General features: G+C 37.3%; 2 protein-coding genes, 1 non-coding gene and 1 pseudogene across 9 annotated transcripts; 3 read left to right on the plus strand and 1 right to left on the minus strand.

Annotated features, from left to right (window-relative positions):
• The first annotated feature begins 28,974 nt into the window (after positions 1–28,974).
• LOC137714025 (small nucleolar RNA R71) lies at positions 28,975–29,085 on the plus strand. The gene has a single exon (XR_011065367.2). It is a non-coding gene; the product is annotated as a small nucleolar RNA R71 (small nucleolar RNA).
• Positions 29,086–36,696: 7,611 nt separating this feature from the next.
• LOC137747930 (uncharacterized) lies at positions 36,697–37,965 on the plus strand (annotated as a pseudogene).
• Positions 37,966–38,598: 633 nt separating this feature from the next.
• Positions 38,599–58,123, plus strand: LOC137746504 (uncharacterized). 7 transcript variants are annotated; one of them, XR_015955676.1, is made up of 53 exons: positions 38,625–38,891; positions 39,991–40,288; positions 40,417–40,645; positions 40,746–41,085; positions 41,215–41,328; positions 41,425–41,553; positions 41,648–41,839; positions 41,933–42,127; positions 42,270–42,407; positions 42,488–42,610; positions 42,699–42,946; positions 43,387–43,490; positions 44,129–44,223; positions 44,297–44,536; positions 44,613–44,801; positions 44,913–44,997; positions 45,090–45,157; positions 46,030–46,175; positions 46,303–46,411; positions 46,548–46,694; positions 46,811–46,858; positions 46,931–47,059; positions 47,158–47,394; positions 47,492–47,608; positions 47,743–47,828; positions 47,910–48,015; positions 48,860–48,955; positions 49,248–49,400; positions 49,775–49,948; positions 50,035–50,255; positions 50,354–50,489; positions 50,568–50,693; positions 50,916–50,960; positions 51,166–51,243; positions 51,418–51,534; positions 51,889–52,015; positions 52,093–52,193; positions 52,270–52,407; positions 52,480–52,563; positions 53,010–53,156; positions 53,239–53,370; positions 53,453–53,482; positions 53,568–53,714; positions 53,799–53,860; positions 54,052–54,286; positions 54,449–54,645; positions 55,271–55,424; positions 55,509–55,700; positions 55,793–55,897; positions 56,657–56,791; positions 57,127–57,360; positions 57,509–57,613; positions 57,707–58,123. XR_015955676.1 is itself a non-coding variant. In XM_068486525.2 (51 exons), the coding sequence occupies exons 1-51, from the start codon at positions 38,793–38,795 to the stop codon at positions 57,854–57,856; spliced, it is 7,200 nt and encodes a 2,399-aa protein (XP_068342626.2). In that variant the 5' UTR covers positions 38,599–38,792; the 3' UTR covers positions 57,857–58,123. The 7 variants fall into 7 exon arrangements, 5 of the variants coding, with proteins under 5 accessions (XP_068342626.2, XP_088540196.1, XP_068342627.2 ...); XM_068486525.2 differs by lacking the exons at positions 54,052–54,286; positions 54,449–54,645 and having other exon boundaries at positions 38,599–38,891; XM_088684070.1 differs by lacking the exons at positions 54,052–54,286; positions 54,449–54,645 and having other exon boundaries at positions 47,558–47,608.
• Positions 58,124–67,446: 9,323 nt separating this feature from the next.
• Positions 67,447–70,286, minus strand: LOC148698582 (uncharacterized). Its single transcript, XM_088677265.1, has 3 exons — positions 69,907–70,286; positions 69,699–69,780; positions 67,447–67,707 (listed from the first exon to the last, which is right to left on the minus strand). Exons 1-3 carry the CDS (start codon positions 70,284–70,286, stop codon positions 67,447–67,449), a joined length of 723 nt encoding a protein of 240 aa, XP_088533391.1.
• Positions 70,287–72,089: the final 1,803 nt, after the last annotated feature.

Consider the following 72,089-nt stretch of genomic DNA (forward strand, 5'->3'; position numbering starts at 1 on the left):
TTAGGCTCTGATACCAAATTGTCACATCCCCGCCCGGGGGGGACCACTTCCCGAGCCCGTTCCACCACCGTAACACGATATTGTCTGCTTTGGGCTTACCATTCCCTCACGGTTTTGTTTTTGGGAACTCACGAGCAACTTCCCAGTGGGTCACACATCATGGGATTGCTCTAGCCCTCTTCTCGCTTAACTTCGGAGTTCCTACGGAACCCGAAGCCAGTGAGCTCCCAAAAGGCCTCATGCTAGGTAGAGATGGGAATATACATTTAAGAATCACTCCCCTGGGTGATGTGGGATGTCACAATAGGATCATTCCCCTGGGCGATGTGGGATGTCACAATCCACCCCCTTAGGGGCCCGACGTCCTGAAGCCAGTGAGCTCCCAAAAGGCCTCGTGCTAAGTAGAGATGGGAATATACATTTAAGAATCACTCCCCTGGGTGATGTGGGATGTCACAATCCACCCCCCTTAAGGGCCCAACGTCCTCATCTGCACACCACAGCCAGGGTTAGGCTCTGATACCAAATTGTCACATCCCGGCCCGGGGGGAAACACTTCCCGGGCCCGCTCCACCACCGTAGCACGATATTGTCCGCTTTGGGCTTACCATTCCCTCACGGTTTTGTTTTTGGGAACTCATGAGCAACTTCCCAGTGGGTCACCCATCATGGGATTGCTCTAGCCCCCTTCTCGCTTAACTTCGGAGTTCCTACGGAACCCGAAGCCAGTGAGCTCCCAAAAGGCCTCGTGCTAGGTAGAGATGGGAATATACATTTAAGAATCACTCCCCTGGGTGATGTGGGATGTCACAAATTAATTCATAACAAAGAGTACCAACAAAATAATAATTAAATTGTAACAATTCTTTCAAATGCATGAAATATATGTAAATGAGATGGATGAATGTACTCACTTCCTTCTAATCCTGCTAACATATACCTAAGAATATGTTAGAATATGAGTTAACTCCTATTCATCTCTTAAACCCAATTTTCTTAACTAAATTCTCAGTTTCCACTTTATTATATAGGCACTTCTCCCAAAGCCAAATTGTACATTCAAGCCCTTCCCCCGACGACTAACATATACAAGATTTCATTATTTTATATTCAAGGGAAACTTCAGCCCTTGAACATCCTCACAACTCAAACACTTAGCACAAATGAGCCATTGACACAACACAACTCTTGTTCTTGCTTTTCATGAATGCTTATGCATATGCAAAGTAAAGTAATATAGATATCAATAATCATGTTCTATCATACAATTTGCAAAATTAATTAAAATAGTTAGTAGCCAAAGTTGATGTATCTAATCAATAATAAAGTATTGATAACACACCACATTATAATTGAGAAATATTACTTTACCATTTTACTCCATTTCTTTCTAGGTGATATTGATGCATAACCCCATTTGGATTCCATAGAGCAATTCTGTTGGAATATAGCTTGCTTGATTGCACGAGTCTTAACCCCAACATCGTCATCCTCTGCCATGGCTCCCATTGGTGAGGTTGACTGGCCAAGGGCAACTTGTCGTTGCTGCTTGGTGGTAGTGTTTAAACACTGGTGAAGAGATGAAGAGAGAGACGGTTGGTTGCGTTGATCAATTTGGTGTGAAGTTATGGTTGCTTCCTATTTAAAAATCCATTTCCTAGGAATAATCGTTACGTAACCGAATTAAATTTGGGTTTCAAGTGAGAGAGGAAATATAGGTTCACTGTGATTATTAGGATTTCATTTCTTTGGCTGTAGGTTTTCTGAGGAGATTTCCATTGTTGGTTGAAGGTGATTTTCATGGTAATGATCTCAAAATATAAGTACATAAACACGGGATTTAAGTGGTTCACCAATTCAGCTACATCCAGTTGGATTGTCTTTGTATTTGTAATTCACAGAAAATGAGATTTACAAAATACAATGAAAGTAGCTTGAAAAAGCCATTACATAATCTACACAAATTGGATGATAAGGAAGGAAGGATATGAGAAAAGGAGGATTTCGTCTTTGCTGGCTTGGTATTCTTCTTCCCCAGACCTTCTCTTTCTTTTACAAAGAATGTAATCATATCTCTTGTTGCTATTTGGCCACTTACATCCCCCTTGACATCTGGAATTCATTTGTTATCATAATATTTAGAAGCTTGATAGAGTTGTGTTAGAGAGAGAATATTTTCCAAATGATTAACATTCCTTTAGATTGATGAGTAAGCACTTCTAATGCCTCAAAGTTATGCCACCTGCATGCAAATAGACCAACATACACATGCTATAGACTCCACCTCCTTATCTTAATTATTAGCTTCTATTAATTACCAACTTCCACCCCACCATTTGGATAAAATATCAAGACAAAGCTACTAACAAAATTCCTACCTCTCATTCTATTAGTGATTAGGTATATTTGTCCAATAAACTAAAATAGAGGAAATACAATTATAGAAGGATACAAAACTTTTGTACTATAGAAATAATACGTATACATACACTTTTGATGACCATAATATCTATATTGATCTACTGCCATTGTTTGACCCTTGTCATCCTTCTACTAGAATCTACCCCTGGTTCTTGGACTTGGGTCTTCGTTTTCCTCTTTTTGCTTTTATGAAAGGCATTTTGTTGTGCTATAATATATCCATCTGCAACCTTTCTCTTGTCACCTTCAAGCTTCTCCTTTAGTTCAAGTTGCTGAATTAGCAGTTTGGGATTGAGTTAGATATACCCAAGTTTAAAATGTTGTACAACATCAGACTGCGTTTGGATGGCCATTATTATTTTTCGGTGATAGCTGGTCTCACTTGGGAGACATACATTCAAGACACCCTTTGTCTTGATAAGGATTGGTTCAAAGACATATTAGTCGCCGATGGAACCTAGGAGAGAGACATTAGCAGAATCCGTACTAGTCTCATCCTCCAACCGTTCCAGATTTCAAAGATGATTTGTCTAATATTAGTGTATATTGTCTGACTTGATTCGTTAGGCAATGCAGATTCCAGTCGTTTACCATAACTGGAAATGGTTGTTCTCTATTGAACGCTTTAATAACCATGGGAAAGATATAGACGTCTTTCACTGTTCAAGATTCCTTATAAATGAGCTGAAGTAGGTTGATGGTCGTAGTGCTCATAGAATGACTCGTTTCTTTAAACCAGCAGCGAATCCTTAACCCTAACTGCTGATTAGGACATCCATTCTGAAGGTATTGGAAAAGAGAAAGAGATCTCTCTTCAAAGAAAGAAGCGCATTGTTATTTTGGCGCCACTAACTTTTAATGTACCTGCTGTTTTATCCATAGCAGATGAGCCACCTACTTCGCCTCCCCTGTATTCATGTGCGGTGTTGCCTTGGTCGTCAGAGTTGGAACTACACTTTTCTCTTTTGGTTATTCCAACTAGGTTTCCGCCCGTACCAAATGAAGTCAATGTGCCTTCCATTACCTTGACGTCAGCTTACGCCCCTCCGCTGCAAGTTCCTTATAAATGAACTTTCCTGCCATGATGTTCTTCCGCCGATTGCCCCATCGAGGTCCGAGGAATGGCTCGTCCTCTCTTTGTGATCTGACCTTCGATTGATCGAGTTAGTCTTCCCTCTTATGCCAGTGGTTTTCAAAACACGGATTTTGCTCGAGTGCTACTTGAGGTTGCGTTTGCCTTTGCCAATTTCAAGGGAGCTTGTACTTCTCTTGAAGATGTCATGATTCGATGCTATAGAAGTCACTATAGGTATCATTTGGTATGTAGACGGGACGGGACGGAGCAGAATGGGACGGGATGGGACGGGACAGGACGGAACGGAACGAAGCGGGAGCAAAGATGCCTTCGGATGGAAACAAGGAGGAAGAAGAAGGAGACGGAGAGGTTATAATTTTGTGTTCCACGGATGTAGAACGAGTCGTTCCAGGGGGGTGAGGTGGAACAAAAATTCACCCAAAACTTGTCCCGTGGAACAGCTCGTTCCACTCGTTTTAGGCGCACCAAACGTGGGACGGAACGCCTTGTCCCACTCTGTTCCGTCCCGTCCCACGTACCAAACGGTACTATAAGGTACCTGAATTTCTTTCCCCCATTTCTCTTTGTTGATATGCATGAATTCCCCTTAATGTCCCCGTATATTAGGCTAATGTGTGGATGGAGGTTGCCATGTTCTGACAAGTAATACGAATCTAGGAGTTTAAATAGATTGCGAGCCTTGAGATAATAATGAGGATAAAGGTGGAACAACGATTACTATCCCAATCGGAAGAACTTAAGAGTGCATATACCACGCAGCAAGCTTCGTATACCGTTCATAAAGCAGAAATAATTTGGTACATTGATCTAGCTACTGTTAAAGAGGTACATGCCAATAATTACTAGGAAAGTTTTGAGAAGGTTAGAAACAAGCTGAGTCTAGAGAGGCAGGCCAAGGTGGAGGTAGACCATGCTGTCTTTAGCATGAAATGAAAGTAAGAGCATGTGTTAGCTTTGGAGTTGAATGCTTGAGCTAGAAAGCAGGAAGCTCTTGAAAATGAGGTCGAGCATCATCACCAAGAGGTCGGTCACAAAGATAACATGTGCATCGTAGACCTTCACTAACTTACAAACAGGTATTCTTCTAAGATGTCTGTACTCCAGGAAGACCATTAGAAGCTGCTTAAGGAAGAGTTTGACATTGGATTCCTCACTAGTTATGCCCGGTGAGACCACCCTAGGAGTTGGAGTGTCTTCAAAATTTTTGAAGAGATTAAACATATGGAGTTGCCCCTCCACGTCATTTGTTGGATGAGATTTCGGACTTAGAGGCAGAGCAAAAGGAACGCGATCTTGAAGGCAATTCGGCACCTGATGCCCCTGGTGAATCCTCTTTTTCGTTCAAGGGAAAAAATGTCCCATAAGAGGATTAAATTGTATTTGCTCCTAGCTAGGAAGGAAGCCTATCATTTTTGCAAAATTTTATCGTAATATTAGGCTTTTTCTTTCATTCCTTTTTTCTGCTTATAGGTGATCTTAATCTGATAAATTTCTCTAAAGTAAATAAACTTTACCTAAGAAATGAGTGTCGAAACAGGATACGAGTAAGTTTGTGGGCTCGAGGACATAACTTATCAGCGACAATGTTGATTCTGGGGAAACGTTGCCTCCCAAAGTTAGTTTTCATAAATTATTCTCATCGCGATATCCGGAATACCACCTTATTCCGATACAAGGAATTAGACATTAAACCCATGAGAAATATTTTGCTCCTGCACTTATTGAAATACATTAATTAGATATAAGAGTTCTACAGCGTACCTGATAACATTGTACAAGTGGAGGTTGATTTCTTTGCCCTTGCCATGGTTCTTGGGTTAAGGAATTCCATACTTGCAACGTGGTGCCAGAAGGAGCTTCCCTAGGTCCAGATTCGTTTATAGTGAATCTTAAGCAAAAGTTCATTGGAAACATGGTCGTCAGCATGTGGGTCAATAATACATTTTTAATGCTTTTTACAGATCTTATACATCGGACTTGAACATTTATGATCTAGCTACTCTGGCTGGCTTAGCCAAGGCATTTTCTCATATCAGAGCTCCGTTGAAATAAAATTCCTCTTAGGGTTTACCAAGTCTGAATTAAGGGTGGGCAAACGGGTATAGGAACCCCGGGTCGGGGCAGGTAATCAAGGTTCAGGGTAGGTACGGGTCGGTTCTTAATTTTAAAAAATAAAAAATGGGGCAGGTCAGGTCGGGCCTTTGTAATTTTTGGTTCGGGTCGGTTCTCGAAGTATAGGAACCATGGGCACCTGGATCGACCCGTTTGTAATTGAAAAGGATGGACGAAATTAAAGAGATCATCTCTCCATCTAATCTTAACCGTTAGTTTTAGGTCCCCCATCCTTGACCTCGACTCTGTCACTCGACTCGAGTCTTTAAACTCAAATTCGTCTCTCATAGTCTCTGTCCAAAGCCAGTGCATTGTCGTCAACCCAATCGATCGACGATTGTTGGCACTGCGAAGACTGGAGCAATAACCTAATCCCACCAGTCACCCCTCTCAAGTCTCACCGTCACCAACCATGTCGTTGTCGTCGAAAAAGATCACCCTCTAGAGCTTGGACGGTGAGTCGTTCGAGGTCGAGGAGGCGGTGGCACTGAAGTCGCAGATCATTAAGCACATGATCAAGGACAATTGCACGCACAACGGCATGTCAATGCCGCCAAGCCCGATGAGAAAATCTCCGAGGACGATCTTAAGGCCTAATATCAAAATTTGGTTTGATTCTAGGGTTTCATAATTTGGGATTTTCTTGGGTTAAGGTTTTTTTTTATTTGGGATTGGGGTCAATTGTGTTGTTTTAGCACCTAGGGTTACTGATTTAGGGGTTTGATCAATGGGTTAAGGTTTTTCCATTTTCTTCTGCAATTTTATATCTTTAGCAATTCAATTTTTTTTTTCGATTTGGGTATTCATTGGATTTGATCGATGTGATGCTAATGTAAGGTGAATGATTACTGATCTAGAGACTTAACAGTAGAGATGGGCAGGTGCAAGGCTTTTTATGTTCGATTTCGAGCAGCGCAGCCACGGGTGGTGGTAGGAGCTGCTCTTCTAGTTTAGGACACAGTTTGGACTCGGCCTCAGGGACTAGTGCTGCAACATCCGCTGCCACTGCACAAAACGGCTGCTCAAAACCACGATGAGGAAGCTCGGCAAGAAGATGACTGCGACGAGGATGTCCAGGAAGAAGCTGGTGGTCCGATTCCCAGAACGATCCTGAGAGTTGAAGAAGAAAAGAAAAAAAAAAAAAAACCATGGACCCATGGACCTGGCTCGAACCGACCCGTTTCAACCAGGTTGGTTAAGGTCCAGTTCCTAGAAAATGTAATCCCGACCCGGCCCGTGCCCACCCCTAGTCAAAATACCCCTTTTAAACCTGCTAACATAAGATGTCACACAACACACTTAATTTAGCACAGTGGTTTGGGATAGAAGTAGTCGAACTTGGGGTCGGAGTTCAGAACCACCCTCCGATAAGTTCTGGATCGCCTTTTCGAATATTCCCTTGAATGGCGTAGTGCTTGGGTTTGAATGTCATAACCCACAACCTTGTTGGTTGTATAAACTTTTCAAATGATGGATGGTATACCTTGGATTTTCGGGTCAAAGCACCATGTGCTTGTGCCCGTAGCTAGCCAATCGTTACCGCGCTTATTACAATTCAAGTCTCCTAAGCTGCTAACCATTCCAGGCGGATTAGGATAAAGAAGGACTTTCTGACAATGTAACTTTGAACTTTTTTAGACTTGCATTCGTGCGAAATTTTCAAAGTTTGGGCCATGTTTTGAACAAGTAGGGTACTCCCTCCATCACCAAAAGAATAAAGAAAAAACACGTATTTAATAAAAATATATGCTCTTTATTCATGATCCAAGTAAAATTGATTGACAATGTGTGATTGAATCCAAGATGGATTGCTTACATATCTCCAGGATGGAGAGTCAAATCACTAGTGTATTTCTAAGGAAATGATGACATGGTGTAAAAATTACAGCAGGGATCACTTTTGACAATAAGCTTATGGTGGGGCATTAGGAGATGAGTTATCCATGGACTGGTTTTTGTGCAGACAGCGGCATTGCGATCAAATCCAAAGCGAAATGCCTACATATCCTAGAGAATGAATCAAACTGTGTAGTTTGTGTGAGATTTACTTTGTTTAAGGTCACTTGAAGACGTTTGCAAGGGTTTTGATTTTCTTAAGTAGGGGTTCTATCTCTAGGTGCAATTCATTTAGTTTCTTTATCATTGAACCTTTTGCTGCTCGACGTCACTTTGGAGTAGTGAGGTGGGATTCTATCTTTAAAAATGACATTTTCCATGACATGCAACCATTCCTTACCAAAGGTAGCATTGTATGGAGATCGATTATCCATCACATGGAAAGTCATCAGATGTTCAAATGGTTTTGCTTGAACCATGAGACGTATTGTCCCCATGATGTTGAGTGGAGTTCCATTAAGGGTTTGGACAATGGACTTTCTTAAGTTGATTTCATCCAGGATGTCCATTCTTATAACTACCCCCTAAGGAGGATGTTGACTTTTGACCTGTTATCAATTAAGACTCTGTCAACCATGGCATCTTTGATTTGTAGCCTAACGATGAGAGTGCCATTGAAGGGTGGGTAACCAGCTTCTAGCCTAGTTAAGGGATCTTTCATTAGAGGTTCTCTCTAGGTCATCTTCCTTCCTTTTTTGCTTTCTTATAAAATTCATGTCCACTTATTATGCCATTAATGCCTGGGAGAGACTTCCTACCTAGGTATTAGGGAGGCAGTGGACCTAGAATTTTACATTTTTTGTCAGATACACTGCCAAGAAGGATTCCAGGATTAATTGTTCCAAATGTGGATCCGTTATTCCTAGGCATGAATAGTAGAACTTTCAAATCGAGTGAGGGTATTTTCTACAATTTTCATTATTCCATTTGACCTGGTGAACTTCACCCTTTCTCTAACTTATAGATTCCTCTTGAGGTCTTTTACGGATGTGTGTACCTTTAGAATGTCGTCCTAGACCTGGTCGATGAAAAAAGCTTCTTCTTTATTCAGGCCTATGGTTTGACCAAGCAGTGATCTTCTGGATGTGGTTTTTATAGAGCATAATGGTATGGTCAAGAGGAATATGGGTTTTCTCTCAAGGAATCCACCAATTATTGGAACCAAATCTACACACCTCCGTGAGCGGTGATTAAGCACAAATCTGAGTAAACCTAAGCAAAGGTCCTCTGACTGTCAACTTAATGAATGATATTAGACTTAAGCAGTGGGCAAGAGAATTCAAGAGTATAGATTGCGTTGCCATAGATAAATCCTAGATGGATGTATTTATACCGTGGGGAGAGAGACCTTTTTAGGATAGAATCCTCGTTCTAAGTCAGGAGAATCCTAGAAGATATCTAATAAGTAGATATTGCTTCCTCTTAGGAGTTGTGATTACTTGTGGCACACATCTATTCTTAGATTGTATGGACTTCAAAACTTTAGGACCTGTTTGTATCCATATCCCGATCAGATCGCGTGTCTTGCAAAATAAGCATGATCATCCAGCGGAGTTGTTAAGACTCTACCTAGTGCCTCGAAGTAGAGTAATGGTGACACCTTGCTCCGTTTGAGACAGCTCATCCTAGACCTAGTAAGTCCATGACTGAACTTTTAAGGTATCAGTATTCGGATCAGCCTTACTTTGGCCCTGGAAAATCATAGTCCTACAAGAAGCGTAAAGACTTGAGTCTTACGATAAAAAAAAAAGGCCAACAAAGTCTTTAACCGAAAAAGGCACTAACAACCATATACCTCAAACACTCACATGAGGATTACATTGTAGTGTTCAATGTAAATCATTCATGTTGGATACGAGTATAGATGGAAGTGGATTTTTATGGAATGACTAGGATTAAAACTTAAGCACTTGTTAAGCGTAGGCACATAGTTTAATGAACTGGTGATTCATTAAAACTATAAGATGTTTGAGAAACATTGGTAAATTAATATCACTCATATTGTCATCACAAATAAGTGAAGAGTTACGCAAGGAAGAAAATGGATAGCATGACACCATAGTTTTGCTTCAATGAGCAAAGAGGAAGCTTGTAACATGTGTTATTAAAGCTCGCATAAGTGCTTCTAGCACTAGATGTGGTAGGTTTTCTAAGGAACCAAATAATATATTCCTAACCACGATGTCTAAGTATTAAAAATACTATGACATAATGGGGAAATAGCTCAAGCAATGAAGTACAAGTCTCATCAAAGATCTAGACACACGAACAAAATATTATCATACATCCATAGAGAAATGGGATGAGCCATGTTGACTTGGGAAGTGTTAACACATAGAGGGACAAGTTAACAAGTTATACCACTTGGAATATTTGGCATCAAGTGTGATCACTTCTTAATCGCCTTTTAGTGAAGTGGGCTATTGTTGGATGTATACCCTAAAAGCATTCAAGATTAGTAAATTGCTTAAGGTGATACAATGGTTAGTGCATAAATCAATCACAAGAGCAAGATCACTATAGTAAGACTTATAATGTAATCTTAATAGTGTGTTCATTGATAACATTTACATACATATGTTAAGAGGTAATTTCGAAAGTGATTAGTTCTCGAGAATAAAAGTTAAAGATGAAGGAAATATTTTGTCTGAACTAAGAATATACAAGAACATTTGAGCATCCAAGCATACATATAACACTTCAAAATAGGCATGTACTCAAAATAATTCTATAACCCGACTTTCAAAGCCTAGTGAATGGTGAAACATTACTCTTTGCAAATTAAAGAGAAGAAGGAGATTGAGTTTTCATTACCGTTGAAGCTCATCCTTGATTACAAGATTGAAAGCCTCTAAGTCTCCACACCAAGTATAAGGCGTGAAGAAGAGATGGAATGACTTGGATGAAGAAAGATTGCTAGCTATTCCTCACCCAAGTGGCAGGCCTCATATATGGAGGAAGAGAGAAAATGTTTCTCTTCTTTGCCTCAAGAAAAACCTAATTAGATTAAGGCTATAAAGTTGCCTTTATACTTTCTCACAATTATGTGGCAAACTTGTAATAAGTCCACCAACACTGACGCCTTGCAAATGGTTGGCCTTCCCTTTTAGTTTAGAATTAATTCCCCATTTGAGTTTAGTTGTCATACAACTTAAACTCAATAAGCCTTGTGGACCATAACGCTTTTTGGCCTCAAAACCTAAGACTAACTTAAAGTCCAATACGAACATTTTGTATGATTAATTAACTAATTAATTAATCTTTGACCCTGCTCAATTAAACTTTTTAATTACTTATCCATCTCATTGATATTTGTTAACATACATCCTTACTCTGTATACGATCCATTAGGTTCCAAGTAGCGAGACAGTGGGCGATTGTAACTTCTAACAATCAGTTGTGAATTGAGACTAATTTTCAATTCTCCCATTGTTGAAGATTAGTGTTTGCAAATCTTCAGGGCTTCCACAAAGTATGAGTAACACCTAAGAGTATGTCATAGATACATACGCTAAGTAAAAGTAGGAGAACCTATCCAATTACAACTGCATTGCAATACAATCATTCTCTAATTCAGTACATTTGATCACATTATTTAAGCGTTAGTTTGTTTCATGTCTGCTATCCAATGTGATAATTTTCTACATGATTCTATTGAATGTGATTTCAAACGTACTTCCTAAATCTCATCCATATGTTTGGCTAAAGACTTCTGAATCATATCTTAGAGTATTCTCCTTCTATCCAGCAGCTGCAGCAAATGATCACTAGTATCATCAAGGTATAGTACCAAGGAAGCTCGAATGACTTCGTGTTGTACTCAAAACCTTACTCCAAGAAGATTGACGCCTTGAAGATGCTAATGTTATCAGCCACCAAAGTTCATGCAATTCGATGGAAAGGGTAATCCTAAACAACATATTGCCCATTTCATTGAAACTTGCAACAACGCTGGGACAGAGGGAGACTACCTCATTAAACAGTTCGTGAGCTAGCTAAAAGTTGATGCCTTTGATTAGTACACCGACCTCGAGCTCAAATTCATCAACAACTTGGACTAGCTTGAAAGGGAATTCCTTAACCGCTTTTACAGCACGCACCATACCGTAAGCTTGCTGGAGTTGACAAGAACAAAGCAATGGAATGATGAATCGGTCGTCGGCTACATCAACAGATAACGCTCATTAAGTTTAGATTGCAAGGATTAGCTTTCTGAAACCTCCGTCATTGAGATGTGCCTTCAAGGCATGCACTGGGGCCTACACTACATCTTCTAAACTATAAAGCCAAGGACATTTGAGGAACTGGCAACTCGTTCCCATGACATAGAGCTGAGTATCGCCAACCATGGAAAAAAAAGAGCCAATCACCAACTTCAAGAAGGATAAGGTATTCACTCCGAAGGTAAACAAGACTGGGAAGAAGCCTACCAAAGGAGCTTTTACTGTCAACACTACCCCTATCAAGACCTCTTCTGCACCTATTAAGATATCTTCCAAGAACAAAGCGAATGAGGTAAAAAAAGGTGTCTTCTTGTACCCAACATAGGTACAAAAACACCTTGAGGGAGCTAAATCAAAAATATACCTTTATCCAAACTCTGATGTGGCCGCAATGCTAGACAATATGTTGGAGAAAAAGGTGATCAAGTTACCTAAGTGCAAACACCCGAAAGAGATGAATCGTGTTAATGATCCTAGGTATTACAAATACCATCGTATCATGAACCATCCTGTTGGCAAATGCTTCGTTCTTAAGGAGCTCATCATGAAGCTGGCACAACAAGGGCAAATTGAACTCAAACTTGAAGACACGACCGCAATGCACACTACTGCATTTATGTTTGGTTCGTTCGATCCCGTGCCTTTCCAAGTAACAAATGCTCATTCCCACCCATGCTTAAGCCACACGGCACCATCTACACAACCATCACTAGGGGCAAATGACCAAAATGCACTTACCAACGATGAAAAAGGGTGGACACTGGTGACCTACAAGAAGATAAGGAAGCCAAGACCACATGTCGTAAAGCCAAAGGTGGAACAAGGGAGAAAACACCGCCGCCACAACAATAAGAAGCCTAAAAGAAACGTAAGAGTTGCTAAGCCGATGTATATTAAGGAACCTAAGAAGCAAAAGCCAAGCATTCCAGTTTCCTTGCATGAGTACTTCCCGAATGATTTCTTCTAACGGTGCACTACTGCTGCCTGTCATACAGTTGAAGTAAAGATATAAGAGCCCTCAAAAGGCAAAGCTATCGTCATCAAAAAAGAGAAAACTCCCACGTCTAACGAAAACCTGGCGTCATACTTTAGCATCAAGAAGGCACGGCGATTGCCTAAGGAGATACGAAGAGCACTAATAACGGTTTTAGTGAATCCCGATGACAGTAAAGACAAAGGCTTGGAGTTTCGACCACATGTTGTGCCACCCATGATGCAATCACCTTCACTAATGAAGACTTGCTGCTACTGTCAAGCCTCACAACCATCATCTTTTCGTCTTTGGGTACATAAAATAGCACAAAGTCAACCGCATGCTTATGGATGGTGGTTCAGCCATAAACATCATGCCAAAGCCAACAACGACTACAATCGACATCAAGGTGGGTAAACTGACCCAAAGCCGTTTGCTAATCCAAGGTTTCAACCAAAGAGGACAAAGAGCGATGAGCATGGTCCACGTCGAGATGATTATTGGTGAACTTAAGTTGAGCACGATATTTCATGTGATTAACGCGAGAACTTCCTACAGTTTGCTCTTGGGAAGGCCTTGGACCATAAGAATGAAGTGGTGCCATCCACTCTCCACCACTGCTTAAAATACCACCGAGAATGAGTAAAGGTGATATAAGGCGACACAAAGCCATTTACCAAAGCCGAATCACACTTCACAGACGCCAAGTTCTACATGGATGAAGATACGGTGCCTGAAACTTTTCCAAAAGAGATCAAGTCCACAGGTCAAGCCGCACCAAAAAAGAAGGAATGGCAAGCCGTGCCCAAAGAGCAAGAAGGGGAAACCGTGCCATCTTCAAGCAAAAACGACGATGAGCCTACTAAACCTGCAACAACCAAAGGGAATGTGACTCCCTCAAAAGGATCAAACACACCCGTCTTTCGATACATCCTAATGTCGAGAAGAAAGAGTGGGCAATCCCCATTCGAAATCAGCAAAGCCGACAGACAGCTACATAAGGACGACATAAAGCTGTTCAAGGCAAATGCAGTTTTACCTCTGACACAGCTAGGCGATGCTAAAATCTCAAAACCACTGCAAGGCTTCATACAACCCCTGCCAAAAAGGATGGAACCGAGCTTTTTTTCTAATTAAGAGAACCGAAAAAGGCTTCGACCCTAACGCCTACAAACTAATGTTAGAGGCTGGGTATGATTTCACTTCCTCTTCAAATCTTGGAAAGAAAAATGCAAACACCGATAACGACAAAGAACGTGACCTCACTGAGACTCAAAAAAGGTTGAAGAAGCATGGTTACGGAGTTAACAACAACAAAGCTGAACTTGGCTTCACACCAAATACACCCATGAAGATTTCAAGAAAAGTAGAAAACACTAGCGCTCAACACATCAGCGTAAGTGTTGAACAAAATCAAGAAAAGCCCAAACTCGCCCCTTGAGCATCAGTTTTCAATAGGTTGAATCGTTCAAAACCCAGAATTTCATCACTTAATCGTATTGGAGGTCAAGAACGAACTTCTATCTTCAAACGGCTTAACACGCCAACACCCTAAAGATCTGTCTTCGAAAGGTTGTCAAAACCTAAGAAACAAAGCAACACAGCTAGCTCTCCTTCGTGATGGTCTGCCTTGGAAAGACTTGTAGAGACCAAGAAGACTTCTAGGAAGAGGAAGACAATGCCCAAGAAAGAAAAGCTCAACAGTCTAGCAAAAAAAGATGACGTTCGCAGCTCGATTCCTTCAAGAATAAAGCACCATGCAACCTTAGAAGTGGACACAAAAGAACAACTGAAGGTGATAGGAGCATATTTATGTGACTTTGTTATCTTATTTATTTGCATTTACTTAGTTAATTTCCATTTATTATAGTGATTTAGTTTATTTTCATATTACTATAGGTTTAATTGGTGAAGATGACAATAAATGGCCAAAATGAGCAATTTGAAGTAGTTTTGGACTTGGATTGGATAACATGTGAATAAAGCATAATGGATGGACGTTTTTGGTGTTTAAATGATGCTAAAAATGTGCTACAAATCTGGAATAATTAGATTAAGGCTTGGAAGATAAAGAATCAGCTGAAAACAAGGAGATCTTATCCAACCTTATCTTATCTTATCCCATATTATCCAAACATTATCCTATTTAATCCAACATTATCTAAACTCATCTCTAGTTGCAATAGGAGTCCTTATCCTATTCTAAATCCTTCCCATCTGAATTTAAGAGTTACAATGCATATCTGATTCTAGAAGTCCTGAAATCATGCAAATAACCTAATCTTTCTTCTCTTAGAATTGTGTTGTGCCCTATCCTTGTCCTTCAAGGATTGGTGCCGTGAACCCTACCATATAAATACACACTTTGTGCCGCAATTTTCAGAGAGATATAGAGAGTTTTTAAAGAGAATTTCAGAGAGAAAAATACAAAGCTGCCACAGCTTTGCCAGGAAGGAAGGAGAGGAATGAGAGCTTAGAGTCGTGCTTGCCATCGAAGGCCATTGAAGTGCTGAAGCGTTTCTAGGTGTATTCTATCCTTAGTTTTAGTCCAATGTTTGTTTTAATTTGGTTTTCAATTATGATGGACATGAGGAGCTAAACTCGTTTTAGCTAGAGGTGGATTCAAAGCCATGTACATATATGTGATATGAATTGATTTCCTCCAATTATTGTTTCGTAAAATATGAATGCAATTTACTTATCTGTTTAATTGATATCTTATTTTTGTATGTTGATTAAGGATGCATACTTAGTTTGCATACATGAATTTGATGCTAAAATATAAGGAAATTTCACCTAATCGTTATGAACTTATATTTGTAAGTAGTGGAAGTCACTAGTCATGATTGTGTTAAGTAAATCCATGGCAAGAGTATCATGAAGTTCATGGTTACGAATGTCGTGTCAATGCTTATGAATTTCATAGAACTTAATGATCTTTGATATGTATCTCTATCATGCAGTTCATATAAGGAACTTGATAAGAATAATTTGATTACGCCATTGAGTCCAATTCAATGGAATTGGGAAAATCTGAGAGTTAATTTGTGCAATTCACAACTAATTTGGGGCATTGTCATTTATGGTTTATTGGAATAATAATTGGAAATTGAACTGTATCTATATTTGTCATATGTGGAGATGAACCCTTTAGCTAGCCATTCACCCATTAAAACACCCAATTTCGTCCAAAGTTGTTTAGAGTCTTTAAATCTGCTTGTTTTTACTTTAAATTCATCAAAAACCACTTCCCCTTTTAGATTTCATGTCTTTTAGTTAGAATATGTTCAAACTAGTTTCTATTTAGTGATTTGAGTCAACATAAGTTAGAATTCGTCCATACATATTGTTTTGAGCCAATTTCTTTGTTTTGTGTAGTTTTGAGTAGTTTGAGTCAATCTTGAGTCATAAGAATTTAGTTAAGTGTAGTTGAGTCTAATTTGAGTAGATTAGCAATCCCTCCTAATCCCCGGCCTAGAACGATCCCGATTTATCCATACTACAACTATCAAAAAAAGGGTTTAATTTGTGTGCTAGTTTATATCACATCAGAAGGTAAAGAAAGAAGTGCACTATCATCCACACTGGCCAATCTTCACGCCAACAAACCCAAGTGGACGACACTGAAGAGGAGGTCCAAGACGTTTTCCACATCACGATCCATTATAACAAGGAAGACGATGTTCTTGAGGAGGATGTCACTACTGCACCACCACAACTTGAAGACAGGGGGCAAGCCATGGTTGATGATTTCACGAAGCTCAACCTAAGCATAAACAAGGAGCCAAAGTCTATCTTCGTAAGTGCAATACTAAGCGCAGATGAGATTGAGGAGTATTACCAACTGCTCTTGGAGTACAAAGACGTCTTTGCGTGGAACTACAAGGAAATGCTCGACTTTGACCCTACGATTACCGTGCATCGTCTAGAGTCAAGCCTGGAACGCGACCAATAAAGCAAACTCAAATACATTATTAATCCGAACTCATCCACAAATTAAGGCTGAGATTATCAAGCTAATCAAAGCAGGCTTCATTTGAGAGGTGTAATACCCTAAGTGGATCTTTAACATAGTCATTGTCCATAAAAAATGTGGACAAATACGTATTTGTGTAGACTCCCAACACCTCAATGACGCATGCCCAAAGGATGACTTTCCCTTTCCAACACCTCAATGACACTGGCCACAAAGCGCTATCATTCATGGATGGCTCTTCTGGGTGAATCAAATTCGCATGGCTCCTGAAGACGAGGAACTAACAGTCTTCCGCACCCCAAAAGGTATCTATTGCTACAAGGTAATGCCCTTTGGTTTGAAGAACGCTGGAGCCACATATCAACGCGCCATGCAGAAGATCCTCAAAGACATGGTACACAAAAATGTAGAATGTTACGTAGATGACATAGCTGTCAAGACCAAGAAGAGATCTGATCACTTGAAGGATTTACGAATGGTACTACAACCATAAGATGAACCCGTTAAAATGTGCATTTTGAGTCACCTTTAGGAAATTCCTAGGCTTTATTGTCAAGCACTGTGGCATTGAAGTGGACCAGTCAAAGATTAAGGCCATTCAAAGGCTCTACTGTCATGCCCTAGGCTATCAAGCTGTTATGTTCGAGCCACCCTTATCCATAGTGACATGTGAATGTACAATAAGGAGTCTCTAGCTTTCTATATATGAAAGTAGAATACTCTACAACATGATCAAAGAATCATATAGGTCAAAGATCTCAAAAGGAATTTGTGTTTACGAATAATTTTGTCGCTTCCACTCTTAATATGTGCTTGCATGTTTATAATCTTGCTTAACTTGTACATGCATAAATAATAGTTTTTGAAAATTTTAATCCTCACCCTTAACAAATCCTTTCATTTACATCTCCAAATTTTAGTCCACTAAATGAAAATTAGTTTTTAAGTTGCAAATTTACCATTTCAAAATAATTTTCATCTCCCATTCAAATTGCTCTAACGCTATGTTTGGATGAGGGAAATAAATTTGAAATTTGGATAAAAGTCATAATTTATAAATTGACATGCACCAATTTCCTTGTTTGGATTCATAAACATAGAATTTTCAGAATTTTTGTGTGAAAAAAAAAAAATTGAAATTTGGGACCTCCAACTTTTAAGTTTAAATTTCATAGAAATAGTTAGTTGTATTTCCAAATAGTTGTGAGTGAGGGTTAAAAAAAATTAAAAAAAAAATTAAAAAACCATGACTGTCATTTGCCCACCACAACCACATGTCACCACCCAACACCATTACCACCGTTGCTACCGCCACCACTCACTATCATCACCATTGTCACTATCCACCACCCACCATCTCAACCATAATCATTGCCGCCACCACCACAGCATGTCATTGTCACAACTGCCGTTATCGTCACCCACATCACCGTCAACTACACCACCACCCACTACTATCACAGCCGTTACCACTACCATTACCATTATTAGCACATCTCCTAATTACAAGCTATCATTTATATATTAATGACATTATATACATTAAATTATGTATTTTAAATTTATTGTTCTTTTAGTTAGGTCAAATAATCAATTCACAAATTTTAGAAAATAAAATTTTGTCATTTCAATTTTTGTCATTTTAAATTTTTTTTAGTAATTTTAAATGTACTCTTCCAAATGTAGTGTAAGTCAAACTAAATAATGAAAAACAAAAAGCCTCAAATGTCAAAATGGCCCTTGTGTTATAGTCATTTGGCCAATTTAGTCCTGTGTTTTTAATTTAGCCACTTTACTCCTCGTGTTTATGTCTGCTAGCCAATTAAGAACATTCCATCCAATTTTTGTTAAAATAATTATAAATATATTATAACCTATTATAAAAATAGATAATTTTATTTATTTTTTAAATCAAATATGAATAAGTTTGTAATAGTTTATGAATAATTTAAAAGATATTGGATATAATGTCCTTAATTGGCTATCAGAGATAAATACGAGGACCAAATTGGCCAAAATGAAAACAAGAGAATTAAATTGACCGCATGACTAAAGCATAGGGACCATTTTGACATTTAAGCCAAATGAAAAAAATTGCATTTGGTGTATACCTGAGTTGTTGGCTCGGCTATACTTTGGCTTGGTTGTGGTGGCGCTCTACATTATTGCTAGCCTATCACATTTTAACAATGTTTTTTTAATAATTAATTTTTTTGTACAATTTTTTTTTAATAATTAGTACCTCATAATAGGTTAGCAATAATGTGATTCAATTAGTTGTTCATTAAATATTATTTTCTCTATTTTTAAACACGTTCAAAACATCTTAAGAAGCATATAATGCCAGTTATAAAAAAGGTCTTTTGCAGGCAGATAATAATGTAATTAAATTAATTGTCAAAATATTTTTTTTTATTTTTAACAAACGATATTATGTACACTATGAGGAAGGAGGGTGGGCTTAGCTTTACAATGGGCTAGCAATAATGTGATTCAATCAATTGTTTATTAAATATTATTTTCTCTATTCTTAATATAAATTCAGCAGAGATCGATTTTATTATGTGAATTCAGCTGCTTTAATTGGTTTATGAGGGGTTTCTTCTAGCATGCTCTAAGATTATTCATTTACTTCTAATATTTGACTTTCCTTTTGTCAATTTACGCATATAAATACATTTAAAACATGTAAGTCACGCGCAGCATGCCATGATTCAAAAAATATGCGCGTGCATGAAGGTTAGTATAATATATATAGGAAAGTAATGTAAATGTAAGGGTTCATACATCATAGGGAACGTTTCATGCTTCATGGTTGTTGAAAATATGTAACTTTATTTTATGAGAACATGATTGGCAAAAAACAATTGAGTCTTTGAATTTGTAAAAGATCCTTATCGGAAGCCAGAATTGCATCTCCAATGTGTTGTATCATGTTCAACATAGAAAAATTAAATTGAATCAATAACATGTAGATCAATTCAATAAAATAATAAATTAATCATAAAAAGAATAATTAAAACGTAACTCTCCCCAAGAAGATGAACAAACTTTTTTTAGCGCAACATCAAGAGTGTGTTGATAACGTGTTGTAGGGTCTATTTCATTGAGGAATTATAGAGAGGTGCATTAAGCATAGAGAGAGAATTAAGTGAATTCTGAGTTGTGTTTACTCGCCCCCATTGTGCCTTATTTATAGTACTAGGAAATGTTAACTTTTTACCCTAACATGATTACAACTCTATTAGGATACCATATATTCCACAAGGATATTCAAGATAACATAGTTTTTACACAATTACATTCCTAAACCATTAGGACTGCAACAGAAAATAAAATTTCATTATTTCAAATTTTGTCGTTTTAATTTTTTTTGTAAATTTTTTTTAAAAAACGATATTATCTACACTAGGGGATGGGGGAGGGCTGAATTTCATATTAGGCTAACAATAATGTGGTTCAAACTTGCATTGGACGAGAATTGAATTCAAGGCCTCTTACTTACAAGTGAAGAGAAACACCTGTAGACTATAGTACTAAGTGACATTTTTTTTAATAATTTTAAATGTACTTTGTTGTAGGCCAAATTTACTAAATCATATAAAGGACAGAGAGAAGGGGGTGCGGCAATAGTAGAGAAAAAGAAAGAGATGTGTAATTGTGATGTGTGTTCTATTCCACCCCATTGTGCCTTTATTTATAGTAGTAGGAAAGGTTAATTCATTTTCCTAATAGGATTACAACTCTAATAGGATAATATCTAACCCTTGATAATATTACCAGATATTCCTAGATACACCAAGATTTACACAATCACATATCTATTGAGTGTGTATTTAACTCAAATAAATGGCACATCAGGTCTTCAGTGATGAAGTAAGTACAGTTGATGAAGTCACCGGCATAATGAGCGAATGCCAGTCTCAAAACAACGGAAGATTGCATAAAAGGTAAAACTCACAAAACCTCGTTATGGTAAAACCCAAGTGTTGATGTATATTTCCTTCTTAATGCTAGAATATATTTAGTATAATGACATAAGTAAGGGTGTCGAATCCACAGGGACTAATTGGACCTATGTAATTACTTGTTTTGCAAGAACTCTAAGAAATGAATCAAACTAAACAAACTAGGCAGATTTGGAAATGAATCAAACTAGTCTAAATAAACAGATTTGTTTTTGTAACTTGAAAGCATGAGAATATGAAATAAACACAAATAAATGAATCAACAACTAATGTAATGGGATAGTATCAATGGAAATGAAACTAGGGATTCGATTTCACCATTGCTCAACTAAGTCCATGTTTGTCAAATTAGTTTATACTCATTCATCTACCTATTTCTTGAGTTTGTTTCACTTGGATATGATCAACCATATGATGTGTGGATTTGATCAAATGTCTCTAATCATGAACCTAATTGTGATGTGCAACTTTGGTTCATAATCAAGATTATGTAATGTACAAGAAACTTTCATAAAACCAAAGGGAGTAATTCGGCAGGATGTGTGCTAAACACTCCCTTCATTCATTCACATATCTACCAAGATTATGCATGATGTGTGCTTTAATCTTGGCTACACAACTTAGTGATTAATTCAAATGATGATCAAACATTAAAATCAACATACTAAGTCACCATTAAAACAGAAAATGAAACAAGAAATAGATGGACAAAATGAGCATTCTAACTTAATTACATGGCAAACTTTGCAAGGTTACATCGAATCCCTAGAGGAGGATTAGTTACAATTCATGTTTACAAAAGATTTAACATAAACATACACAACATGAATGAACATAGAATGAAGTAGAAGGAACCCTTGAAGCAAAACTGATGTTGAATTCCTTGAAGAGTGCCTTCGGTGTTGGAGCTCCCAAATGTGATTGTAAATGAGGGTGGAGAAACTAATGTCGAATGGTTTCTGTGAGTGGTGCATAAATGGAGAGAAATGGACAGTTTCTGTAAAAGGGAGAGAGTGTCGAATGAAATGGAATGGAGAGGGAGAATGAGAGTGAATGGTGGACAGAAATTAGAGTGAAAATGGAGTGTGTGTGATCCAATCTGATCCGAGTGAGCAATCCCCCTCTCTTGGTGAATTTCTCAATGAGTCTAATGATGGAGAGACAATCAGATTGGATCTACCATTTGTTTAACTCAGATGGCAGTGCATAAGTGATGGAATGATGGGTTTCTGAGGTAGTGGGCGCATGGTATGGACAAGATCTGCAAGTTTGTGTTTTGTTTAATCAAAATGCATGTGGAATGTCTGCAAGCATGAAGTGGATAACCTGAAATTGATTATAATACTCTGGGAATGGCAGAAAGCTCACGACATAGGCATTAAGGAGATGGAATGGCATGGAATGTTTAATTGAAGTGCATGTGGATTTCTGCAAAGAGAAGTGAAGAAGGGAAATGGAATGCACGGGTCAGGTTGTGGACATGCATGTGAGGGATGTTTTGGGTGTTAAAACATGGAATCTGCACGGAATGGATGTTATCATGCATGTGATTGCATGTTTGGTGTTTAGAAGTGTATAATCTGATGGGATGATATGGGAACACACGGCCAAGGTTGTGACATGCATGTGAATGCATGTTTTGGTGTTGGAACCACATAATTGACTTCAATGTTTTTGCCTTGTTTAAAATCACCCAATATGGCCGAATTACATCACATTCCTTCATTTGCCTTCCAATTGGTCTTATTACACCTTGGCTACACACTAACACAAAACAATGTAAAACGCGACTAGTTTAATCTAAAACAATCACAAAGACACCAAATAAGGAAGATATAAATGCATGCAAAATGTGACTTATCAAATACCCCCAAACCTGGTTTTTGCTAGTCCTCGAGCAAACTTAAAACTAAAACACACAAAATACAAACATCTAACTAAACCACTTTCGCTGGCCAAACGATTGCACTGAGCATGTGCAACAAGCCTTTGAACCCCTAGGTGTCCCTAGTTGGAGGAGTTATGTCTCCTGAGGGTTTACAGTGATGACACCCACAAACATTTACAAAATCTGCAAACAACTTGGTTAAAACATGCTTTAAACAAACTAATAAGAACCAATGAAGATTTTGTCATTCTTTAAACTCAAAAGTTTGCCACTTCAAAGAATCGTATCAATTGTAACGTATAAAGATATTTCTCAATGTCTTACAACTTCAAGGTCACCATACCCAAATGCTTAAGATAGAATTCGCCTCAACTCTACTCCTCACAGCTTCCACTCAAGTCTTCACTCAGATCTTAAGGTTTATTCTCTCAACAACATATATGATTGGAATTATGTAAAGGAAATCAAAATTCTCACATATGAAATCTGAAATGGAAGCACAGTTTCTGAGTAGATTTCATGAAATGAATCAAATACTAAGAATATAGATAACTCACACACTTACCATCACCCATGAATACATCCTCAATGATCAGCTAGGTCTTTCTCAAGGTTGTAATGCAAGGCTTAGGGTATAGGTTATGAAAGACTTGATATGAAATGCTAGAGTTTGGGGCATACCAAAGTGTCTTTGAGGCTCTTCACTGGCATTTGTCTTCTTTTGTTTTTGGCGTCCAGGCCCTATGCTTTATAATTAGGCGATTTGGAATTTGTATCCACTTTGATCCTCTTTTTTTTTTTTTTTTTTTTTTTTTTTTTATTTTTTAGAAACATTTTCAACATAGGTGCCCTCGGTACACGCCACAATCTTGCTTTATAACTCAATCTGCCCTTAGTTTTCATCACATTGGTATTCCCCAAACTATAAGGTATGGCTTGTAATGGGCTAGAATGGGTAGATTATGGTGTAGGTGATGAAAGAATTAGGCTAAAGTGTTTGGCTACAACAAGGGTGAATGGAGCACACAAATGGGTAGGATTTAAGCCTTTTAGTAGTTAAACATGCATAGCCTAACATCATCTCATTGAGTTCATTCACGAATGATACTAAACACATGGTATCTGCAAAGGAGAATGATTCTTAGCATCCAAACGAAATAGAAGTAATGAGATCATTTAAAGTGAAAATGAAAGAAAAAGATAGGAGTAGAACCACTTTAAACCCTCTCAAAGAAGCAATTAGGCTCAAAATAAATTATTAAGGTAGTCTCCACTATTCTTCTTCCAGAATTTGAGTATGGTACCTCTATCATCATAATTTCAAGAGTTATAGCCTTATAAATGACAACAAGATGCAACTCTTTTCCATAGCAACCCAATCATTTGTTTTCAACATAGTCCTCATATACATTCATATTAGCATGCAAAAAACACTCTTAACCAAAACTAACACCTCAAACAAACACAAACACAAAACTAACACCTCAAACAAACACAAACACAAGACAAACCTTCCAAACCACACCCCCAAACCTAATCTAAACATTGTCCTCGATGTTTAAAATTGTATGCAATGCAAGTAGACAAAGAATATGGAATGGTATCAAAATAAACACAACATAAAGAAAAACACAAACCACACTAGGTTGCCTCCTAGTAAGCGCTGTATTTAATGTCTAGGCAAGACATGGTAGCTTGTTCATGGTGTTGTAAATTCAAGAACATCCACGACTTGATACACTTGCTCCTCCTCCACTTTATCCAAGTATGGCTTCAATCGCTACCCGTTGACTTTAAAGGAGGTGCCATTCTTCATGTTCTCTATCTCCACAGCTCCATGGGGAAATGTTTGCAGCACTTTGAAGGGTCCCACCCACCTAGACTTCAATTTTCCTGGAAAAAGTCTCAAACGTGAGTCAAACAAAAGTACTTTCATACCTTGGTGAAACTCCTTCCTCAGGATGGCCTTGTCATGATAGAGCTTAGTCCGTTCCTTGTAGATTTTGGCATTCTCATATGCCTCATTTCTAAGTTCTTCCAACTCATTAAGTTGGAGCTTCCTTGCTACTCCAGCATCCTTGTAATCAAAGTTGAACTTCTTGATGGCCCAATATGCACGGTGTTCAAGCTCCATTGGCAAATGACAAGCTTTCCCAAACACAAGGCGATAAGGACTCATGCCAATGGGGGTCTTGTATGCTGTTCTATATGCCCATAGTGCATCATTTAACCTCAATGACCAATCCTTCCTTGTAGGGCTCACAGTCTTCATCAAAATGTTCTTGATCTCCCTATTGCTAATCTCCACTTGTCCTGAGGTTTGAGGATGGTACGGGGTTGCCACTTTGTGATTGATGTTGTACTTCTTCATCAAGGATTCAAAAGATTTGTTGCAGAAATGGCTGCCACCATCACTAATAATAGCTCTTGGGGTTCCAAACCTACAAAAAATCACATCTTTAATAAAACTCAACACAACCTTATGATCATTAGTTCTTGTAGCAATGGCTTCAACCCATTTGGATACGTAATCCACTGCCACTAATATGTATAAGTAGCCAAAAGAGGATGGAAATGGTCCCATGAAGTCAATTCCCCAAACATCAAAGAGTTCTACCACCAAAATGTTGTTCAATGGCATCTCATTTCTTCGGCTAATGTTCCCCATTTTCTGGCACCTATCACACTTAGAACAAAAATCAAAAGCATCTTTGAATAAAGTAGGCCAAAAGAAACCAGATTGTAAAACTTTTAGCGATGTCTTTTTGGCACCAAAATGGCCTCCACATGCCAATGTGTGGCTAAATGTTAGGATGCTTTGTTGCTCACTCTCTGGGACACATCTCCTAATGATTTGATCAGGGCAATATTTAAACAAATATGGTTCGTCCCAAACGTAGTGCTTTACCATGGCAAGGAACTTCTTTCTTTCCTGAAAAGAAAGGTCATTTCTCATTATACCACAAGCAAGATAATTAACAAAATCCGCATACCATGGTTCTTGTTCTTGAACAACAAGGAGTTGTTCATCTGGAAATGATTCATTTAGGGGCAAAGGTTTTCCAACTCCATGGTTTCATTAAGCCTGGACAAATGGTCAGCCACAACATTATCACTGCCCTTCTTATCTCGAATTTCCAAGTCAAACTCTTGTAGTAAGAGTATCCATCTAATCAAGCGTGGTTTAGCATCCTTCTTTGTCATCAAGTACCTAAGGGCTGCATGATCAGAAAACACAATAACTTTAGATCCCACAAGATATGACCTAAACTTTTCTAAGGCAAAAACAACAGCAAGCAACTCCTTTTCAGTTGTGGAATAGTTAAGTTGAGCATCATGCAGAGTCCTGCTTGCATAGTAGATCACATGTGGAAGCTTGTTCACCCTTTGCCCTAAAACTGCACCAATAGCATAGTCAGAGGCATCACACATTAATTCAAAAGGTAACGACCAATCTGGTGCCATAATAATAGGGGCCGAGGTTAGTTCATTTTTCAAAGTATTGAATGCATCCATACAAGCCTTATCAAAATGAAATACAACATCTTTAGCTAACAGATTGCATAATAGACGAGTGATCATTGAAAAGTTCTTAATGAAACGACGATAAAAACCCGCATGGCCCAAAAAACTTCTTACTCCCTTCACAGTGGTGGGGGCTACCATATTGGTGATGACGTCAATTTTGGCTTTGTCTACCTCCATTCCTTTGCTAGAGATTACATGCCCCAACACAATTCCTTGTTTCACCATAAATTGGCACTTTTCCCAATTGAGAACCAAATTTGTTTCCTGACATCTTTGAAGTACTAACGATAGATGGTTAAGACATTCATCAAAAGAGGAACCAAACACTGAGAAATCATCCATAAATACCTCGATGAACCTTTCTACCATGTCAGAAAAGATGGCCAACATGCATCTTTGGAATGTTGCTGGAGCATTGCAAAGTCCAAAAGGCATTCTTCTGTATGCAAATATGCCAAAGGGGCAAGTAAAGGTTGTTTTCTCTTGATCCTCCGGAGCGATTGCAATTTGATTGTAACCTGAGTAACCATCCAGAAAACAATAATGTGAGTAACCTGCCAACCTCTCAAGCATTTGATCTATGAAAGGCATAGGAAAGTAATCTTTTCTAGTGCTAGAATTCAACTTCCTGTAATCGGTGCAAACACGCCAACTGGTCGTGGGCTTTGTGGGCACAAGCTCATTGTTGTCATTCCTCATCACAGTGATTCCTACCTTCTTAGGCACCACTTGAATGGCACTCACCCATTTGCTATCAGAGATGGGATATATGATCCCCACATCTAACAATTTCAATACCTCATTCCTAACAACTTCCTTCATATGTGGATTGAGGCTTCTTTGTGGCTCACGGCTTGTTTTTGCTCCTTCCTCCAAAAGGATCCTATACATGCACATGGTAGGGCTTATTCCCTTGATATCTGCAATAGACCAACCAAAAACAGATTTGAACTCTTTTAACACCCTAATTAGTTTATCTTCTTCATTTGGGGTGAGATCAGAAGCTATGATAATTGGAAGAGTTTCAAATTCAGCTAGATATGCATATTTTAGATGTGGTGGAAGTGGTTTAAGTTCAAGTTTTGGTGCCTTAACAGTGGAAGGAGTTAGATGTGACATTGATGATTCTAAAGGCTCAAAACGAGGTGAAACATTGAAAGGATACAATGCTAATGCTTCCAAAGCAGCTACTTCTTCCATGAGTGCATCTTCCTCATCAAACTCATCTTGAGATTGACTCAAAACAGTTTGCCATGGTTCATTCGATTGTGCCTGCAAGAACTTAGAGAATACAAGTGAATCAAGCACATCAATGGCATAACAATCAAGAGATGACGAAGGATGAGAAAGAGATTCAAACACTTTGAATTGAACTGTCTCTCCTAACACTGTCATAGTGAGGAGTCCATTTTGCACATCAATGATGGTCTTGGCCGTGGCCATGAAAGGTCTCCCAAGCAATATTGGCAACTCACGATCATGTATAGGAGCTTCTTCCATGTCCAACACTACAAAATCTGCAGGCAAGATTAGTTTATCAACTTGAACTAGAATATCTTCTACTATACCTCTTGGATATTTCACGGATCTGTCTGCAAGTTGTAATGAAATGGTGGTGGCTTTCAAATCTCCCAAACCTAGTTGAAGGTACACTGAATAAGGCATTAAGTTGATGCTAGCACCCAAGTCAAGCATTGCCTTCTCTACTTTCTTGTCCCCTATGGTGATGTTGATAGAGAAACTGCCTGGATCCTTGAGCTTTGGTGGAAGTTTTCTTTGCAAAACTGCACTCACATTCTCAGACACCACAACCTTCTCATGTGGTCCATACTTCCTTTTATAGCTGTTTAACTCCTTGAAGAACTTCCCATATGCCGGCATGTTCCTAATGACATCAAGCAAAAGTAAGTTAACATTCACTTTGCTTAGTATATCAAAAATTTCTTTGAATGACTTATCCTGCTTGCTCTTGGCAAGTCTTCCAGGGAATGGTATTGGTGGAGTGTATGGTTTCTCGGCCTTGTGAAGATTTGGTGCTTCTAGTGAGGAAGTGGCATGGCTTGGTTCCTCAATTGATTTCTCATTGTCTCCTTGAGTGACACCTGCATTCACATGATCATATTCATTAGTAACTTCATTGCCAACTCTATTATCAATAACCTTACCACTTCTAAGTGTAGTGATTGCTTTGGCTTGCTCTTGGTTCCTTTGGAGTATCACAGGTTGGCTTGGAAACTTCCCAACCTCTCTTTGGTTCAAGGCATCTGCAATCTGCCCCAATTGTGTCTCCATTTTGGTTAGGGCTGCTGAATGTTGTTGGAGAGTGCTATTTGTGGACTGTTGGAATTGCAAGGTGTTTTGGGCTAACAATTTAACCGTATCCTCTAGACTAGGGGCAGGTTTTGGTTGGAAATTTTGGATTGGATTGTTGTTCTTCCATGAAAAGTTGGGATGATCTCTCCAACTCGGGTTATATGTATTGGAATACATATCATTCCTTGGTCTTTGGTTGTAAGAATTCATGAGGTTCACTTGTTCTTGAACATACTCGGGGTAAGCTTCCCTAGATGGACATTGGTGAGTAGGATGGCTTGGTATGTTGCAAATGGTACACACTTCATTTGCTTTTGGCACCATGTTGAGCACGGATTCAAGCTTCCTTTCTAGGTTAGCTACCTGCAACAAAAGCTCATGGTTAGAACTTGTTTCATAGACTCCAACTTTCTTACCCCTTAAGTCTTTGTGTTGAGCATTAGACCCCAACATCTCATAAATGTTATATGACTCTTGAGCATTCTTTTTCTTCAATGCTCCACCTGCTGCATTATCAACAGTTGATTGACAAGTTTGGGTTAGTCCATCATAGAAAATTTGCATTTGTAAGTGAAAAGGTAACCCATGGTGTGGACATTGGATCAAGAGGCCTTTAAAACGCTCCCAACACTCATTGAAAGGTTCACCATCATCTTGTTTGAAGTTGAAGATTTGTCCCCTTAATGTGGCTGTCTTTTGAGTGGAAAAGAACTTCTCCAAGAACTTCTTAGCCACGGCATCCCATGTGGTGAGGGAACCTGGTGTTAGAGTCATCAACCAACTCTTGGCCCTATCTTTCAAGGTGTAAGGAAACACTCTCATCCTCAAATTTGCTTCACTTACTCCCTGCAAAGGTAAACCACTCACAACATTGTAAAACTCTTTAATATGAGCTAAAGGATCTTCATTAGGTAAGCCATAAAATGAAGGAAACATATGGAAATGTGAAGATTTGAGATCATAGTTTCTAGCTTCTGTGGGCAGCAAGATGCATGAAGGTGAGTTTGGTATGATTGGTTGAGCAAAGTCCTCCAAAGCTCGAAGCTCATCTAGGTTGTTCGCCATCTCTTCCTCTCTTTCCCAATCAAATTGCTCAGATCCTTTACTTGTTGAACTAGGAGAAGTCCTTTCCTCTTCCTCACAGATTAGGGATGAACTTGATGGCACAAAGTTGTCCAAAGTGTGGCCCTTTAACCGTTCAATTCTTTGGCCTAACTCAACAAGTTTATTTGACATATACTACCTGAAACAAAGTAACACAAGTGTGAATGAAAATCAAGAAGCAAACAACAATGAAAAGAACAAAAATAAACTTAAAAACGTTTGAAAAGACTCAAGGGATGTGGAACTAAACGCTTAGAACACTTAAACAATCCTAAAACCCAAAACAGCAACTAGAAGACTCAAAATTGCCTAAAAACCACTTTCTGGGCAGTTTTGAGCACCTACACTAATTTGGACGAAATTGGATGGAAACACAAATCAAAACACTTTCTAACTAATTTGGACAAAACAAAGACTCAAAGGACTCAAAACAGATTCACAAGACTCAAAACAATCTAAAAACTCTCAAAACTGCCTAAAAACACAAACTAGGCAGTTTTGACACTAAACTCAATTTTGGACGAAAATTAGGTTTGAGCTTGACTCAAAATGCTTCAAAACACAAGATAAGACAGATTCTAAGCTTAAGACTTAACAAACTATGGGGAGAAATTGTATTTGGACGAAATGCAATTAAATGGACAGATTATAACAAAAGCAGATTGTAAAGCAAGTTGATGTAAACCAATGGATAATGGAATGGCTAAGGGATTCTTTTCCATATATGAAATGTATGCAACTTAAATCAACTTCCAATTATCAATTTGACAAGTTATGAACCTTGACACTAATCAAAATAGCAAACAAGCAAACAAGCAATTACAAGGGACTGAAATCAGTCCCCGGCAACGGCGCCATTTTTGTTGATGTATATTTCCTTCTTAATGCTAGAATATATTTAGTATAATGGCATAAGTAAGGGTGTCGAATCCACAGGGACTAATTGGACCTATGTAATTACTTGTTTTGCAAGAACTCTAAGAAATGAATCAAACTAAACAAACTAGGCAGATTTGGAAATGAATCAAACTAGTCTAAATAAACAGATTTGTTTTTGTAACTTGAAAGCATGAGAATATGAAATAAACACAAATAAATGAATCAACAACTAATGTAATGGGATAGTATCAATGGAAATGAAACTAGGGATTCGATTTCACCATTGCTCAACTAAGTCCATGTTTGTCAAATTAGTTTATACTCATTCATCTACCTATTTCTTGAGTTTGTTTCACTTGGATATGATCAACCATATGATGTGTGGATTTGATCAAATGTCTCTAATCATGAACCTAATTGTGATGTGCAACTTTGGTTCATAATCAAGATTATGTAATGTACAAGAAACTTTCATAAAACCAAAGGGAGTAATTCGGCAGGATGTGTGCTAAACACTCCCTTCATTCATTCACATATCTACCAAGATTATGCATGATGTGTGCTTTAATCTTGGCTACACAACTTAGTGATTAATTCAAATGATGATCAAACATTAAAATCAACATACTAAGTCACCATTAAAACAGAAAATGAAACAAGAAATAGATGGACAAAATGAGCATTCTAACTTAATTACATGACAAACTTTGCAAGGTTACATCGAATCCCTAGAGGAGGATTAGTTACAATTCATGTTTACAAAAGATTTAACATAAACATACACAACATGAATGAACATAGAATGAAGTAGAAGGAACCCTTGAAGCAAAACTGATGTTGAATTCCTTGAAGAGTGCCTTCGGTGTTGGAGTTCCCAAATGTGATTGTAAATGAGGGTGGAGAAACTAATGTCGAATGGTTTCTGTGAGTGGTGCATAAATGGAGAGAAATGGACAGTTTCTGTGAAAGGGAGAGAGTGTCGAATGAAATGGAATGGAGAGGGAGAATGAGATGGAATGGAGAGGGAGAATGAGAGTGAATGGTGGACAGAAATTAGAGTGAAAATGGAGTGTGTGTGATCCAATCTGATCCGAGTGAGCAATCCCCCTCTCTTGGTGAATTTCTCAATGAGTCTAATGATGGAGAGACAATCAGATTGGATCTACCATTTGTTTAACTCAGATGGCAGTGCATAAGTGATGGAATGATGGGTTTCTGAGGTAGTGGGCGCATGGTATGGACAAGATCTGCAAGTTTGTGTTTTGTTTAATCAAAATGCATGTGGAATGTCTGCAAGCATGAAGTGGATAACCTGAAATTGGTTATAATACTCTGGGAATGGCAGAAAGCTCACGGCATGGGCATTAAGGAGATGGAATGGCATGGAATGTTTAATTGAAGTGCATGTGGATTTCTGCAAAGAGAAGTGAAGAAGGGAAATGGAATGCACGGGTCAGGTTGTGGACATGCATGTGAGGGATGTTTTGGGTGTTAAAACATGGAATCTGCACGGAATGGATGTTATCATGCATGTGATTGCATGTTTGGTGTTTAGAAGTGTATAATCTGATGGGATGATATGGGAACACACGGCCAAGGTTGTGACATGCATGTGAATGCATGTTTTGGTGTTGGAACCACATAATTGACTTCAATGTTTTTGCCTTGTTTAAAATCACCCAATATGGCCGAATTACATCACATTCCTTCATTTGCCTTCCAATTGGTCTTATTACACCTTGGCTGCACACTAACACAAAACAATGTAAAACGCGACTAGTTTAATCCAAAACAATCACAAAGACACCAAATAAGGAAGATATAAATGCATGCAAAATGTGACTTATCACCAAGGTAAGAGAAAAACCCATAGACTAAGGAGAAAAGTGAGAAGTTGCATTAAGTCAAAACTAAACGTCTTCTGGACGCAAGTAGAAGAACTTATAAGGGTATGACCAGCCCAGGATGGGTGCCTTGTCAAAACCTAGCTAGGTAGCAAAGATCGAATGGGAAAATGCTCCTAATCAAAGGAAAAAAGAGTACATTAAGATCAAGTGAGTATACTTCTGGATACTCTCCCTGAGTTTGACAGAACTTCCAAATGAGAACTATAAGCATTGCATATGAATAGTTAGGCATATCAATTCCTTGGACAAGCTTCTGGAAGGTTGACTTTGGCAGTAACGTCGTGAGATGTCGGTAAAGTTGTCTGGGATCGGCTTGCATGACTTCAATCTCCTGATGCTTTGCTAATGTAGATGTAGACGCAATATGTCTTAGCGTTGACTTCGTTGATGTATCATGTCTTGGTCGGGTTGATACATGCAGCATAGTCTTCATAGATCGTCGTTGGGACTCAACGATGGACGAAAACAGCAAGTACTTTGAATATGCTCAACAAGAGCTCTCAACTATGTCTCACATGTGGAAAAGTGAGGTGAGGTGAGTCTTGGAATGTTTCGAAGATTTCGCAGCTAAGGTCATATCGTGGATCTCCAAGATATTGCAATATCCCTAATGGTAAAGACATAACCATTCAGAGACATGCCTTGTGCGGGTTTGATAAGTAACCAGTGTCAACACAACAAACAAGACAAGCATCATTCTAAGGATCACGGGGGTTGGATCTGCTCAGGATGCGTTGGGATTTTTCCAAATCCGTAGTACCTTCAGGGTAGCAGAAAAACATCTTCAATACCAATTTAGTGGTTGTGTGTAGGTGCGGTGTTGCATTTTTATTAATAAATCAACAGCGAAAGAGATGTCGTGTCTAATGCAATGAGCTAAGTACAACAAAGCGCAAAGTTGAACTCAGGTCTGTAACTTTAGATTCCATAACCTCTTCAAGGGTTTCATTTGCATATAGCGTATGGAAAATCATTGGTATTCTCAAAGGTAACACCTTCGGGGTGTAGTTCAACTAGTAGACCAAAGTACTGTCAAAACAACGCTTGAACTTCAGGTTAAAGCATAAATGAGTTTTACCAAGATCATTTATCTCAAATTCCGTCTTCAGGTGCGAGACAGTTTTCTGAAACTCTTCTAGATTCTTAGTGAGATTCATGTCATTGACATAAACTGTAACTCTAGCAATTCGAAAAAAGACTTTATAGTTTAATACGTATGCACATTTATTCATATCCCTGATTGATCAAATAATCACTTTGAAGGGTATACCACATCCGTCATATTGTTTCAATCCACAAGTGAACACCTCAAACGAGTTGAGAGGGTGTTCCGTGGTTTAGAACTATTTAAACCAGTCCATGTAATTCTTCAAGAACTTACATGTAAATCTCCGTATCAATATCCCAATGGAGAAACACTAACCACATTTGTAATGTTGCAATCAATCACAGGGCGTTTAAGAAAAACCTTGCGTCGTAAGGCATGCATTATATTGCACTATTCCATTCATCTCATTACAAATCCTTTCTCACTTGTAACACAAAAGGGTTACCTTAGGCAGTGTAGGAAAGATAGGTCTAAACACATTTTGGTAAGGAATTTTAACTTGGATTGTAATTTCAGTTGTCCAATCAGTTCTATGTTGTCATTAATCAATGGAACACGGTTTGATATCGTCACTTTTCATTTATGTCGGTAGCTACCATATAAGTGAAAACATCATCGATGATAATCTCATTCCAATTCCATTATCTTATCCAAACTAGTATACTGGACCAAGAACTTCAAGCCTTGGGAGTAATCTGGATTAATCTCATGAGATGGAAATGATTTGAGACATCGATATTCCTTTTCTAGGGAAGTGAATCCTATGAACCAAGTGATCTATCATACTTCAGGCCAAGATAGATTGATTGGCTATCCATAGGTGTACCAGACCATCCAACAAGGGAGGCACATCCTTCAAGGATGTTGACTCAATGTTTGTTAAGTACATTTATCCTTGTAGGCATGTTTGCAGCTGGTGTATGATCTTATTACTTTAGTTAGATTAGAGGAATATGTCTAGAGCAACATTCTGAAAGTTAGAATTCATCACACTTGTTTATCACACTTGTGCAGTACGGGGATCGAGATGAGACATAATGGGCAACATCCACACAATTTCGATCCATTCTACTGAAACGATGACGTTCTTATCTCTCCTTAATGGCGGGAAAATTGTCTTATAGAAGTGATAATCCGCAAATGACTGGTAAAGAAATCTCATGCAAAGGCTTTAAAGAGCTAGTGTGAAGGAGAATCATGATCGACAAAGATTCACAACCTTCTTTGAGGACCCATATTGGTATGTCACGTCGGTGCAACTTGGCACATGGAATCAGGTTTGTACCCAGTAACCAACTAAAACGTTGAAATGGTTGGGTGGCAATGGGCCTCAAGGCAGACCAACATAACTGCGTACAAGATTGCATAGCCCTAGGCAGAAACTGAAAACTTGGTGCGTTCACCAAGGTTCGGATGATCATTGAAATTGCGCTTTATGATCACTCGTGAGGCTAGTTAGGTTGAACATGGGAATTCGATGTCTAATTATAAACCCAAAAGATATGTAATACTTATCCAAAACCGTCGATATAAACTCTCATGCATTATCCAGTCTTCCCGACTTTATGGGAAAAGTAGAGTGGTGAACCCTTAAAATTGGGCATGAGGTTTAGTGGCAATAGTAGAGAAAAAGAGAGACATGTGTAATTGTGAGGTGTGTTCTATTCCATCCCAATGTGCCTTTATTTATACTAGTAAGGAAGGTTAATTCCTTACCCTAGTATGATTACAACTTTAAGGGGGTGTTTGTTTGACCTTCTTAGGTGGGACTGGACTAGACTAGACTAATTGCTAGTGTAGTCTGATGTTTGGTATGCACAAGGATTAGGTTTCATGGGATTAGATCTGACTCGCTAGGATTAAACCCCTCGCTAGGAGTTCTTAGCGAAACACCCCAAATACCCCATGACTTATAAGACCTCATGCGCTCATGCGAGAAAGAACCTCGTTCATCATGCAAGATACTGTCGTCGCACATCTTTCGATCCTCACCCTGCTCCCTCCTTGCCCTATTTCATCATTGTCGTCCTCTTCATCCTTATCTTTGCATCCTACTCACCCTCATCTGCATCCTGCTCGCCTTCATCTGCTCCTCTTGTCTGGTAAACTTTGAATCCGACATTATTTATTTGATTTGTTTTGCAGATCGTGATATTACTGGGCTTTATTTGATTTAGGTGTTTTGGGTTTGAGAAATTTTCAATAATAGACCTTTGCACTTAAACAAATTTAGGTTTTGATTTTTAGGGTCAAATTGATATTAGAATTTGGGGTTTTCACATTTTATGCCATTTTCAGTACCAAAATGATGATAATCATCATGAAATTGCTGCTGTAAGGGCGGAAGCAAAGCTAAATTTGTAATTTAGGTCTAGTTTCAATAGATTTTGGTATCAGGTTGGACTAGAGTTTTTGGTATTAGGTTAGACTAAAGTTTCAAGTTTTTTTTTGTCTTATGAACTAATCCTTGCATATGCTTATTTTTGGTGTGGTTATATATAGAGATATCTACATTGCCTTAACGTGGTCAAGGTGAAGTTTTATTTTCATAAATATCAGAATTTACGTTACAGGTGTATAACTAAGGATATCTAGCATCGAGTGTCTTAATATACATCTTATTAAAAGTTAGGTTTGTTCTAGGATCTCGCCATTTTCAACCTTTTTTAACCATATTGTATGCATATCACCTTGAGATAAGGGCACCTGTATAGCTTCGCTTGTATTCTTATTGGTACTCTATTGTTGTTGCAGTTTATTCAATTGCAATTATAGATTTACAAAACAGAACTTGGTTTGTGAAAAGAAGGTTTCATTCTCATCTATTTCTTTGTTCAGTTTTCATTTTATTAGTTTTCTTTTACTGCTGCACTCACATGCCTGCACTACATGTATGCATCACTCCTATATAAAAATGCATTGAAAACACAAACTTGATGTCCCTTAAGTATAGACAAATGCTCCATCCATGCATCCCTTGAGCATAAACTTGATGTCTCTTATTATGTCATTGTCAGTACACAAACTGGATGTCTCTTATTTTGTCATTGTTAGTAACTTGCATCTTTGTCATCAAGTTGCTTTGTATCATGAATTCTTTTGATCTAGTTCAATTGATATCATAATTGCTTCTTTTCCATCACCCTTAATAACAGTGATATTACATGTATCATGTCCTCATTTTTTTTTTTTTTTAAAGTTTGGATAGATATGGATCGAATGAAGCTTTTATTGGTCTTATTGTTAGAGATGTCTCATTTAGCGACAATTTACATTTGTATGATTCTTGTGTTGCTGATGCTAAGGGCCAAACAAAGACATGTTGAACGACACACTTTGACTAATCATTCACTTGTTAGACGACATATTAGTTTGTATTATTTGAATGGTATAATAGGGAATACTGATATTGAATGTGTCAACGAATTGAGAATGGATAGAAGGACTTTCGGCATATTATGTGACTTACTTCATCAAGGTGGGAGGGTAAAAGATGATGGTTTGGTGTCTCTGGAGGAGCAGGTGTGTATGACTTTACAATTAGTAGCACATCAGACTAAGAATCGTAGTATTGGTGGTAGATTTTATGGGTCATGAGAGACTATAAGTAGGTATTTCAATAGTGTATTGCAAGGAATTTTGCGATTACAAGGTATCCTACTAAACGTCCCTCAGCCTGTGCCTATTGATTATACAGATCATAGGTGGCAGTGTTTTAAGGTCTGTTGATAATTTTTTTTTCAATTTTCCCTAAGCTTTAACTAGAGATTCCCTTTATATAAATTCACAAAAGCTTATTTTTTGTTTAGAATTGCTTGGAGCATTAGATGGAAAGCACATTGATGTGCATGCACCTAAAGTTGACAAACCTAGATACCGAACAAGAAAGGGTCAAGTTGTAACTAATGTGTTAAGTGTGTGTTCAAGGGATATGCAGTTCATATATGTGTTTTCAGGGTGGGAGGGCTCCGCATCAGACTCTAAAGTGCTACATGATGCAATTACTAGGCCTAATGGTTTAAAAGTACCAACGAGTACGACTATTAGTTAGTCTCAAATTTGTAAGTTAGGTCTAGTTTTGTTTGTGAACTGCAAAATGCTAATAAGGTCTTTTTTAATTTTTTATTATTAGGTTATTATTACCTTGTAGATGGTGGTTATACAAATGGTGAAGGATTCCTTGCACCCTATAAAGGAATACTTTATCATTTATCTGAATGGGAGGGACAAACAACTTCCAATAAGGAAGAATATTTTAACATGAAGCATTCTAAGGCAAGGAATGTAATTGAACGCTGTTTTAGCTTGCTAAAAGGAAGGTGGGCGATACTAAGGAGTCCATCTTTCCATCTGATAAGGATTCAAGGTTGAATAATTACCGCTTGTTGCCTACTACACAATCTTATTAGGCAAGAGATGTCTATAGATCCAATGGAGAATTTGCCAATAATAGAAGATGGGTGAATATGTTGGTAGTGTTGGAACATCTGACCAGTGGACTGCAAAGAGGAATGCCATGGCTCAGGAAATGTATAATGAGTGGAGAGCAATTAGGAACCAGCAATTGAACTAGCTCTATGTGTTAATGATAACATCTTATTTTAGTTTTCTTTTTTATCATGCATATGTTGGATATTATAAAATTATTAGATTGCTCATCATTAAATGTAATTCGATTTATTGATTGGATAGTATGCAAATTGATTAGATATTATGCAAATTGATTCTTTGTATTGTACTTTAGTACATTCAAATATTTTTTGTTTAGATATAGATAACGACAATAATTTAAATGCTGCTCAAGAGCCAAAAGGAAGGAGGCATAAATGGGAAGCATTTGAGGAAGAAGCATTACTATCCGTTCTTGAGGATTTTGTTGCTCAGAGGCAATGATGTGACACAGGTGCTTTCAAATAAGGTACTTTGATTGAAATAGCGAAAGCTGTCAATGTTTTATGTCTTAATTCAAATATAAAGGCAACTCCACATACACACAAATAGGATAATATCTAGTCCTAGAAAAGTTTCCAAGATATTCTTAGATATACTAGAATTTACATAATCACATTCCTAATCTAATAGGATTGCAACACATTTGTTTTTATTCTTATTTTTCTGTATTTTTGTTTGGCCAGTACACGTGGGGCCCCCAGAAGGTAGCACCAGTCGATTGGAAAAAGAACCGCAGGTGATGGAGTCGAACTTGAGGGGAAGAAGGACCCTCGTGTCCGCTACCACTATATTAATCCACACTCAAATTTCAGATCAGACGCCACCAAGCCAACAACTCTCTCCCTCTTTCTCGCTTCTCTCTTCCGTCGACGATATCTCCGTATTCCCAAACTACCCTTCTTCGCATTCGTCTCTCTGTCTGAACAAGCCCTAGCTTCCGTCATCGCGATGCTGAAGTTTACGCTGGCCACCGCCAGCCAGATTCGCTTTCTCCTCCAGAGCCTCAACGACGCCAACTCCGACTCCATTCTTCGAGAGGTCTCTCAGGTACTGTCCCCTCTGTTTTCCCTTTTGGGTTTGATTCGCCTTGTTTGCGTACTTAGTTCGAAGCCTAATTTTCTGTAATGTTTTGGTGTATTGTGGAATTAAGACGAACTTCATTTGCATTTGTGGAGTTTAAGTTGCATTTCTGGAGTTTAGTAACAAATATCAGGAGAAATGGCGGAAAACATGATTGGAATATGGCTGTGTTGTTTAATTTGGATCACTCGGTGAGCGTAGCCTTTGATATTTTCGAAGGCGAGCCGCCGTAGTGTGGCTCTGTATGATGGTTGAATGCAGTGTGGAAACTGAAGAAACCCATGTGTTGTTTTTTTTCTGTCGTCGTAAATTTGCGCAAAAGTTGATTTACAAACTGATGGGGCAGCTGTTTCTCAAACTGACATGGCATTGCCCCTTATCTGTCACATCGGTTTGTGCCAGTAAATTTATAGGACTACACTTTGCAACCCCGGCAGTAAAGTTTTGTTTAAAAGTATGTTTATTGAGTGGATTTCCGGACCATGACGAGTTGAATTAGAAGTGGGGAAGTTTAAGTAAGGGGAACATGCGAAACGTTGATACCTTTTTGGGTTTTGTGTTGTAAAATATTTGCGGATTGGATTTACATGATAAATTATCGTATTCATTCATTTCTCGACCATGTATTGGGTTGTCGACGACGATTTTAAGGCAATGTCTTCAGCTAACAGCTTTAATATATGAAACCTGAACATTGTTTGGTTTTTTTGGTATAAGATATTTGTTTTTGTGGTTAAGTGAATGGTTGAAGCACACACTAAATTAGTACTTACTAGTTTTTCTTGAGATCTCTTTGCTTTATTTTTGAAGTACAGTATGCAGCAGCTGTAGCTCTTATACATGGCCAATAGAAAGTTAGTGTTTATTTTGAAGCTGGAGGCGAAGGTTAAAAATTTGAGTAAATCTTTTGAAATCTTGAGTTATTAGATTATGATCTATTTCTAGGTCTGAACATTTTTATGTTGCTGATAAACTAGTAGGCTAGAATAACAGTTTTTTGTATGGAGTTTATCAATCATGATTCTCACTGGATCTCTTGCTGATTTTGTATGTGGTTTCATGGCAGTTTATTGAATATGGAATTGAGGGAAGCATTTTGCTGTTACAGGCCTGTCTGGATCATCTCACTAATTACAGAACAGAGTTAAAGAACGCAGCATTGGAGCGGGTTTTTGCCTCAATTTTCAAATCTCTCCTTGATAGACCTAATTTCTGTACGGTGTTTTGTCAGTCCCTAAGAAATACAGAGATTAGTGAAGGAATTCTTGAGAATGTCTCTAATGCATTACACCTGTCTGTATCTGAGAAAACTGGCATTGCTCTTGCGTTGTCAGATTCTGAAAACCTAGACACCAGGATATGTGGTAAAGTCTTGGATAAACTGTGGACTGTTTGGCTGATTTTTTTTTTCTCTACAAATTTCTGTTGCAGTGCCAGTATCTTTTCATTTGCAGCCTATTTCAACACAGAACTGATTCCTTTTTGTTTCCAGGCAAGAACTTCTGTATGGCTCAGATCCAGAAATTGTGTGAAAATCCTATTGTTTTGAATTCATCTGAGCAAATTCAGAACATTGTTATGTTCCTCCAGCGGTCTGAGGGCCTTTCCAAGCATGTCGATTCCTTTATGCAGATGTTATCTTTACTGCAGCTGAAAGATGACAGTTTTTCTGTTTTAACTCCATTGCTTTCAGATGAGCTCCGTGATGCCAATTTTTTGAGGTATAGTTATTTTTCTGATTGTCTTTCTGTTACTTGTGTTTTTCTCTCTTTGTCATGCCAGAATGCATCCTGAACTCAATAGCATTTATCTTCTGTGCAGCAATGTGGATTTGTTGCATGAAAATGGAGAAAATAATTTTGATGCTATTTTATCTGAAATGGAGAAGGAAATCAGCATGAGAGATATAATGAAGGAATTAGGTTATGGATGCACAGTTGATTCATCTCAGTGCAGCGAGATTTTATCTCTTTTCTTACCTCTCACTGAGATTACTATTTCAAAAATCCTTGGCATGATTGCCTCAACTCATGTTGGTCTTGAGGACAATCAGAATACATTTTCAACGTTCTGGTTGGCGCTTGGTAACAGCACTTTATCCGATCTGCCTATGTTGAACACCTGGAATATTGATGTCCTTGTAGATACAATCAAGCAACTTGTAAGTTTACTTATTATATTCTTACACTTTGTAATTTTTCTTTCCTTTTCTTTTTTGAGTTGTGAGTCTTGTGACTTAGTGAAGGAAACTGCAACCCTTTTGTTTTCTAATATAGCATGCTTATTACAGGCTCCCGGCACTAACTGGATACAAGTTATTGAAAATTTGGATCATGAGGGATTCTACATTCCTAATCAGGAGGCTTTCTCTTTTTTCATGTCCGTGTATCAGCATGTGTGTCAGGTATGGTTTGCATTCTTGCATTTTTATAAGATCAGTAATTTGCAAATTGTGATGGTTCTGTCAATCAATCTGTGGTCTCGGGCTTGAGCTATGCAGGATCCAATCCCCCTCCATGTTATCTGCGGGTCTGTTTGGAAGAATACCGAGGGTCAGTTATCCTTCCTTAAACATGCTATATCAGCACCACCTGAAGTGTTTACCTTTGCCCACTCTGTTAGGCAACTGGTATGAACTAGTATTTATCCAGCAATTAACATTTTTCTCTGTTCCCTCTTGTTATATTTGTTTGACCTTTATGAATTGTCTATCATCCTTTCAGGCCTATGTTGATGTAGTGCATGGCCATAAGCTTCAACTTGGACATGCAAATCATGCATGGTTGAGTCTTGACCTTTTGGATGTACTGTGTCTACTAGCTGAGAGGGGTCATGCTCTTGCTGTTCGATCAATGCTTGAGTATCCTCTTAAACACTGTCCTGAAGTCCTGCTTCTTGGGATGGCACATACAAATGTACCACTCTGAATTTTTTTTTGTGCTTTGTTGTTTTAAACCACCGGTTTCTCCTAGAGCTTTTCTCTTATTACTTTACATTTGAAATTGCAGACTGTGTATAACCTGCTGCAATATGAAGTGTCTTATACTGTTTTCCCCATGATGGTAAAAAATGCAACGGGCAGTGGCATAATTAACCACCTCTGGCATATTAACACCTCATTGGTGCTGCGGGGATTTGTGGATGCTCACAATTGTGATCCAGATAACATAGCTAGAATATTGGATATCTGTCAAGAGCTAAAGGTAAGCTGCTTGCTCACCAGTTGTCTGTTGCACTTGTTTTTGCGTAATTGAGAAGTAATATGGATATGTAGTCTGTGGGTTCCTTTTTTCCTAATTTTAGTGGAATTGCCATTTACTCTGGTATGTCTTATTTGTTTTGTAGATTCTATCATCTGTCCTAGAGATGATCCCTTCCTCTTTTAGTATCAGAATGGCAGCCCTTGCTTCCAGAAAAGAGCTTGTAGACCTTGAGAAGTGGTTGAGTAATAATTTGAATACGCATAAGGATATTTTCTTTGAGGTAATGTAACTCTTCTATAAAGTTTAGAAACAATAATATCAGAATCATGAATATAGCCACCTTATAATGCAAATTTTCAGGAGTGCATAAAGTTCTTGAAGGAGATTCAATTCGGTGGGTCACAGGATTTCTCCACCAGACCTTTCCAACATTCTGGTGCCGTGTCTAATATTTATGTGGACACTGCTACTATATTCTTGAAGGTTTTACAACATGGCATGTGATTATGTTATCTTGGATGTTGCCTCATCATGTATCATGCATAATTTCATTATCTGTATTTAATTTTAGGTTCTTAAAGTTTATATTGGCTTGATTGCCTCTAGCCACCTTACTGAGGAGTTTGAAAGGTTGTCTGTAACAATTATGGACTCTAATCCAAGGCTGCAGAATGGTGACCCTACAGAGTCAACCGATGGATATGCAGATGATATTGAAGCTGAAGCAAACTCTTACTTTCATCAAATGTTTTCTGGTCAGTTGACAATTGATTCAATGGTCCAAATGCTTGCCCGATTGAAGGAATCTTCTATAAAAAGGTATGTCTGTTAAAGCCTTTTCATCTGGTTACTTTAATAATATTTCCAACATGTTCTCTCATCTTTTTAAACGTTTACAGTACTATTATGGTGTCAGTCATAGTCAGGATGTACTTTGAAAAGAATCTAAATATGTATCAGTCAAAGAGTTAGGAATCATGTTTGAGAGGCTGAATTGCTTTCTAATAATTTCATTTTCTTACATGCTATACGGATGTAATATTATGTAAAAAGGTACATGTGAACTCAAGCTTTTAACATGATGTAAAAGATTATAAAGGGATTACTTTAGAAGGGTTTGGTTTTATTTTGGCACTTGATATTCTCCTGTGTGTCAAGGGAAGGGATATAGACTCCATACTGGAATTTTCTGACACTAGTCTTTATACTATCTTTGAATTGAGATTTAATTAAGAAGCCTGTGCTGCATGAATTGACAGGGAACAGTCAATTTTTGAGTGCATGATTGCAAATCTGTTTGAAGAATATAGATTTTTCCCCAAGTATCCTGAAAGACAGCTCAAAATTGCCGCAGTTCTGTTTGGTGAGTTTTGTTCCAAGTTTTGCTGGCAATGACTTGCAGGTCCAAATCATATATCTAGCTTTGCCTTAGAACTTTTGTTTGTGTGTTGTAAAGAATAATGCAAAACAGAGTTCAGTAAAATAATTTTGGTTGAGACGAAGGATTATTTTTAGGTAGGCACATGCATCAATATGTATATTTTTCTGGTATGTGGATGTATGAGAAGCAGTAAGAATAAACTATTTATATATATTTTATATCTTGTAGTTTTATATTTTGTGGTCTTGATGAGCATTATTTGGCATATTTATAGCATGCACTTTCATCCAAACAAACAAAGAAACAGAGCATGCACTTGTTAATAAATTAACTAGATGTGATTTTGGTTGTTTTATGCATTCTTGTGTATATGTGTGGAGAAAATCATAAGATTTGAGTTTGTTTGTAATTTGATGTTCTTTTCCGCTGTGCATTCCCTTATGTATTATTTATTTATATTTTATAAAATTCTTATGAATATGCTTCTTCTGTAGACCTTTTATTTTATTTTTATTTAATTATGTGTCTTAGTATGCTATTATTTGTTCTGGGGTATGCCTGTTTTGTACTTTACTTCAACTGTTAATGTTTGTAAGCAATTTTTCATAATCATATTTCAGGCTCTGTCATCAAACACCAGCTTGTAACTCATCTGACTCTTGGGATCGCTCTGCGTGGTGTTTTAGATGCATTGCGCAAACCTGCGGATTCAAAAGTTTGTACTTTTTCTCATTGAATACTCATCATGTTTTCCTATTATGATTTGCTGATTGTCTCTGTACTTGCAGATGTTTGTGTTCGGAACTAAGGCCTTGGAGCAGTTTGTGGATCGTCTGATTGAGTGGCCTCAGTATTGCAATCATATTCTTCAAATATCCCATCTGCGGAGTACTCATTCAGAGCTTGTGGCTTTCATTGAACAGGCTCTTGCCAGGATTTCATTAGGCCATTTAGACTCAGATGGAAGTAACGATGCTTCCGCTGCTCATCACCATGGTCCCAGTCAAGGTACCCCAGGAAATGTAGAGGTAGGTGGTGTAGGCGGATTGGTAGAGCTACTCTATTGTTGTCTATTTCTTCTTATATGCTAAATCATTTTTGCAGTTAAATGGCTCTACCATCTTACATACTGGGCAACAACTTTCTTCACCACTCCAGCTTCAACAGAGACATGAAAGTTCTCTTGATGACCATCATAAAGCCTCAAATTCATCAAATGACATAAAGCCATCTTTATCTTCTGCTGTGCAACCTTCGGTTGGTCCTGTTGACGATCCTCCTAGTATTCAGAAGGCATGCTTGTTTTGTTTTTCTAAAGGGGGGGTTGGGACTAGATGCTATCAGCTCAGTATGTCATGAAATTTTGATTCCCTTACATTTTTTTTTTTTTACTGAAACTTGCAGTCACAAAGTGCACTCAGTGCTCCAGTAATGTTGTCTTCTGCTTCCTCTGGTTTTGTTCGTCCTTCTCGAGGAGTTACTTCTACCAGTAATTTTCAACTTTATCTCCAAGCCATTGATTTTTCATTAAATATTTATTATCTTGATGTATGTGACAATAACTAGGCAATATGAATGCAGGGTTTGGCTCTGCTTTGAATATTGAAACATTAGTTGCTGCTGCCGAGAAAAGGGATACTCCCATCGAGGTATTGTGTTCCATCTTATAGGTCTCTAATTCCTGCAATTGTTGATGTCTGTTCTTCATTGTCACCTGCCTGGCGTGGATCATTGCAGTCAGATTCCTATTACTTAAGTGGAACGCAACTTCACTTGGTTGAATTATTTTTTAGCTTCTATAGTAGTATCTGTTTGACAAAGCTTATTACCATACTTGTTTGATATTAGTATATTTGGATATTCGCACCAGTATTCATATCAGCTCTTATGGACTGATTGGCCTATGTGGGACTCCAGTGGGATGATATTTTGTTTTCCGTACTGCAATTATCCATTCTTAATATTGTTATTGGTATTCTTTTCTCTCGTTCTCCAGTTTGAATTTTCTTGCTTAATATTAGCTCTCATGAGCATGTGCCGATTGGCTTGTGTGCGTGATGTAAGTGGTATCTCTATTAGGCAATGGATCTGATTTGTGGGTCCAGTGTATCCTTTAACAAGATATTTTCAGCAATCACTGGATAAATCTGTATCTGATTTCTGGTTTAAAAAATTGGACTTCCTCTTTATTAACAAGGTGCTTCGCTTATTCACCCTTTGTTCCCTTGCATAAGTATTTGTGCTTTGCCCATCTTGACTTCGATGAACATCAAAGATGCTACTCACTGTACTCATATATATCTTTTGTTTATGACTTGACGGGGTATAGAACAGAGAGAGAGGTTTCTTTGTTTTCATTATCTCATATTTATTCTGGATAATCCTCCTATGTTTTTGAGAAGTTCTTAATTTTCTGAAGTTAATGTTATGTTAGAGTTTTGCAGTCTCTGGGTGAAGTATCCAGGCTGTCTATATTATAAGATTCTGAGTTTAATGCTTATGGGTGTTTTTTCTTGCACAGGCTCCAGCATCAGAGATTCAGGACAAGATATCATTTATAATTAATAATATTTCAGTTGCCAATGTTGAAGCTAAGTCAAAGGAGTTTGCTGAAATAATGAAAGAGCAGTACCATCCTTGGTTTGCACAGTATATGGTTATGAAAAGGTAAGACACTTTCTTGTGATATATAAAGATAATTTTAGTTTTTATTTTCCTTTTTTCTTTTTTGTACTTGGATTGTCTCTGCTTTGGTGATTGTCCTAACTTGTGCATCAACCTAACCTCTTTGCAGGGCAAGCATTGAGCCGAATTTTCATGATTTGTACCTGAAATTTCTGGACAAAGTTAATTCTAAGGGGTTGAATAAGGAGATTGTTCAAGCCACTTACGAGAACTGCAAGGTTTTTTTTTTGTCTTTTCTTATTGTGTCTTTTCCTTTTGTGGTTGGTGCAAGGTTTCTTGTTTTATGTGTGTGCTATTTGCGCATTTGAGTATGGTTATGTGGCAGTATTATTTAATGCCTGCGCATTCTCTCAGGTTCTTCTTGGATCTGAGCTTATAAAATCAAGCTCAGAAGAGCGTTCATTGTTAAAAAATTTAGGCAGTTGGCTTGGGAAGCTTACAATTGGAAGGAATCAAGTCTTAAGGGCTCGGGAAATAGATCCCAAATCTTTGATTATAGAGGTAATAGTTTGATCAGTGTTATTTTCCCTGACCTGTGGCATAAGACTTGTGCTACCTATTAAATGGTTATCATTTGGTTTATGCTAATGGATCCCTCCTATACCTCCTCTCTGCAGGCGTATGAAAAGGGGTTGATGATTGCAGTTGTACCCTTTACTTCAAAGGTATAGTTATGGTTGTTTTGCTTTCTTTTTCTCTGAGCTAAGATGTATGAAGACCTTACGCTTTTGCTGCAGATTCTGGAGCCATGCCAAAGTAGCTTGGCATATCAGCCACCAAATCCTTGGACAATGGGTATTCTTGGATTACTTGCTGAGATATATTCAATGCCAAACTTGAAAATGAACCTGAAGTTTGATATTGAGGTATCGTTTGTTGTTTTTTTGTTTTGCTACTAGACAGCTTGACTTCTGTAGTATTGTTATACCATTTATGTTTATACCTTATTATTTTGGAATTGCAGGTTCTATTCAAGAATCTTGGTGTGGATTTGAAGGAGATAACCCCATGTTCTCTTCTCAAGGACCGGAACAGAGAACTTGAAGGGAATCCTGATTTCTCTAACAAAGATATTGGATCATCCCAACCACAGTTGGTTGCTGATGTGAAATCCGGAATGTTATCTCCACTAAATCAGGTTGAACTACCCGTTGAGGTTGCTCCATCTAATTCTGGAAGCCATACACATCTACTATCTCAGGTTTGTTTCCAGTTGAAGAATTCAAATCTTTTGGGTGATATCAGTTGTGGGACGCATTTTCTTATTAGCTTGACATTTTGGTGCATTATCTATTTAGTATGCACCCCCTGTTCGTATTTCAACTGGCACCTTAATTGAGGATGAAAAGCTGTTGCCTGATCAGATTCCTGCTCAAGGACTGTTACAAGCTACTCCATCCCAGTCACCATTCTCTGTTAGTCAGATGCAGTTCAACGTTTTGTTTTTGTTTGAGATGTTTGTGTGCGTGTGAGATGTTTTTGTTTGAGATGTTCTAGTTAGTTTTCGTCCCCTGATCCTCTTCTTGGCTGGATCTCTGGTATTTTGCAGGTTCCCACACCAATATCTAATATTGCAACTCACGTGGTTATCAACCCGAAACTCAGTGCTTTGGGATTGCACTTGCATTTTCAGAGGTTCTATGATACTCCTTTCTTACATATTATGTTAGACAGTTCTTTGGTAGAATCCTTCATTTTTCTTTTCACATATTGCAGGGTGGTTCCGATTGCAATGGACAGAGCTATCAAGGAGATAGTATCTGGTATCGTTCAGCGCAGTGTTTCTATAGCTACTCAGACAACTAAAGAACTTGTCTTAAAGGTAAGTTAACTCATATTTTGAGGTTTTAATTTTCCTTACTGATAGCCATTGTTTTATCTTTAATGCTGTGTTATATTTAAAATTTTCTCATCTTCGTGTAATATTTCTTGTCCTATATTGCTCTTTGATGACTCCGACTCTTTGCCCCCTTTGCATATTATAGCTTTTAGGCATCCCTTTCATCTAGTCCATCTTGTCATGCGTGCTTACTTGTTTTGATATCCGTGTTGCGGTAGCACTTTTTATATGCTGATTTTTTAGTACCAAGTGTATGTTTCTGTTCTGTAAAGAGTAGTGGGCCTAGTTCAATAACTTTCTTTTGTCTTCATTTGGGGTTGCTATTTTGTTCGCATTGCATTGCTCCTCATGCTTTAGTCTGTATAAATGGGGTTGAGGTCAGTTCAATCAAGAGTTGACATTGATGTTCATTTACCACTCCAATATGTCTCATACACCCATCAGGCTTGAATAGAACATTTAGAGGTGTTTTTGTTTCTTTCACTCGATTTTTTTTTCTTTATTGTTAAGATTAGTGTCACACTTCCTACATCAAAATTTCAATAAACTAACTCTTTGGGAAAACCTTACCTCACCTCTATGTTTCCATGCCATGTGAGGCACCAAGTTGTGAGAAAATTTGTGCTGTAAATGATTTTTATATGTTGGATGTCTAAAATAAGAATTGTAATGTAGATCTTAATCATCTCTCTTACCCTGCTCTATTATCATTCCTTGCATTGTTGCTATGGGTTGTGTTCGTGGGAAGGCGTGGTTTGGGTGCATGACTAAAAGTTCTACAGAATAGAAACTAATTCATCCACATCTCAATTACTTGTGGTGGCAGGATTATGCCATGGAATCCGATGAGACAAGAATATTATATGCAGCTCACTTGATGGTTGCAAGTTTGGCAGGAAGTCTAGCTCATGTAACTTGCAAGGTATTTCCTCTTACAGTAAATTTCTTGGGATTCTTTTGGTAAAATTTAGTGTGTATCCTACCTGTTTTATAGATTATTTTTACCCATGTTATAAGTTGGGCACATTTGTACCACCTTTTGGCATTCTACGTCATGCATCTTATATTCTTATACAAAGAACAGTTCCTACTTTCCTGTTATTTTTCTGACGATGTATTCTTCCCTGCTGTAAACTTCTTTGGTTGGCCCTTACTTTGGTGAATGACCTTTTATGTCCTGGTGTTCATCTTCGGTTTGCATTGTCTTCAAGCAGGAACCCTTGCGTACTTCAATATCAACGCAGCTGCGAAATTCCCTTCAGGGATCAAACATTCCAAATGATCATCTGGAACATGCTGTACAACTTGTTACTAATGACAATCTGGATCTTGGCTGTGCAATCATTGAACAGGCTGCTACTGATAAGGTCTGGTTTGATAAATGAATGCTTTATAAGATAAGTATATATGCTATGGAATTCTGTGTTATTGTTTGTTTAGTGTTGGCTCTGTGTGATGATTTATTATGGTGGCACGATGTCAAACCACTATTCAAATATTTTTCTGTTGCTCAGTATTGGGTTAATTTGTGTTTGAAAGCATTTCACACCACTCTCTGGGTCAATGGAAGGGAGAAATATTTTTAAGAATTATGGAAGTTTTCTTTGGGAATTATTAAAAAGTCAATTTAGATAAACATAGTAACTAATAATTTTATACTTAAACAAAATCGTTCATATTTACAGAAAAAACATGGAAATTAAAAAAATCCTTTTGTTAACTACTGTCTAATTGTTTGCAGGCGGTACAAACAATTGATGGAGAAATAGCTCAACAACTGTCATTAAGAAGGAAGAGGGAAGGTGCGGGTACAACATTTTTTGATGCTAACATGTACACACAAAGTGGCAGTGTGCCCGAGTCCCTTCGCCCTAAACCTGGTCATTTGTCCATTTCTCAACAACGAGTTTATGAGGTAATTGCTATTTTTGTGAGTATAGTCTGGTGCTTATATGAATGGTTAGTAATTTTATTTCTTCTTACACCCCCTCTATCATGTAGGACTTCGTGCGGCTTCCCTGGCAAAACCAGTCTAGCCAGAATTCACATGTTCTTCCTGCTAGTACTGCAGCTCCATCTGCAAGTGCTGGTCTAAATGGCACATTTGGTTCAGCCTCGGTTCAACTTAACACAGGCTACTCAGCAGGTCCTGGAAGCAAGTTTGATGCTGTTTCTCGTCCACTGGATGAGGCGGTTGAACCCAATCCAGCTCTGCATCCAAGGTTTCTTTTTATTAGATTTTATATTTTGTTAGTTCTTTGGTTTATATACTTGGAAGTATTAATTGCTTGAATGTTTGTAATTTGGTGTGATATTTCAGTTCTTCCTCTATTTGTGTTGGAGCGGGTGATGGTGTTTCCCAGCATAGTTCTGAGAATGATTCTGTCATTGGTTCATTTCTTTCTGCTGCTTCTGCCCCAGAGCTGCAGTCAGTAGAGTCATCTGATTTTATAAAGGTTGAAAGTTTTTACATGATTGTACAATGCGTAAGTTGCATTTTTTGTTATTTTCTCATACTAGCATTTTGATTCTAGGAATCTGGAATTTCTTCACAGCCGCTGCCTTCATCTACTGCAACTGAACGTCTGGCATGCAACATCTCAGAACCTTCTCTCAATACAAGGGATGCATTGGATAAATACCAGATTGTTTCACAGAAGGTTGAAAATCGCACCTATGTGGCTCCTTTCTTTCTCATATGCCTTTTCTTTGAGACCTGAACTTTCTGATGTCTGTCTAGTTCTTATTTATGTAGGGAATGAATTCTTGATATATTCTTTATGGATGTCTTTTTTGGTTCATTTTTTTATTTTGAGTGTTAATGAATTAATAAAAATGTATAACTTTTCTTAGCTTGACATAAGTTCTGTTTATATTTTCAGCTTGAAGCTTTGGTAACCAACGATGCTAAAGAGTCAGAAATTCAGGTATCGTATACGTTCTTCCTTGTGTTATATACTGCCTCCAAATTGTGAACTTGAAAGATATTCTCAATATGCATCTAATTTGAACTAGATTGGTAGTATTTTCCTTTCTGTACTCGTACATACATTATACATATTTACATGTAAGCATACATTGGCGTACATATTTCACACGAGTTGAGTGTTCTTTGCTTATATGTCTATCCAGGGAGTAATTGGTGAAGTTCCTGAGATTATACTCAGATGTGTTAGTCGAGATGAGGCTGCCTTGGCTGTGGCTCAAAAGGTCAGTGCTACCCTTCATGTGAAGCTTTATTTATTTGTTCGAATAGTTAATCACTGCAGTTAACTTGGATGCTCTTGGAGTTTTCTCTGTTGATGTCAAGAAATTGCTTTAATTAACCCTAGGAAGAAAATTTATCTCTCTGATAACCGATGCTTGTTTTTAATCTTGATACAGGTTTTCAAGGGTTTATACGAGAATGCATCAAACCATACTCACGTCAGTGCTCATATTGCAATGCTGACAGCTATTCGCGATGTTTGCAAGCTTGTTGTTAAGGAGCTCACCAGTTGGGTATGCGCTATTGTACTTGTGTTCTGAGATCACTATTGTTGACTGGAAAGCCTCTTATCTTCTTTTAAAACTGATCTATTTATTGTTTTATGTTTGGGATCATATTGGGTTACCATATTTTTCTTGTTATAATTTGTTTGCCTTGATGATCTTTAAATATTTGGTCACATTTTATCTTTTCTAGTTGAGTGAAACTTTATAAATTTCTGAGTTTTCATTTGTAGGTACTATGAATATATAATTATGTCATCTTCATATTAGTTAGAAACTTACAAAATCGCTATAGATATTGTTCCGAGGCTTCTGGCCTTCACGTTTTCCCATTATAATCTGTTGGTTTGCAACTTCTTGCAGGTTATTTATTCTGATGAAGAGCGGAAGTTTAACAAAGATATTACCGTTGGCCTTATTCACAGTGAATTACTAAATCTTGCAGAGTACAATGTTCAAATGGCAAAACTCATTGATGGGGGCAGAAATAGTAAGTTAAATGGCTGTGTTGTATACTGAATCACTGATTACTAGAGTTGTAACTCACCAATTTCTTAAAATATGCAGAGCTTGCAACTGAGTTTTCAATTTCCCTTCTCCAATCTTTGGTGATTGAAGAATCTAAAGTTATATCAGAACTTCAAAATCTTGTTGACGCATTGGCAAAGGTTTGTGTAAAAGAAAAAATATATTGTTCGTGTTTATTTTAAGTACTGTCCGTTTACCTCTTCTGCTGATACACAGCTCGCTGCAAAGCCTGGATTTCCTGAGTCGCTACAGCAGCTGGTTGAAATGGTAAAGTATCCTGCTTCTATAGTGGGTGCTCCGTCTGCTATTAATGTAGGAAAAGAGGACAAGGGCAGAGTATCTAAGGATAAAAAGGTCGGTGGAGATTTCTTTATTATCTGTGTATTTTTTCCAGCGCTAATTGATATTTTGCTTTGGTTGTAACAGGCTTCTGTTCACTCTCTGGTGAGCAGGGAAGACTTTAGTAATGTGGAGTCTGTCGAACCAGATCCTCCTGGATTCCGTGAGCAGGTATTAAATAGAAATATTAGTTTATATTCATAAGCCTCACTTTGTTAGATTATTAGTTTATATACACAATTATTTATATTCATAAGCCTCACTTTGTTAGATTATAAGGATATTAAATAGAAATATTAGTTGCAATGTATATTTACAGAAGAATGCCTGTTTTTGCATGTTTCTTTTATTATTATTTTAATTTTTTTTTGTGGGAGTGGGAATGCTGTTCTCCTGTTGCTTTTTTCCTTTTACATAGTCTGTCACATTATTGCTTGATACATATTCTTGGGAGACTGAGCATTTGAAATTGAAAAGAGGGGGAGGATCTATATTTTAGGTGGATAAATGAATGAGATCTTAGATAATTTGTGAGTACAAATGGAGTTTTATCTGTATATGGAGTGGTACATACAATGTTTCTCTTAAGTGGTTGGACTTCTCTGGATATCTTGTAGGTGTCCATGCTGTTTGCAGAGTGGTACCGGATTTGTGAACTTCCTGGTGCAAACGATGCAGCTTATACCCATGTTATCTTGCAGCTGCATCAAAATGGTCTGCTGAAAGGGGATGATATGACAGACCGGTTTTTCCGTGTCCTCACAGTGAGTTCTCAATTCCTAAATTGGTTTGCTTTCAGAATGATACTTAGTGATATAAAACATATTTTCTTTTACTCGTTTTCAGGAGCTATCTGTTGCACATTGCCTATCTTCTGAGATGACAATTCCAGGGACACTGCAAACACCTCAACAAGTGCCGAATTTCTCCTTCCTTGCTATTGATATCTATGCTAAACTTGTTTTCTTAATTTTGAAGGTAATTATTCCTTTGTGAATATGTTTTATGCTCCTTATGATTCCTGGACCTAATTTTAACTATGGATTGTCTGTTGGTGCAGGGATCAAATAAACTATTTCTCTTGTCTAAGGTGAGCACAAAGTGATTTTTGGTTTGATTGAATCTTTTTTCTATTAGTCAATAACTCTTGTGGCTGATTGTTTGACACTTGGCAGATTTTAGCAGTCACAGTGAGATTCATTCAAAAGGATGCAGAGGAGAAAAAAGGATCTTTCAACCCAAGACCGTATTTTAGATTGATTGTTAACTGGCTTCTAGACCTTGGTTCTTTGGATCCTGTGATTGATGGTGCTAACTTTCAGGTCTGGACCTCTGGGGTCTCTTTTGGCTTTGATTTGTCCTTTTTGCCTCTGTTGAATCACTAATGTTGGTTATCTATGTTGCAGATATTGACAACATTTGCAAATGCATTTCATGCTTTGCAGCCCCTTAAGGTTCCTACATTCAGGTTAGCGTCAGTCATATTCTTTACTGTTTCTTCATTGGTAGGAAATGAAATGTGAGTTGTTATGATAAGGAATTGTAGCTTATATGGTTGAAGTGGTATATATATGTTTTTTGGTTTTGTGATTATGAACTTCTAGGCTGTTACTGATTATGATCAGTGTTTTAAAAAACTCTACCTCGGGGCGCGCCTAGGCGGCCTTGGAGGCGGGGCGGCAGCAATTTCACCTCTGTTTTCTAGGAGTGGGCGGAAACTCGCCTAGGCTTCGTCGGAGCGTGCCTAGGCGCGCCTGAGATGTTTGATTGGGCGTTCCCAGTACCCTTCAGCGACCCAAATCTTGCTTGAAATTTGAAGTTTTCTGGAAACCTGGTTCTGTTTCTGGGTTGCAGCAGCGTCTTCATGAAGAAGATGACTGTGCGAAGAAGAATGGTTGTATTTTTATTTTTTATTTTTTTTATGAAAACTTGGCCTTAAACGATGCCATTTTGGCCAAGCCTTTTAATGTTTTTAACGACTTGGCGCAAAATGACGTTGTTTTGACCAAGTCTTTTTATTTTTTATTTTTTATTTTTTATTTTTTTTTTAATATAGGAACATTTGGTCCCCATATATCAGCAACAAGCAACCCAATCACAGGAGTTCTCCTCCTCCTTCCCCACCCAATACCCAGTGCACGATTCTCTCTATATCACCCAATCCCTCACTTGAAATTCTCAATCCCAATCCTATATTTCTATTTTACTCCAATCTCATACCTCAATTTGTTTCAAAATTCTCCACACCACCAAGTAAGTTTTTTAGTATTCTAATTTTAATTGGTCACTGGTAGTTTGGCTACTTGTTTGATTGTTGAAGTTGATTAATTTGTTTTACAAGTATTGTTTTATATATATAAAATTTTAGGTCTGCCTCACGCCTAGGCGGGGCTATCCATGGAACGCCTCGCCTACGCCTTCGCCTTTTGATACATTGATTATGATTGGATGGCACTGTTGGAATTTTATTTAATTGGGGATTGGCCGTCAAGTTAATTTTGGACTGTCCCTTGTAACTAGTCCATGGGTGTCTCTTGTTGATCCGTATATAGAAATTGCAAAACTTTGTTATCAACCGTCTTTTCCTCAATTTTGGTTTCATAACTGAAAATAGGGTAAAATTATAAGATTAATATCGACTTTGTTTATTCACATTCTTTTTTGTATAGATAGCTGAGAATATGGTAAAATTGTACTACAATTACCTTATTCTCGTTGTTCTTTCCTCTATTGCTTGTGTAACATTCTTGTTTGTAAACATTTAGTTCAGTCTTGGTGTACACAAGTTAGATACGAGGATTTATGTAATAGACTTTGTGATCTTAATATTCCTTGGAACTGCGTGCATTCCAATTTTGAGAATTTTTTTTTTTATCAGCTTTGCATGGCTTGAGTTGGTGAGTCATAGGAGTTTCATGCCAAAAATGCTTGCTGGAAATGGCCAGAAGGGTTGGCCCTACATCCAACGTTTGCTGGTACATTTGTTTCAATTCATGGAGCCATTTTTGAGGAATGCTGAACTTGGAGTCCCGGTCTGCCTCTTTTCTATGTTGGATTTCATTGTTTACAGCTTGCTATCTGTCTCATAGGATTTTCTTATATTTTTATCTATGCAGGTTCATTTCCTGTATAAAGGCACACTTAGGGTGCTGCTAGTGCTACTCCATGACTTTCCGGAGTTCCTTTGTGATTATCATTTTACATTCTGTGATGTAATTCCTCCAAGCTGCATTCAAATGCGAAATATCATCCTCAGTGCGTTTCCCCGTAATATGAGGCTACCAGATCCATCTACTCCCAACTTAAAGGTGGCTGATGATCTTGCATATTTACTTTGTATTTTGTAACATTGTTAGGTTATGAAAACTGATCTGGTGGGGACTGGTCGGTATATATGCAGATTGATTTACTTGCTGAAATCAGTCAGTCTCCACGTATTCTCTCTGAGGTTGATGCAGCTCTAAAAGCGAAGCAGATGAAAGCTGATGTGGATGAGTACCTCAAGGTATGCGGACTTTTTGGCAGTAATCTTATACTATTTCATTCTTCATCTGCTAATTTGGTTTGACATTCTTGTGTGGACATTCTTGATTTGCCTTCTGGTGCCGCCTTTCTATTCTCTATTATAGATCTTTAATATTTAAAGAAATGTAAAATGAGTATGAAAGTGGAGGAAAAGTGAACATTAAACATGACCTAATAGCCATGTTGATTTTTTGAATCCAGATCTAAATGCCCACTTAACCAACCTGTCTGTCACACCCCAGACTCAGAGTTGGTGGAAAAATAACCCTGCGCTGGGTGCATGAGCTAAAAATTAAATAATGAATAAAAAAATAGAAACTGGGTGAAAAATAAATTCCTCTCATAAAAGAATCAAGAATCTTTACAGAGCCAAAATAAATATACAAATTCTAGCCTTACATATAGTATAATCTCATCCCACCTATCTTTTTCACTATCTAGTTCGTAAACCTGCACAACAATAGAGCAGTGAGCTTTAACAGCTTAGTAGGAACAAATTGACAATGCTAAATTCAGTATCATGGAATAATCTAATCAAACATGATAAATTATCTATAGCAATGCATGAATGCTCCCATTTTGTACTTTTACCACTTGATCATCCCAAATTTTCCCTTTTGTTAGTCTTCTGCCTAAACTCTTCGTCGTCAGTTTTCTAGATTACACAGTGGGTTCCCTTCGTGGTTTTCCTGTTAAAATATTTTATCATGCTTAAACATTGTTTCAAAATACTTTGCAGACAAGGCAACAGGGTTCTTCATTTCTGACTGAACTGAAGCAAAAGTTGCTCCTTTTACCAAGCGAAGCTGCCTCAGCTGGTACCCGTTACAATGTACCCCTGATCAACTCCCTTGTGCTTTACGTTGGGATGCAGGTACTTTTTCTTATGCTGGATTTTGCTGTGAGATCCAACTGTTCTAATGATTTTTTGTTTATCATCAGTACTTGTTATGTGGTATTGAAGCTTACATGTAATCCATTGCTTTCGATAAGGTGTTCACTCCTAAAAAATTCACTAATTGTTTGCAAGATTTCTTGATTTCCACATTGTAGTTAATTATGACTGTTGTGCTTCACAAAGTGGGAATAAGGATGAAGTGGGGACATATCCGATCTGAAGACCTTCATGACTATATCTGTAATAAGAGATGATCTTGACTTGAGTAGAACGGACAGTTGGGTGCTTATATTTTGGGTTTCATTTTACAGGCTATCCAGCAGCTTCAGGCTAGAACACCTCAAGCCCAATCTACCCAAACTGTTCCATTGGCTGTCTATTTGGTGGGTGCTGCTTTGGATATTTTTCAGACTCTGATAGTGGACCTAGATACTGAAGGGCGCTACCTTTTTCTAAATGCGATTGCGAACCAACTGCGTTATCCAAACACCCATACCCATTACTTTTCCTTCATTGTTCTGTACTTGTTTGCCGATTCAAACGAGGTGAGACAACGTAGATGCTTCACATTTGCTCTATGATAGTCGTCTATTCTTTTTGTTGATGGGAGAATTTATTTATTCTAACGCATGTTTTTGGAACATCGATTAAGATTGAGCTGCATCTTCTAACTGTCGACGTTTTTTACTTCAGCATGAAATTATCCAGGAGCAAATCACAAGGGTATTGTTGGAACGTCTGATTGTTAACCGACCTCATCCATGGGGTCTTCTGATTACCTTCATTGAGCTTATCAAGGTAACTTCCTGTACTTCCAAAACGATAAATCAAAAGAAAGTCAGTTTGGCAGTCTGCAAATTTATTCTAAATCGCTATTTAATTATTTTTCAGAATCCGAGATACCAGTTCTGGAACCGAGCATTCATCAGATGTGCACCGGAGATTGAAAAACTTTTCGAATCTGTCTCAAGGTCTTGCGGCGGTCCAAAACCTGTGGACGAAAGTATGGTCTCAGGTTGGGTATCAGAGAGTGCTCACTAATTATTTGCATGGCCGAAAGACAGGATTTGTATTTTTTGCGACTGTAATGAGCAGCAAGTTGCATCTGCATGTTTTAGGTGTTCAATCCCCATGCGATTGTATTTGCTTATTTTGTATTTTGTATTTTAGTGGTGTTGTAATAAAATGTTTACCTAAATTGTAAATTGATTCCCCTCTATTAATTGGCAGCCATAGATCAGCAAAATTTCAGATTGATCAATTGGCCAGCCATAGACCAGCAAAATTTCGGATTGAATGTTTCCAACATATGAGATCTCGTGATCATTTGTACAAACTAAATGTGGATCAACTTTTGGGTGTTCGGGGTTTAGGAGTATTGGATCCAAGGTTGACAGTTCGGATGCGTTTAAGCAGGTTGGCCATGTAGGATTCTAGGGTTTGTCAGCGATGGTGTAGAGGGTTCCAAGTTGGTTTCGGTTTCTGAAGCTTGTGGACGAGGCAACCTCATTGTTAGAAGACATGGGAGATATTTTTAGAGTGGTCTCCTATTGTATTGTTGTCGTGTGAGGTGCCCTTTTTATCCTTTTCGGAAGTTTTATTCCACGTGGTTTTCTTCAGGAATTTTTTTTATTTAGGCCCACATCATTACCACGCAACGCTCTGCTTGCAGCCTCTATTTTTTTTTTTTTTTATTGTTTTTGTATATAGTTAGGATTGTTGATTCTTGGCATCTTTATTACATTTGCCCCTTGATGGTAATCAGGCAACGTGTCTTTTTACACATGTAGCTTGAGTAACTAATATTTGTGTACAAATAACTGCCATCCTTTGTACTATTTTTTGCTGACTAATAAAGCAGTCTAATAATTTTCTTTAAGAGTTTAAAAATACCAATAAAAAATCTAATGGTATCAAATTAGGAATATCAGTAAGTCCATGGAAATTTAGTGGTATCTATTGGAACCAAATTTGCGCACAGTAGCAAATGGTGGAGATGCACAAATCTGAGTAACTTGTAAAACAGCAAACTACCGTGAGCAAGTCTTTGACAAGAGGGGGAGGGGCAGGTGGAGGTGTGCCGACATAAGGGTTTAGGTTTAGGTTTTTGAATCTTGGCTCTGTTCGGTTTCTTTGTTCTACGGTTTTATACCCACCCCTACTTGCTAGTGATGGTCGGTTGGGAAAGTGAAAATATTGTTGAATACAGCCCCATACTTATTACACTCCATATTTGCTTTTTTAATTAAAATGTATCTTAATGCACCCCACATACTTTCCCATAATACCCTCACACCCACCCTCTTAACATAAACTTTAAGGTAAATTACATAAAACTACCTCAACTATAGGTTGAACCACACTATCATACTCATCTTTAGAATTTGTTGCAATATTATACCTCCGTTAATTTGTCTGTGAATTTCTCAATTAAATGCTGACTTGGCTTGATGCGGGACACGTCAGAAATTTTTTATTTTATTTTTTTTTTTGGTAATTTGAATTTCAAATTTCCTGCCAAAAAGTGAGAAAAATGTGATCTAACATTTTAATCACAAATTATCATCCTTGACCCCAAATTTGAAAAATCTCACCAAAAAATAATGATATAACCACAACAAAACTAGTGTATTCAAACACAAATTACTCATCATTTCCGAAGAAAAATATGAAATGGACCTGCTTAATTATCCAGAAATTCATAAACCTGTTAAAAAAACTAACTCCAACTAACATTACAAAACCTACTGAATTCATAAAAACCTGCTACATCATCAATTTAATTCACAAAATACCTATTGGATGCATAAAACCTGTTCTAACATTACAATTCCTTTACAAAAAATAACCATATGTGCAAAAAATTAGTGGTTGGATAGCTTGGTATTTTTGTGCTTGGTGCCTTTGGATGATTTAGTTATTGGTTTGCTTGGTCTTTCTCTGTTTGGTGCTGTTAGATGATTCAACTACTGGTTGTGATGCCTAAATCCAAAGTTCATTAAAACTATAAGAGACAAAGCAAGGTTTTTAACTAAATCCAAATGTTTTACAACTAAGAAAATGGTTAGTTTTTACCTTTGTTTTCCTTGTCCTCTTTCTAGGTGCAGCTTCAGCTAGATTTGTTGATGGTGACTATCCTTGAGCAGATATGGATGCCTACAAAGCAATTTAAAGGATTAAGAGTCTGATTTGATATTAAAGGATTTAAAAAACCACATAAAATAGAAAATGTTACTTGTTTGTCCTTTGGAGAAAGATATCTATGATGGGTTCTTGCATTATATGACCTTCCTTTTTGCATATGGTACATTTCAAACTGCCTTGCCATTTCCTTCCTAGCTTAAGTGGCCGAGGATGACCTTGAGGATTATTGGTTGGGTTTGTGGGAGTTTGTTCACCCTCATTGTCCCTCTTAGCAACTTCCTTGTTTCTCCTCTTCCTCGGCCTTCCAAGTTACCTTGTATATGTTGGAGGCAATATTTGTGGGTTTTCAGTTTCCTCCCACAAAGACATCTCATTCATCGGCATTACTGAATGAGAATACACCTCCAAGTACCGTGCCTTTGAATAATAAGCATTGACATAGTCCTCCAGTTTTTCTCTCTTGAAATTTATGGCAGCTATTGCATGGTTGCATGGGATTATTGTCAAGCCATACTTTCTACAAGAACAGGTTTTCTCAACCAAGTCAAACACATATTGCTCCCCCCCCTCCAGCATCAACTTGAACTTTAGTGTCCCCTAACCATTGTGCAATGCACCTGCCACTTTAAATTTTGGCTTCCTCCAACTTCTTCTTGATTTTAGGACAGAAATCTTCAACTTTGTGAAGGAAATTATTTGTCCTAGTTAAGAACATGTGAGAACATTTGAGTGTATAAGCAAACTAATAACACTTTAAAGTAGGCAAGCATTCAAAAATAATTCTAAAACCCATGACTTTCAAAGCTTAGTGAATGGTGAACCACAAGACTCTTTAAAAACATCCTTGTTTACACAAGGGTTCACCCAAGTGGAGGGCTTTCAAGTCACCTCCTAGCTCCTTAAGTCACCTCCTAGCTCCTTAGATCTTCCTTGTGATTTTCTTCCCCTTTGATACTCCTTTGCTCCTTGAGGATGTGAGGAAAGGAACTCCAAAAATACCAAAAGTTTGGTACCTTTAAGTCTCCACACCAAGGATGATGGTGTGAAGATGAAATGGATTACCTAGAGGAAGTTGGATGCTAGTGAACTCCCCTAGGAAGGCCGGTATCTATAGAGAAAAAGGAGAAAAAGTTTCTCTTCTTTGCCTCAAGAAAACCCTAGTGAGAGAATGGCTATAAAGATGCCTTTAAACCACCTCACATATGAGTGGCAAACTTGCAATTAACCCAAGTTTGCTACCACTCACCCTATGGCCGGTTTTGACTTTGTATTTGGGTTAATTTCCATTTAGTTTTTGTTGTCACACAACTTAAATTCAATGGGCCTTGTGGACCAAAACCCTTTTGGGCCTCGAGACCCCAAACTAACTTGAAAGCCCAATACAAACCTTTCATATAATTAATTAACTAATTCATTAATCTTGACCATTCTCAATTATACCATTTTATTGCTTATCCATCTCATTTATATTTCTTTACTTTCATGATTACTCAGTGTACGATCCATTAGGTTCCAATTAGCGAGGCAGTGGACGATTGTTACTCTTAATGATCGATTGTGAATTGAAACTACATTTCAATTCTCTCTTTGATGAAGATTAGTGTTTGCTAATCTTCAGGGCTTCCACAAACCATGAGTGACACCGAACAGTATGTCATGGCTACCCTAGCTAAGTAGAAGTGGTTGGAGAACCTATGTTACAATTGCAATGCAATACGGTCCTTCTCTAATACAATACTCTTAATCACATTGTTTGAGTGATAGTTTGTTTCATGTTTACTGTCCAATGTGATACTTTTCTATATGATTCAATTGAATATGATTTGGAACCAACTTCCTAAGTCATATTCGTATGCTTTGGCCAAAGACTCCTGAATCATATCTCAAAGTATTCTCTCTCCATGTTAGAGATCCATTGTTGTGCATTCATATGCCTACATGACTAGATAGCTTAACCTTAACAATGTCGTGGACACTCTCGATGGAATGCCTTTGACATGATCAAAGATCAAGGACCTAACCATTAGACATCTATGATGCCTCAGGTCAAAGGACTACTTTGCATATTGCAACTTACGAGTTCTTACATGACATGTATGTTCGAATTTTCTTTTGATCGTAGTTTAGTGTACTCGATTACCATGTTGAGCACCTATGTGTTTGTCTCAGTGTCCAACACTAAATGACTTAAGACTAGTCATACTCACGCTTAAGTTAACATAACACATACTAACCTTAGCGGATTGTCAATGCCCAATTGGCAATCCTATGGCTAGGAATGTTCTAGGAATGAACATAAGAGAAATGTCTCGTTAATCTAACTTACTTAGATCACTTCTCTCTTAGATTAAATACATTCCTTAGATTCCCTGATTGCTTAAACATATAATACAATAAATAGTGATTAACAATAAGCTTTGCCCTTCATGAAACATATAATAGTTTAACACAATAAGTATTCCAAGAGCTATTACATCCAATGAGTGGCTTTGTGGGCATACTTCCAACACTTTGTTCACCATTATATCCCTTGTCATCTGAATTCTCTTCATCAACAGTGTGTGAATAAGGAGTAGTATGGTGACAATAGGTTTTTGTCTTGGCCTAAGTATGACAGCATTGAAACTTTCACAGAGATTGTTTAGCAACATGTCACACTTGGGAAAGGTTTGAAAATGGGACTTGCTCCAATTATGTGCAGGCTTTTTCACCAACCAATTGTATGTCTTTTCATCCATCTTCTTCATATCCTCTATTGCTTTTTTGAAGTGGGGAACTGTTGTTGTTCTAGCTATTGACCATAGAGCATCCTTCAAAGTTTTTCCCTTGAACATATTTTTGAAGTTGGTATACAAATGTCTCACACAAAATCTATGGTGGGAATCAAGGAAGACTTTTGGAAAGGTCGGAATCAACCCATTTTGCTTATCATTGATATCTATCCCTGTTGATTGACAATACCAACATCAATGCCCAGTAACTCTAAGAACCAAATCCAACTGGACTTATTCTCCATTTCTACCACTGCGTACGTTATAACCCATGTTTTATCATTTGGGTCAATGCCAACAACACAAAGTAGCTGACCTCCATGTACACCCTTTAAATGGCACCCATCTAATCCTATCAATGGTATGCACCCTAACTTAAGACCTCTTTGCATGCCCCTAAGCACACATATATCCTTTGGAACCTCTACCTGTCTAACTTCACCCTCACTGTGCTTTCAGGGTTAGTCTTCCTTACTTCCTTAGCAAAATCCCACAACTTTGTGTATTTCTTTGCATGTTTTCTCTCAATGATATTTAAAGCTCTATCTATAGCCCTATAAGCCTTCATCCTTGTACAACCGTGACTCCACTCTGATTCGACAATTTCTAAAAAGGAATCCACATGCCATATTCCCACGGGTGTGGTGATCAAGTATGGTCTTGATTTGTATGCTGTTTGAACCATGCATTTTTCCAACACAACACTTCCAAGGGCAGCCTTTTGCACACTTTGTTGTGACTTTCAACTTCCCATTCCTAGGAAAATGGATTTCCCCATATCCATTCACTAGTGAGTACATGATGACATCTCACTTGAATTGCACATGATCTTTGAAAACAAGCCCTAGTGTAAGAGTGAGATTCTTCATGTCTATTTTCTCATTAAACTCTGGAAAGTGCTCATGTTTTTTGCCTCCATCATCTTCAAAGTGTACACTCTCTAGGGCATCAGAGTTATAGTCTGGATCATCAACCACATATTGTTCCACAGTTGCAGTATCAACTTCTTCTTCCGTTTTGCTCTTCTTCTCTTTCCCAGCTTTGCTCATATTACCTTGTACTTTTTTGCTCAGAATCCTTTTCATCTGTTTGCTTAGAGTTCTTATCTTTTTTGTGCTCAGATTCCCTTTCATTTTCTTCCATAATACCATCAAACTTGGAAAACATTGGGTTATCAGCACTCCTATATTTCACTCTCTTCAAACTCACTATCATCTTCTTTAGCAGCTTCTTCATTCTCTTCATTAACATTCCCTTCAAAACTAATAGGTACATCAAAGAAGACTTCAGCATCCCCCTTTCCTACATCCCCCTCTCCTATCTCAGTATCCTCTTCTCTTACCTCAGCCATAGATTTCCCCTTGTTCTCCTCTGGCCCTTCACCATTTTTCTTTTTCTGACCATTCCCAAAATTAGTATTTCTCTCTCCTACCTCAGTCACATATGTTTGCACTAGCTAGCAAACATCCATTTCTGGCCCTTCAGTAGCTAGCTAGCCCCTATATCTTCTTGGTTTAAGTGGTGTTGGCCCAACATCCCCCTCTGAACTCTTACCTCATCAGTTACCAATTTACTTGGACCATTGACTTCCATGGACTTCAAAAACTGTTGCTCTTGGGTTACGACTTCTTCTGTAGTCAATTCTTCAATGTACATCTCAATCACTCTATCTTTTGAAACAAAATTGCACATCGTTTGAACTTCGGAATCATTTTGAATCGACTTCAAACCATTGCAAAGGTCCATGTTGGGAATCTTGTAATAGTAGTTTATGAACCGCTCACTGTATCTAATTGCCTCCACCATATCATCTATCATCGGCAGTGACATGAGGTCTTTATGACAATTATCTATATATGTCACTTTTTCCCCAGCGTAGAGGTGGTAACTTATCTCCCCACCATAATGCAATTCAATAGAGAATAGTTCTAGATATAATGAAATTCACAAAAACAAACCCTAATTAAAAGCCAACAACAAACAAAAGCAATTTCATTTTAACCTAATCAGAAGCCAACAAAAACCAAAGCACATGACTAAGAAAAGCCAAAATCGACACACTATATATGCAAACAGCCAAAGCACAATAACCATTTCTCAACAAGAATAAACAAAGCAACAAACCACCTTATCTTGAAAAGAATAAACAAAGCAACAAAGCAACGAACCACCTTATATCGACAAGAATAAACAAAGCAACAAACCCATTATCCAACAACTCAGTAACCATTTCGAATTAAGAAAGCATAAAACCACCTTTTCAAACAAGAATAAACAAAGCTACAAACCTATTATCCGACACCTTAGTAACTATTTTGAATTAACAAAGTATAAATCCACCTTTTCAAACAAGAACAAACAAAGTTACAAACCATTTATCTAATACCTTTGGAACCATTTCGAATTCACAAAGCATAAATCCTCAATTTCAAACAAGAATAAATAAAACCCACATGCAAAAGCACAAAAAAAAAAAAAAAAAAAAAAAAAAAAGAAAAAAATCTTACAATAGGTAGGTGTCATTTTGTCAGGATCCTCGCTCACGTACTACCCCTTGTCGAATCTTTCAATTTTTCTTTGAAGCCAATGGAACCCAGATGAAACCCCCTTCCAACATCAACGAAGTGAGGGATGCGAGCCGACAAGATGATTTGGGGTTTTTGTTGAATTTCTAATCTAACTGTTCGAGATTTGGAGCCGTTGGTATGAGAATTATGGTTAGGGTTCTTGTTTTTTTGGAAATGGGAATCGAATTTGATCGATAGAGTTTGGGTGTACGAGGGGGGAGGGGAAATGAATTCGAATGGCACATTTACAACATACTTTTACTTTTTTTAATTTTTTTAATTTTAATTTAAATATATATTTTTTAAATTTTAATGGAATATCCACGTGTCATTTAGTGAGAAAGCAACGTGTATTGAAAATCTCAGCTGGATGCCATTTGGCGGGAAAACTTTAGGTATGGTGCCATGTCGAATCCATCTGGGCGAGGAACGGCCAGGAGGATCGTCATCGAATCCTCTTTGTGAGGATCCTGGGGATCCTCCAATAACATCTGTTTATCGTTCATCGCACATCGTGTGGTCAGAAATCATTGTAATTTTTTATATTTAAAATTGAATATAAACAGTACTTAACAAAAACTGGCCACACGATGTACGATGAACGAATGTGATTGGAGGATCCTTGGGATCCTCACAAAGAGGCTCTGACAAGGATCCTTACTCGAGGAACTAGGCCCCGCATCAAGTCACGTCAGCATTTAACTGAAAAATTCATGGACAAATAGACGGAGGTATAACATTGCAACAAATTCTAAAGATGAGGTATGACATTGTCATTTTTAAAAGGTGAGGTATGATAGTGTGGTTCGTCCCATAGTTGAGGTAGTTTTGTGTAAGTAATTTACCCTAAACCTTAAAATGCCTACATACACCCCACACTCTTCACATCTTAGGTGCAAATACATAAGGTCAACCAAAAATCTTATTTGTTTCTTCGAATAGGTGGTTTCTATGTTGTTTTTGCTCCCTTTCAAATACTAAAGATATAGATTTGAGCATCTACCATTAACAAAAATTTATTTTTTGGGAATCCATCTTTGTAGCAGAAAGGGATAAAAAATGCATAGCATAATTGGTTTTGCATTAACTTGATAAATACTACTTTTGGGTTGCTTCATACTTTTCCAGAAGCTAGCCTACTTTTGGATAATGAAAAAACCATGAAAACAGTAAGTTACATAAAACTACTATAATATTCGGCAGGAGCTTGCCTAAACCTTGTAAAAATTTAGTACTTCCCTCCATTGCTTCACAAAATTCTAACCACATCAGAAGAAATAAAACATTAATATTAGTTTCCTTCCTTTCATTAGAACTTAATTACTGTAAAAACCATGCTTACCCAAAAAGGAAAATTGTAAAAACCACTAATAAAATAAAGCATATATAAAAGATTGTTGTTGTATAAAACATTATGTGGCACTTAAAGGTCTGAAAGGAAGTAAGCCCAAACTAACCTTAAAAATTTGCAATTTTTGACAATTGTATGTTATTTGTATAAATCTAGTAAGAACATTTTTTATTTTTTTCTTTTTCATTTTACAAAGCAACAAGTTTCTGGCGAAAAAGCTTGCATGTCTCATTGCCCAACTTGAGTCAGCAATTGAACACGGTAAATTGTCACATGTAAGAGGAAGGTGAGAGTCGTGTTGAGAGTTGAAGAAGATAAATAATCTTAGGACAAATAATCTTGGATTTAGAGTTTTTTTGTTCTTTTTTTTTTTTGAAAACCTTATAAGGTCGATATTGTCATTCCATATTAAGGTATGTATATAACTCATATAATATTAAATTCTAATGTGGGGTGTATTCAACATAATGTGAGATGCTAATAAAAAAAAAAGTTCACAAGTAATATTATTACTTTAAGCTAAATTAAGGGTGAATTGTGAAGACTTGAAATAGGAAGGTGGGTTGAGGAGGAAAGCCAATCCACCGGAGCAATCCACAACTTGCAAGTAAATAACCAAGTTTATATTGTGCAGTTCGGATAACAGAATTATAAGTTCATAACAGTCCTAATTAACTTTACTAAACCAACATGGCATGACATGCAAAATGAGTCGATTACACAAGTCTGATTCTCTCCGGTGCCAAACAGCTTATGCGAGTATGCCCTCTTATGTTTCAGGAGCAAGTGAAAGAAAATTCATGAACGTCGCGCTTGTGCTGGTAGCGCAGTGCATCGAACAGATTTGAGATACATGGATTTGCAGTAGGCGGTGACCTTGTGCCATATGAATTTCTTGGTGGAAAAGGAAGCCTTCTGATAAGTTTCTGAGACTGATGAGATTTTTGCGATAGTGGATCGTCTTACTTTTATCTTCTTATTGTTGGCCTCTTCCTTGGCTATGCTTATTGTCTTCCATGTGTTTTCCACTGCTTTTGCACGTTCCTTCTCCAGTTTGCTCTGCCAAATTGTAGATACAAAAAATGAGGAAGTTTGGAATCACTACGGGTGGCTCTAACATGAGTAGGAGTAATGCTACAAGAGCAACATTTTAAACCACATTGCCTTTCACATTCCTATTAGAGGTGGGAAACGTCTATACAAGTAGGTTTTATGTCTATTAGAGATGTGTTCTGTAATGTTTCTAAAAATGAGCAAGTCTTGTATGACCGTCATACTGTCACGGTCTCCCAACTATATTTGAAAATGAATTGGTTATCTATAATGTTTAAAATTCGCTTGTAGTTCCGTTTCTTGCTCTAACAAAAAGACTTGTCGGAAATCTGGGTGGTAGTATTATAATTACCTCATGTTATATAGCATGTATATATTTATGGGTTGTTAGAAATAGGTCATTGTAACTCTTGTTTCCTAAGTTTAAACCCATCTTTAAACATTCAAATAAAACCCAAAATTCACACTTTGTTGCCATGTGGAACAATAAGTAACCTATTACTACAAATTTTCTACCACTTATGCGACAATATCCTAATTATGCTAATGAATTTTATTATTACCGACTATAATGATGAATTTCGTTGAATATAAATAGACATGATTTTAGAGTTTTTTTCTTCATGAAATCCTTATTTCCATCTAGTTTTTTTTTTTTTTTAATGCAATCTAACATTTTTAAATTCAAGTAGTAGGTGCACTATTTGTGGAAGTGAAAAAATGTATTCTATCAAGAGTTGACTGCATAATTATAATTTATGATATGCAAATAATTTACTTATATTTTTTTATATGAAAAGAATAGATAAATTCGTTTTGAACAAATAATATGCCTCCTTTTTTTAGTAATTAATTAACCTATATTTAAATTCATTTATTATTAGCACGTTATTTATTTTTGTAGATAAATTATTTTGTAGGTAAAATATTTTGGATTTATTATTATTTTATATGCAAACAAGACCTGTGTTTTCATGAAAAATATGTAATGTAGATAAATTAAATTTTAGTCAAATACCATTTCTTTATTTCATAGGTAAATTATTTTGCATGAGTTTTTACATATATTATAGTAAAATATAATTTTCATCTTTTTTTTTTTTTTTTTTTCTTTTCAAATGATAGATTTTGTTAGATTAGATATTAGATTAGTCACCGACGGGATTTGAACCCACGCTGTCATGCAAGGGCACATTTCCACTACTGTGGTAAAGGGTCACTTGCATAATTTTCATGATATTAGTTAAACATGTATTATTGCACATATTAGGTATTTTTTTGTGTTTTATATATATGTGTATATATATATATATATATTAATGTTTTTTTATTTATAAAATCACTAATTCTTCATTACAATCCACATGGAATGAATTGTGTACATCAAACATTCAAGTAAGGGTATGTTAGGCATCCAGAAAATTAAAAAATATATGTTAAGCCAAACATAATTAATGAACTTGTTTATGTGAAATCTAACAATGACGTTTGTTCGAGTGAAAAACTTCTATCGAGTATATTTTATGAATATTATGGCTTCCGTTATAATATTATAACCTCCGTTATCATATGTATATATTTATGAATATTATAACCTTCATTATAAACTTGCCAGCTACTGGGAATTAGAATTTGGGTAATTTAGTAAGGGAACTGTTATTAGCACTTCAAAATTTTCATTTTACACTCTTTACAAGTGTAATTTTCTTTCTAATTATGGAAAATTTGGAATGCCAAATAAGATTTTTTTTAGTGTTAATAGCAATTCCCAATAGTAAAACATATATATGGCGGTAACATGCACACAGAACTCTTTACCCAAATAGCAATGCAAGGCAACCCAACTTATATCCTATACCTTCTTCCTAGGCCTCTTGTTTTTCACATTGTATTATGCATATCCCCTTATAATACCGTCTCAATTAAAAAGAGCTCTACCATTTTCCTTTTGCTATTGTAATTAAGTAAAGAAGATTAACCTTAAAAAAATTTCATACCTCAAGCTTTTTAATCTCCTTCAAGGCCTTGCTGGTCTGCTTGAGTTCCCAGTCGTCTATAGCAGCTTCTTCTTTTCTCAACCTGTCAATATCAAAACACGGTAAATGATTTTCGAACACCTATTTTCTCATTCTACACACAGTATATATTAATATTAATATATACAATGAATACAATGAAGAAAAAGAAAAATCTTGTTTTCCTCACCTGGTCATGAGTCTCATATGCTCAACCTTTTTCCATGCTTCTATTTCAGCCTTGAGCTCCTGGTTCTTGACTTCATCTAAGAATTCATGGTACGGCTTTGGCCTATCCATAAGCTTATCTGTTCGGAAATTCGGGCTTCTGCCATCAGATTCTTCATCGCTGCTCTGATCAGCGGAAGGTACAGTATGTTTATACTCTTCATTATAAACTGAGCACTCTTCTCTTTCTGAAGGTGGTTCCCGGCCAAGATCAAATGTACGGTTAGGATCTGAAAACACAGTTTCATGCATCGATAACTTGCTCAGGCAGTAACCTTTAGGACTGTTGTTCAGCAATTTGGGTTGACAAAAACGACCGAAGCCTTTGGCACTACTCTCCATCCCTTCTTTTACTTCAAAACCAGAAATTGTGCCCTAATAAGAAGCAGCGCGCAATCATATTTCACATCATAAAATTGTTTTTGGAATGAAATTTTTTTCATCATCGAAATGCAAATTTTAATGGAAAAAAATGAAGAAAATGAAAGAAAAAAGAAAAAAAAGAAACCAATTGGAGGTATATGCAACACGCCACTTCCATACATTTAGGTTCTGCTATTTTGACCACATTTTTTCATCCAGAATCCACATAGAAGATAGAACAAATAAAAAGAGATAGAGAAATGATTGTTCTGTGGCGAGTACGAACCTAAAGTGTATGACACAATGACATTTTCACTATTTTGTTACTATTGGAATTTGATAATATTGACTAAATATCGACAATGTACAAAGTCTTGTAAATCATTCCAACGAAAATTTCAGACAAAACCTTCAAGCTACACATGCAAATTTACAATTGCACATAAAGCCATTATAGAAGAATATCAAAAGAGCTATAATTTCTTCAAGGAATATCTCTATACTTATGAATATATGTATATACCTTGTTTGTTGGAGTTGAAAACTCAGTGGTGGGCAAGTCAGAGTAGAAACTATCTGATATGGGAGTACATAATGTGGCAGAGCTGCTGAGAGGGCTGGAGCCACCGCCACAAACTGGTGGTGGAGATCCTGGCAAAGCATCCTTGAGAGGATTCATGCTCCAAGTTGCCCTTGGGTTTTTTGAAGGTTCTGGCTGACAAGGGATGAGGAGAGTCAGGAGTTTTATCAAACGGTGACGTTGATGCAGCATTCGAATTGATCATGCTGGGTTTGGTCCTCGTGCTACTGGTATGGGAGAAACTTGGGCTTATTTTTGTCCTGGACATCTTTTTTTTGGGGTGTTGATATATTAAAATGTAATTTTGATTGTTATTCACTGTCACAGTAAAAGGGAGATCACTGGCATCAAGAATCGAGATAGGTTCATCTTCTGAAAGAACTTTAATATGGTTGAATTGACTGGCCCTTGTGGAAATATAGTTTTTGGTAAGTGACTCTTATGGAATGTTGAAATCTGTTGGAGTATTTAGCAGATTGAATCCTAATGTCTTAGGATACAGTTTTATATTTCTTTGGATTTTCATAATCTTTTCTTTAATATACAAGTGAAAACTGGCATTGGAGAATGAACATAAAACCTCATGTGCAAAAAAAATGCTCTTGATCACTTGAGTTACTTGTCGGTTACAAATTTTCATACCTTTTGACCATCTCTCATTGCTCTCATATTTGAAAAGCAAATATTTTCTACTCTCAGTGACGTAGATTTGTATGTCCTAAGATTTACTTATTTTTGTTGGATTTTCCATACACTATTTTCTTATCCAATCAACATTGAGTAAAGGGAACTCAACACTTGACCTCATCAGGTTGGTGAGTGGAGTAATATTTTTGACCATCTCATTATGTGGCTTAGTTCATCACTATTCCTTATTGTTAATAATATCGCAGTATCAACTTATAGCATATTAGCCATGAAAAATCACCAAATAGTTTGCAAAACAAGAAGTCAATAAATACTTTCAATATAATGTATATAATTGTTTAGGGAAAGTTTATTCGAACCCAAATAATCTCTTTCCAAATCCAACTTTAAAAATACTTTCTTGAATTTCCTATATCACCCTGAAATAAAACTGGAAAAAAAAAAAAATAGAAAAATCTTTTTCCATACCCAGCGATGGGTTTAAGAATTTATTCCAGCTATAGGATTTTGATGCTTCTCTTCCATGGTTGCCCAATTATAGAAATAAAATCTCA

Source organism: Pyrus communis, chromosome 2, assembly GCF_041283825.1.
Source record: "Pyrus communis isolate YQ-2024b chromosome 2, ASM4128382v1, whole genome shotgun sequence".
Classification (NCBI taxonomy): Eukaryota; Viridiplantae; Streptophyta; class Magnoliopsida; order Rosales; family Rosaceae; genus Pyrus; species Pyrus communis.

Coding starts and splice junctions, on each gene's coding strand:
- LOC137746504 (XM_068486525.2), top strand. CDS start 38,793: ATGCTGAAGTTTACGCTGGCCACCGCCAGCCAGATTCGCTTTCTCCTC. Junction 52,408..52,479: donor GAGTATCTAAGGATAAAAAG/GTCGGTGGAGAT, acceptor TGGTTGTAACAG/GCTTCTGTTCACTCTCTGGT. Junction 53,483..53,567: donor AACTATTTCTCTTGTCTAAG/GTGAGCACAAAG, acceptor GACACTTGGCAG/ATTTTAGCAGTCACAGTGAG.
- LOC148698582 (XM_088677265.1), bottom strand. CDS start 70,286: ATGGAGAGTAGTGCCAAAGGCTTCGGTCGTTTTTGTCAACCCAAATTG. Junction 69,781..69,906: donor CATATGAGACTCATGACCAG/GTGAGGAAAACA, acceptor TGATATTGACAG/GTTGAGAAAAGAAGAAGCTG. Junction 67,708..69,698: donor AGGAGATTAAAAAGCTTGAG/GTATGAAATTTT, acceptor ACAATTTGGCAG/AGCAAACTGGAGAAGGAACG.